Raw genomic sequence first — 53,100 nt, forward strand, 5'->3', positions numbered from 1 at the left:
ATCAACCAAGCACCGTACTCTCCAGATATGGCCCCGTGTGACTTTTTCCTCTTCCCCAGACTCAAATTTCCATTGCGAGGAACGCGTTTTGAGACCATAGAAACCATAAAATTGAATTCGCTGCGTGAACTAAAGGCCAGACCTTCGGCGGCCTATAAAACTTGTATGGAAAATTGGATCAAGCGTTGGCATGCATGTATTGCCGCACAGAGTACTTTGAAGGCGATAATAACGAAATTTATTAAAAATTGAAATGTTGCGTTTTGCCTTTCTCATATAGAAAGGTTATGCAATCACTTGAAAAACCGACTAGTGAAAATTGGCCCGGAGGGCCAAGTGTCATATACCATTCGACTCAGTTCATCGAGCTGAGCAATGTCTGTGTGTGTATGTATGTGTGTATGTGTATGTGTCAAATAATCTCACTAGGTTTTCTCGGAGATGGCTGAACCGATTTTGACAAACCTAGATTCAAATGAAAGGTCTCGTGGTCCGACTTCCGGTTCCGGAGTTATAGGGTAAAGTGTGTTCAATATTGTACACCGTCACCAGCGAAACAAAAAACGTAAAAAAATTCCTAAACTGGCCTCAAAACTACACAAATCGATAGTCGTTATCAGTAGGCAACTAAACAAACCGATTCCGGCTATCCTGTTTCCCGGTATTCGGACCCGGAAGTACCGGAAATAGTGGATCTCACTCACTTTTCTCAGCGATCGTTTCACCGATTTCCACAAACTGAGATTCAAATGAAAGGTCTTCCGGTTCCATACGGAATTCCTAAATTTCATCCGGATCCGATATTGTACACCGTCACTTAAAATATTTTCGGATGCAACAAACATTTTAATCGTAATTTAGAGTGCGATGGCAGAAATGTATAAAATCTTCAAAATTTGAATAAAAACTAGTAGAGTTTGTGTGTTATGTTACGCAATCAAAGCACTGTTTTATTCTGTATTTTATGCACAAACAATCTCTTGGTTTCTTTCAAAAATCGAAGAGAAAATTTTTGAATAGAATACCACAATATTATATGTACATGAGAAAGGCATCATTACACCACTAGGTGGATTAAAACAGGTTTTTAATAAAATTCCGGTTCTTTTTTGATCATAAGGTATTGTTAGCGTTTTCGCTGAAAAATGTATAAAGCTACTTAGCAAGATCTTTTTTAGTAAAATTTTACTTGTCATCCTGGTTTGGCACCTTTTCACCTTGTACGCCTTCAGTTCTTGACTCTACGTCACTTATTGTTCGTATGATTTTGTATTCCCAACTTTGCGAGCCTCATTTCATACAAAAAGATTGGAATTTTTCTTAATAATGGCTTCCATTTTCTTATCCAATTGTTGGGACCAGTGATGGCATTTCACTACAGTGCGTAAGTTTCATTCATACAATGCGGATGCATTTGGTGGGCACCACACAACAAGGAAACAGACAGACTTTAAGTGTGTGCTTGTTGAAGCTGATGCGAGAGAACCACAATACCTTCGCAATCGCTCTCACGTGCTCTTGCCTAAATACACCTAAGTCATCACTGGCGCGTGATGGTGAGCGTAAGAAAAAAACGAAAATTCAGCGATAAATTGTTTTTTTTGCGTTTCTCATATAAAAAGGTTATGCAATCACTTGTACACCCGACTAGTGAAAATTAGCCCGGGAGCCAAGTGTCATATACCATTTGACTCAGTACATCTAGCTGAGCAATGTGTGTGTCTGTGTCTGTGTGTGTGCCTTTTTTTATTAGGAGGTGAAATCGTCAGATCATCAAGCTACCTGCACATAAGTGAACTTGGTATGTGGGAGTCGAGCCCGAACTAAAACACCCCCTAAGTTTCGTTCCCCTTATCCTTCCGGGACTACCATAAGGTTGTAGTTATTACTTCGGCAGGGGGCTGTGCTGAAGCATCATAACTCTCGATTCGCTGGCACCTCGATTACCTAGGACTAGTCTACGTCGCGAACTACTCGGCTAAGCCCCGATGATAGATCTAGCCTACACCGATGGACGATGGAAGTTTCTCCGGACCGACGTTCCCAAACCCCGTGAACGGTTCGAATGGCAGGGTGCATGGGCCAGTGGAGGATGACTTCCGGTTCACTGGTGCCCCGACGATCCATACCAGAGCTGCGTAGCAAACTACTCCCCGTCGAAGGATCTAGACTACGCCGACGGAGTGCTCCCCGGCGAAAGAGTTCTTCCCGACACCGAATCTCGTATTTCACCACGCGGAACACTCGAATGAGTGTCGTGGTTAGTCCGGTAATTCCGGTTGGAGCATGGCTTCCGGTTTACTGGCGCCCCGGCGACTCGATTTCGGTGCTGCGATTTCTACTCGGTTAGTCCTCGGCGAAAGATCTAACCTACACCGACGGAGAGTTCCCCGGCGAAGGAAGTTCTCCCGACCCGATTATTCATGATTATGTCGCCGGGACGCTCGAAGTAGTGCCGAGGTCGGTCCGGTGATTCCGGTTGGAGCCTGGCTTCCGGTTCACTGGCGCCCCGACGACTCGACTGCTGTGGCTTCTACTCGGCTAGTCCCCGACAAAGGATCTACCCTACCCCGACGAAGAATTCCCCGACGATGGATGCTCTCCAGAAGTTTTCCGAGCGTATCCAACAGGCAGATCGGCCTGTACGATGCTGGATCTCCCAGCTGCTTTCCTGATTTTGGCATTTGGCAAATGCGGATGCATTTGGTGGGCACCACACAACAAGGAAACAGACAGACTTTAAGTGTGTGCTTGTTGAAGCTGATGCGAGAGAACCACAATACCTTCGCAATCGCTCTCACGTGCTCTTGCCTAAATACACCTAAGTCATCACTGGCGCGTGATGGTGAGCGTAAGAAAAAAACGAAAATTCAGCGATAAATTGTTTTTTTTTTGCGTTTCTCATATAAAAAGGTAGTTATTACTTCGGCAGGGGGCGTCTACTGTTCCCTCGTTCAATCTTCCTCGGCATTGCTGCATCACATGCTGTTGCTAACGCTTTCGTCAACCATCCTGGGTCGAAGTTTACCGCATCGCTGTTTGGCCGAAGTGCCTCGATGAAACTCTCCTTATCGAATTCCTTCGTATTCCACCTCCGCTCGTAAGTCCTAGTTCTCTGTATGGACGTGGGAGCTCTCTGGCCTATCTTGTAGAGTCCATGTCTCCAATCTTTCCAGTCCATGTCTTCGATCAACGATGGACTACAGAATGTAATGTCGATGATTGATTCACGGCCGTCTTTGCGGAATGTGCTGACTGTTCCTCCGTCCATCTTGGAGGCGCGTAGCAGCTACATACGAAGAGACCGTTGAATTTGGCGATTATAATCCTTCGTAAGAGTTTTCCACCACTTTCTGTATAGAGAATCTGCCCATGACTTGTGTGTGTGTCAAATAATCAAATAATCTCACTAGGTTTTCTCGGAGATGGCCGTAAAATTTTTTCTAAACTGAACTCAAAACCGTTATTCCCAACCTTAGGGATAAATAAAAGGTCTTACGATCCTACCAAAAATTACTGCATATTTTTGGATACAACAAAAATTTAAATCGTCGTTTAGAGTACAATGGCAAAAGCGTATTTTCAAAATTTCGACTGCGATTATACCGGTTCTCGGGTTCCGGTGCTGGAAGTACATATAATAGTGAACCCACTTCGTTTTCTAATGGATGGCCTAACCGATCAGAGAACTGTTTCATTCTCTATGTTATACTAGTTAATACACAAACAAACCCTTAGTTTCTTGCAAAAATCGAAGAGAAACATTTTGAATAGAATACCACTGTATTATATATGAGAATGGCATCATTACATTACTAGGTGGATTAGCACTTTGGTGCGATTCAGTGCTAGAGGTAAAAGAAAATAAACACGCACACTCATGATGCACATTACATACGAAATGGGTGTATATATGTAAAAGAGAAGAGCTTTCGTTGAAGTTATCTCTGCGAGGGGAAAAATTTCGCTTGCTCTTCGTCACACAGACGAGATGGACCTCTCTGGTAGGGACCATACTTTTCGATTTCTGTCTTCTCCAATACTTTGTATACAGTCAAGGGCTGGTAAAATGTTATTCAAACACAAAACACGGTACTTTTCGGTAGTTTCAGTTTCTTGGAAAACCGATAAATTCGGATTTGGCTGCCGATCGTAAAAAATACGTTTGCGCACTTCCATTGACTTAAAACCATTACTGTAAAATATTTGCGTAGTCCGTTCGACGAGACTCGAACTGCAAATCCATTTATTTGTTATTTAGTTCAAATATTTAGTTCACAAGTATGTTTACTTACAATTAGTTTTACTTCTAAAGATAATTCCCCGTCTGATCAACAATTGTACGACCTAGAATCGTCTCCTACAATAGAGATATGCATATAACGTCACGCTCGGGAAATTATTGTCTCACCTTACGAGTGATAAATTTACTATTTTAATCCTACTAATTTCCGCACGCTCTATGGCGTAATCACTGGGCTTAGATTATCGCAAACAGTATTTCCTGAGTAGGGGATATGGTAGGTAAGCATGTATGTAAGCATCTATGTATGTAACTATTTACGCACCTGTAAAATACTTAATCCGTCTAACTATCCCTAACTCGGAACTCGTTACAACATACTAAGAGTAAAGAAATCAATTTTCACACGTGTTCAGTATCAAGCTTCTCTCACTTCTCTTCTTCATCAATCATCCAGGTTATAACTATTGCCAACTTTGACGTATTGCACCGATATGATACGATGACAGTTCTCTTCGTGGACAAAGGGCTTATCTTGTCATAACAATTACTGTACTGAATTTGAGACTACACAACAGCACGTACTGCTAGACACAATTGCTTACAGAAAACAAGTTTTTCTTGAAAATTATTGGTGGCCCCAAAAAACTAATTCGCGGACCTCCAGGGGTTTACAGGTTGGGAATGGCTGGTCTAGTCAACTATGTATGTTCATCACAATATTTGCATGGTAGCAATAGCTTTTCCGTTTCTCGAATGTATCACGTTGGAGGACTATTTAACCTTACTTGAAATTGTGATTTTACCGGTAGTCTAAAGGTGAGATAACTAAGTACTTACAAGTTCCTATCTTATGGATCCTCGTGTGCCTATGATGACATTTGGTTAATTGAATGGCGGCGACTGCTATCTCCGTATGCGTAAGTAACAGAATGAGAGGGTGCAATTTAGTTCGGGGCGGCACTCGCCCCGGGCATTTTAAATTTTCATGATTGATCAAAGCTCAAATCCATGTCAGTCAAGATTAATCTAAAAATTACACTCTAAAAATTCAATGATACCAAAATTATCTAAATGGGTTCTATATTAACGAAGATACAGCCATTTGAAAATACCATTCCGACTGTCTTTGCTCTGAAAGTATTATTCTTTCCACTCTAAAACTTTACCTGGATTGAGTCAAACCCCTAAGTTAACTTTTTCAATAGGTCCTAGTTTGAAAATTTGTAATTTGTTTATTTACTTTTAACTATTTTCATTATGCAAACAATAACGTAGGTTTTTAGGATCGCTTATTTGAAACCTAAAGAAAAGACGCACGTTATATGTCTTGGTCGAATTTTTGTATCTTTATTAGATTTCTCGGCATAGGCTGTTGAAAAAAAGCTCTCTAAGTAAAAGCGGAGTTTCAGAAAATCGTTTCTCAAAAATTCCACACATCATAATGGAATTTAATAGTACGTATCGAATATTTTTGTGTTCTTAACCGAAAAACAATAGTTGGATGGAAAAAAAGATGTGGTATTGTGTGGAATGCCCGCTATGCAAGGCTCAAGCCAAATAGAATAATACAAAAAATAATTGATGTCTAGATTATATTCATAGTAAAACATGTCTTTTTGTCAGCCTTTTCTTGTAGAGATCACCAGAAGAGAACAGATTTCACCCCCAATTTCATCAATTTCAATTTGTCATTTGTCATACTGAATATTGATGGGTGAAAAAGGCGGCCGTGGACATACATATCAGCCCAGGAAGTTTTTTAGACTATGAAATCGTTGTCGACGTTCTGTACATTGAGAATCGATTGCAAAGCCAGTCGATTCCAAATGGGATGCTCCACACATTGTTTGTTAGTGCTTAACGTATTTCATTGATGTTATGTAAATTTCTACCTTAACTTTGATTGCACATTGGAAAATCAAAGTTTATCTGTAACATTGTTAGATTCACCGTTGGGTTTTTCTCGGGAGGAAACATTCATTGTTATAGTGATGCTGGGAACATTTTTCATGGTATCTAGCGATGTCGTATTTATTTGGATGACATAGTAATCCCAGTCAAAACAGGATACGAAAAGCTTTACAATACATCTGATAACATTTGTGCTATGCGTGATCGAAAGTGAGTTGATTCCACTTTCCAAATTTCTTTTAGTTCTACACATTTTTGTGAGCTTTAAGAGAAAAAAATTTAAAGAGAATTTTCGTTTGATAAGTTTCTCTGCTAAAGTTCTGCGAAAAGTGTCATGCCAACATAGAAATATGTTGAAGTCAGTTATTCCAGCTGTGTGACGTGTCGAAAGTCACCCAACAGGGAGAAAACTTTATCGTAATGCTCTGGAATAAAACTCTGCATATAAGAAGAACGGTGGAATTGATAAGCAGAACGTAAAGTTGATTGTAGGAGAACGACACTTATAATGTGTCGGTATTGTCGCTAAGTTGAATTGAATATCTGCATAATAGTGTCGTAATGATAGTTGAGGAATTTGACATCAGGAATTCCCCAAATAACAGTAAAGGAAATGAAAACTGAATCCGTTTCCGCAGTTGAATGCTGCCTACACAATTGCTATAAGTAAGTGATTTAATGTGGCCCGCGAATTGAAACAGATATATTTACATATTTAACAGCTTCTCAACCACATCATCACGGCTATAGTTTTCCAGACTATTGATTGAGTATTCATAACATGTTTTGAAACATAACGACCGCATGTTAATCGTTATTCTAGCGGCGGCACGGGTTGAGTTAAAAATAGAGTGAGAGGAGGTTGCATGTTTGTCAATTTAAAATCAAAACTCGAACTGACTTGATGACAAAATGAAAGTAAAATCGGCGAAACAAATTGCTGAAGCATTTTCTGTCTTCTCATGAGATCATATCTATGATTAAAGACATTATAAGCAAAATGATTTAAATCTTGAAAATGTAATCATGGATTTGTTGGCGTGTAGGAACCCATTTATCATTTAGGGGTTAGCCTATATTTGTGCTTAGGGCACAAAACCGTTTTTACTGTTCTTTACGTTTCGTCTTAGACTCGTCAGTGCAGAGCAGTTCAAATTGAACTGCTTATTGCAAACTTAAACAGTTCAACTTGAACCGCTAAGCAGACGTAAAGTTAATGCTATTTGCAAAACACCGACCGAAAACGTTGTTTTCGGTTTATTCTGGCCGATGCAGGTATGGTCATTTAGGGGTTAGCCTATGTTTATGCTTAGGGCACATAACCGTTTTTACTGACGAGTCTAAGACAAAACGTAAAGAACAGTAAAAACGGTTATGTGCCCTAAGCACAAACATAGGTTAACCCCTAAATGACCATACCTGCATCGGCCAGAATAAGCCGAAAACAACGTTTTTGAAAATTGTATGAGTACTACGTGCATCGTCATTCGAATACAGTCTTGTGACGATTGTGGTTTCTGAAATTGGAACGAAAGAATGGTATTTCTGTGTGCCTGGAAACATTTTGGTATCTTTATAAACACTACTCCACTCGGTCACACCCCTTCATATTCATATTCTTCTTGTGACACGTAACAAAAAGACATGGTCGTGAATGCATCTCAACGTCTCTCCTCTGCCCATTCATATAATTGTTTTGCAGTTGTGATTGGGTGTTCATGTAGTTTAGCCAAGCTTCCACGTCGTGTCATTTGTTTTAAATTACCCCCGAGTCCATCACATGGTCCTTTACAATGAGAAGTTGCAAAAAATGCCGCTCAGCCCTGGGGCCCTGGCTCCTCCTGAAAACAGAAACAGAAAAAAAAGTTTGATACGAAGTGAACAGTGTCTTAACTAAATAAAATGGAAATCAAATACAGGGCAAAATAAACTACAATAATAATAAGACACTTAATTGTTCTGGATGACTGGAAAGAAAAAGTGCGCGAGCTTACCATAGTTGAGCAAGATTCTGCAAATTAGAACACCTGAGGGCGTCATGTTCGCAAAAAAGGATGTTGCCAATAATGTGTTCGGGAAATGTGAGAGCTGGATATCTTGTTAATATGATGTATTTGGGTGGAGAACCACTTATCGTATGAACAGTAAAAGTGGAACATATAAAAGTGGAACATATAGAGACCAATTCGACTCAAGACTGATTTTTTAAAAGGGCGTATGTATTTTTGAATCGCCTTTCTTCAACTCGGAAACTGTAAATTGTACAAAAATAGTGTCCAAGAAAAGTTGTAGGAAATTATTTGAACACTTTTAAAAAAATATGTGCTGTGATAAAAAGTTGAATACTATTTCAACAATCAGAAATCCAAAAAAAAAAAAACTAAAATTAGAAGAAAAACGTCTCTTTAATATTTTTAAAATAATTTTTTTTAACCTTAACTCAAAGTCTTCATTTTGGTGTACAATTTGTTAGTGTGAATTTGACGAAATTACAGCTAAAACCCTTATTGGCAGAACTTCAATTTTTTGATAAAAATTTGTTGATCAGACACCGTAAATTTTTACCGTTTAAAAAAAACCAATCGTTCTCGCTTTATATTGCATGAGCGTTTGACTATGAGAAAGCTCTGTTGAAAGTGGGTGCCGCGTAACGTAACAAAACGGAATTTTTGCGTCGATATGTGACAGTGGATGAAACATGGATTCATCGCTTCACTCCGTAATCAAAACGATCGTTATCTGAGTGGACAGCAACTGTTGAAGCTCGTCTATAGCATCCGAAAGCACAAAATGTTCATGACCTTGGTATTTAGGGATGTGCGTAGTGTAATATTTATCGACTATCTTGATAAAGAAAATACAATTAACAGTGAATATTCTATACCGTTATTAGAGCGTGTGAAAGCTGCAATTGAAAAGAAACGACCGCATATGGCAAAGAAAAGAATTTTGTTTCATCAAGACAACGCACCGTGTCACAAGTCAATCAAAGCAATGGTAAAACTACATGAATTGAACTTCGAAAATGCTCCCAAATCCACCGTATTCCCCAGATTTGGCTACCAGCAATTGTTGTCTGTTCGCAGATCTGAAAAAAAAATTTTTTTCGCCGGTAAGAAATTTCGTACCAATGAAGAAGTTATCGCTGAAACTGAGTTCTATTTTGAGGCAAAAGATAAATCGTTCTACAAAAGTGGTATTGAAATGTTAGAGCGGCGCTGGAATAATTGCGTTGTAATTGATGGCGATTACGTTGATGAATAAAGTTAATTTTGAACCAAAAAAATCGTGTTCTCTTTGTTAGGCCCGGGACTTTTTTAGCCCATGCGTTACATGAAAATGTATCTTATGTTTGCTTGATGAATATTTTTGCTTTTGAGTTGAAACACAACAATCAATGATAATTTTTTTTGTATAGGAATATTAAACATTCATTAGATAACTTGAAATGAACTGTTTTCATTCACCTAGTTGTGTAATGATGCCTTTCTCATATCTAACATATTCTCATATATAAATGTGATGTATTCTACAAAATAATTTTCTTTGATTCTTGAAAAATAAAAAGGATTGTCCATAAACTAGTATAACCTACAGAGTAAAACAGTACTCAGGTCGGTTAGGTCATCTCTGAGGAAACGAAGTGAGGTGAGTTCCACTATTGCAGGTACTACCGAAACCAGAGTCTGGGAACCGGTATAATTGAAGTTCGAGAAAAATGAATTCGATCCATTTTTGAGTCTATGGTCATAATCTCCGGTCGGTAATCGAAAACCGGGAACCAGGAAGGCCGAAATATTTTTTTTTGCTGTATACTGACAATGACTACCGATTGGAATAGTTTTGAGGCGAGTTTAAAAATTATTTCACGTACTTCGCCGCTTTCAGTGACGGTATAAATTTTTTTAACTATCTTCACCCTGTAAATCCGGAACTGGAAGTAGGAATCAGACGAAATTCAGGAATTCAATATGGAACTATAAGACCTTTCAGCTTAACATGAGTTTGTGCAAATCGGTTAAGCCATCGCAGAGAAAAGTGAGTGAGATCCATTTGGGAATATATAATCACTATTTCCTGTGCTTCCGGAATCGAAAAACTGGAACCAGGATAGCCGAAATCGATTTGTTTGGTTGTTTACTGATAATTGCAACCAATTGGAGTAGTTCCGAGGCCAGATTAGAAGTAGATTTACGTTTTTTGTTTTGCCGCTTTACATGACGGTATAAAATTACATAATACATTTTACCCTATAATTCCGGAACCGATAGTCAGTTCCTGATAAAATTTAAGATTATTGTTTGGGATTATGATACCTTGCATTTAAAGCTAAGATTGGTTACGCCATCTTTGAGAAAAGTGAGGAAGAAATTTGAAATTGGATTTTTTTCACTAGTCACCCTGTAATTCCGGAACCGGAAGTCAAATCCAAATAAAATTCAGGAACTTAGTATGAAGCAATTATATCTTTCATTTGAATCTAAGTTTGTGAGAATCGGTTCAGCCGTCTCTGAGAAAAGTTCGTGCACTTATTTTCATTTTTTTACACATATCACCCTGTAATTCCTGAACCGGAAGTCGGATTCGAACAAAACACAGGAACTTTATATGGGGTTACAAGACCTTTCATACTAATCTAGGTTCATGAAAAACGATTCAGCCATCTTCGAGAAAGTGAATGCATTAAAATGTTACATACATACATTCATACACACACACATCCAAATATTTTGCGTATTCGACGAACTTTCACAGTGATTGAACCTTTCTATATGAGAAAGACAAAAATGTAAATAGCCTCTTTTTCTACGTGCGGTTTCCCACTCTGAGGTATGGAGTCTCACCTAGATTTGTATTTTGTATTCAATTAGAAATATTATAAAAAACTTTATTTTTAATTTATAATAAGGAGTGTATCGATAAGTTGTTAGCAACATTCAAACAGTTATTACTCGGAAATGGCTTAATTTTTTGCAGCGTGTTTTGCGGTGACATGTTTGTTTACATGTCAATAACAGCTGCGCAATCGATTGATTTCGGTACGGTTTATCGTTTCAATGATGAGTCGAATTGATCCGGAAACGCGAAAGAAAATTCTGCACACTTGGTGCTCAGAAAGTGGTGTCACGTACAACGAAATTGCAAAACGGGTGAAAGTGCACCACACCAGAGTCAAAAATATTATCGAGAAGTTCGGTGAGACCCTTTCCATGAAGGATTTGCCCCGATCCGGTAGGAAAACGGGTCCCAGTCAGCCCGGCCGGGACTTAAAAGTGGTTGAGTACATCAGGAAAACAAAAGCGCGAAAACTGTATAACCGGATTCTACAGAATAAAGACGGATGCATCCTGATCGACGACGAAACCTACGCCAAGGAAGACTCTCGAGCGCTGCCCGGACCGCAATATTATACGAAATCGGTGTACCAGGACCTGGATGACGCTGACACCACAGTGGCGATGGAAAAGTTTGGGCAGAAGGTGTTGGTCTGGCAAGCAATTTGTACCTGTGGTTTGCGGTCGTCGATTTTATTCACGAAGGGCACAATTAACGCCAAGGTGTACGAGGAAGAATGTTTGAAGAAGAGAATGCTGCCACTGTACAGAAAGCAAAAGGCACCTCCTCTCTTCTGGCCGGATTTGGCTTCAGCCCACTACGCCAACTCCGTTCTACAGTGGTTGTAAAAAAAATAACGCACAATTCGTAGAAAAGGACATCAACCCACCGAACTGCACGGATCTTCGGCCAATTGAAAGGTATTGGGCAATTGTCAAGTGGCATTTTCGGAAGGAAGGTACAGTGTCCCAAAACATGCAGGAGTTCACAAAAAACTGGACAGCTGCCACCAGGAAAGTCACAAAAGTAACTGTGCAGAATTTAATGAAGAATGTCAAGTCTAAAGTGCGAGCGTTTCACAGAAACTAAGATTTTCTTTAATATAATCAGTGAAATGCATAAAAATGTAATTTTTCTACAATATATCGAAAACTGATGTCAAAATATGTTTTTTTTTTTCGCTTTTTTATTCAATAATCAATGTTGCGATCCATCAACTTTTAATAACAATGAGTTATTTTCTCATTTCCGGGTTGGCGGGTAAGTCGATGCTTTTCACGCAGCCTGCCTAGGTTCGACTCCCAAGCCCGCACAAAGGGTCAGAAAGTTGTCTGGTTGGAAGAAGCACATGACCTCAAGGTTAAAACCTCTATAATCGAAACAAAAAAATGGTGCGGTATCTCACCCAAATTTATTCTTCAGGAGGGACTTGTTATTTTCGGGTCACTGGGTAACTGAATTTCAACCGGTTTTTAAATTGTGGCGTCCTCAAGGGAACAACACATGAAATATGTTGCTTTTTATTGACCGGAATCGAGCTCAGGTCGAGCTAGTGCTTTTTGTGAAAAACAAACGAACTGAAAGTTTCACTTGCTTCATTCGATGTCCGTTACAGAGACGAACGTTCGTGCGGATCTTCGATATGAGATACGGTTGCGGTCCCTTTCGGATCTTCTTTTAACAAAATAAAAAATGTTGCAACGCGTGCTCACTTTTGGCGGATGATTCTCAGTTCAGGAACTACATTCCTCCGGGTCAGAAAACTATTAAAGATAGCACAACGGCTTAACAGCGGATTTGATGTTTTTTCGGAAGCATAGCTTCCGCTCGCTTCGAAGCTCGATATCCCCCATTTTGTGCTGCGATGATGACGATGGTGACTGTGTGAAGGCAGATGGTTACAATGATTTATCGTTTTTAGTTGGTGTCATGTTATGTATTTGAATATATGTCGGCGCAGAACTTCGCCAGGCTTTAAGCATTACCGCTACATGCTTGAAACTTGTTTTGCATGTATGTAGACTCATCGCTATTGTACAGAAATTCGAGCTTCCTTGATGTTTGAATATTTTTCTAAAGAATAAGGTCGCAGTTAGTTAGCGGTTAATTTCCCAGAACATTTAACTTAATCATCACAAAATGTTGCAAATGAGAAATGTTTTTTTCATTTGTAGATGATAATAATTATTGCAGGAAATTATTATCGTTTTCGTTCGAGACGGAAACGAATATATGTTCGATCCACAAATGATATAAAATGCATATATTTGAATGCATCATTAAAATACAATCGCAAACGATAACAATTACAAATTTATAATCAAAGTTTCACGGAATGTAATTTCGTTCTTTAAATTGTTTTCGCCCTATTTGCTTAACGTGTTGAAGCGTGAACAGATAAGTTTTATGTTGAAAGGTGAAATGTAGTCCAAAAACCTTTTTAATCCACCTAGTGGTGTAATGATGACATTCTCATATTAATCATACTAAAACTGTGATATTCTTCAAAATAATTTTCGATTCTTTAAAGAATCACCGAAATCGGTTTGTTTGACCGTCTACTGATAAAAACTTTCAATTGGAGAAGATTTGAGGTCGATTTAGAAATTTTTTTACGATTTTTCACCCTTTTCAGTGATGGTATACAATTTTTAACAGACTTTACCCTATATTTCCGGAAGTGGTATAAAATTTTTAACAGACTTTACTCTATCTTTCCGGAAGTCTCATACGGATGAAATTCAGGAATTACGCATGGGACTACAGGAACTTTCATTTGAACCTAAGTTTGTGAAAATCGGTTCAGCCATCTCCGAGAAAAGTCAGTGCAAAAAACGTTACATACACACATACTCACATACACACGAAACACACACACAGACGTTTTGCGTATTCGACGAACTGAGTCGAATGGTATATGATACTCGGCCCTCGGTTCAAAAGTCGGTTTTCACAGTGATTGCATAACCTTTCTATATGAAAAAGACAAAAAGGCGCGCAAAATGTTAACCGCTTGAGTTGACCGAATCGTCGCACAAAGCATAACAAGAAAAACCGACACATAGAAACCAGGAATATTTTCAGTGATTGAACGCAGTGTGCTTACCACTCGTTTAGTTGGCCTGTAAAAAAAACTCCGTGATTCGTAATGGGTTTTGTTAGTAATCACTATTACACTAGAACTATGAATCATGAGTAATTATGATTGACTAACATAAGGTTATATGTATATGTATTGACTAACATGCTTACCATGTATATGCTTAAGTTCAGTAACAAGCATGAATTCTCCTTCAAAGAACGATTGAAAACAAGAACACATTCAAGTATTTCGGTATCTTTGACAGTAGTTCACCAGGGATCAGGGTCATTTCGCCGAAAGCCATTTCGCCGAAAGGGTTATTTCGCCGAATGACATTTTGCCGAATGGGTCACTTCGCCGAAAGCCATTTCGCTGAAAGGGTCATTTTGCCGAATCCTGAAATCGTCTTGAAATCGTAATTAAAATTAATTTAAATTAAAGACAAACGAAAGATAATAGCGTTAAACGCCCGTTTTGTTGACCTACCATTGTACTTCTTGAATAATGATTGATTGTTGTACTCTTGAATAAAGAATGAGATTTATGAACCTCAAAAAGTAGTTCCCAAGCAGTGTTGGTGATTGCCGAAAATTTGACAGAAGCTGCTATATTGCTATCTATATTGTATACAACATTTTCAATCCGAAGATGCTACAAGAACTCGAATCTCTCAATGCATGCACCGCGAGAGAATTTTTCTACATTTCTTCGCTCCATTGCATACTCTGAGTATTTCACGGCCCTTAAAAAAATTACAGTCTGATAATGATCGTTGCTGTGTGGAATTTCCCAAGAGAAAATCGAAAGTTGACAATTATCGCAGAAAATCGAATCAATGATTCAACTTGATGATTCTCATACTAGATTGCAACATTTCAAAACCCTTGTGTCAAACATTCACAGACATTTTCATAGACACAACTTATACAAAGGTTACATGTACATAGTTAGAATAAGCGGCAATAGCAAAATGATTCTATAGCAATTATCCACTGCCCATACAGAATCGGATCGCGAAACGAGAATAAGCAACCGTTTGTTGCTTCAGAGAGAATCCCCACAGCAGCGAGCTAACCTTTGATTCTCAGAAATGTCATCGAAAGAAATTCACTCTCGCGCTGGTGTCTATTCTAGGTTAAATGAGCCATGCCGGGTTTTTGTTGTTGCGATGATATCCGTGTCTCTTTGATGGCACTGATTCAATCGTGTGAAGAGTTGCTGGTGAGTGTTCTTTGATACAATAAAAGCCACCCTTGTTCCCAAGGTAACTTGTTGACTATTAGCTAGTAAGCATCAAAGCAATTGCATAGGTGTACCTATCAGGCAAATTAAGGTGGTATTTTCCGTTTATTAAGTGAAAATGAAAAAATAAACACGAAACGACTTTCGGCGATATGACCCGCTCCCGTTCACCAGACCCTTCACACCGATAAGATGAAGTTTATGTAAAAACATTCACTTGACATGCATGATAAAGCATCGTCGAAGTTCATTATCGAATAGAACACTGTTAAAATAAATTACTAGACATTTACTGCCAATATATTCTATTCTAATTGACTTTCATTGTTACCTTCAAATAAGTAGAAAGTGATTATATTAGAATTTTGTGTCGATAGGCTTCCGCTACACTTGATGTACGCTAAGAATTGGCTGAGAAGTCTGCTGAACAAATGGTCAGATTCCACAATAAATGTAATACCAAGGCCATTGGCGCTGATTACCGTTCTCACTTCCACTTTCACATTCACATATGTCACTTCACTTGATTTTCCCTATTACCAGTATCACCAGAGATGCCATTTATACAGATTTATCTGTATTATACAGATTTTCACATTCGCATACAGACTTAATACAGAGTACAGATTTTATACAGATTTCTTAAACTTAATACAGATTTATACAGATTTCGCCAAATGTAAGAAAGAAAAAAATCAAACTTTTCCGTCTGAGCTATCTATTAATATTTTATTGCAGTGGTGATGTAAAAGTTTATTAATCAACGGACAAATCACAAATTAAAATGGAAATATTTTGTGCAAATATTTGATGAAGAACCAAGTAGTGAACACTAAAATACATTTGTATTATAATTTGATCTGATATTCAAGGAAGTCGTGGTATCAAGGAACTTTATTGTCAGACTGAGACTTGTACGACCTGACATGACGTTGCACATTGGACGTTGGAATTCCACAACATTTTCAAACTAGATAAGTTTTTGGAATTACAATGCAATTGTTTTTGTTGGAAGAACTATTACATTTCGTCGTTGAATATTCCTGTGAGTGCGACAATGACTTACGAAGATTTGAAGAATAAATGCTCATTGAATCTACTATTTTATAACTATAACCCATTGAAATCATTATCATTTTATTGTAGAAATTTCATATGATTAGTGAATACAGATGAATACAGATTATTTATGGTGAGAAATACAGATTTTCAATGAAAATATCTGGCATCTCTGAGTATCACGCATAGTGAAGTGATCACTGTAGTGGAAAAAACTCATTTTTTCAACGAAATGTTGGTGACGTGATGTTCATAATGACATCAAGTTCATCCAATCAATTACTTTTGCCTTTGAAGCGACTTCCGTACTGAGGACCTAAACTCACTTCACTCGATTTTCACCGTGGAGTGATACCGATAATAAGGGTCACAATCACTCACTTGATTTTCACCGTGTAGTGATACCGGTAATAAGGGCCGATATTTATTGAAGTTTTTTTTATTATCTAATACAAGTATATGGAGATTGTACAAAATAAATTATGTTCTGCAGTGCTGTAGTTGCGGTTAGTCACAGTTAGTCAGTGACTAACCAGCTCTTTAAACTGCAACCGAAAAAAATTGTTTTTGGAAATTTTGATAATGACTGATTCAAGTAACCTGAAGGGTGCAAAATAAATAATAATACAATTGTAAAAGGTGCCCATATAATTGCTCCCAGGGCGCAGGATGAAAGTAGTCTGGATTATAGTAAAATATCCTTCTGAGGGCGCAAATCATTATTTATTTTCAATCTATACAAATAACATCTTGTATGGATCATTTGGAAGGGCACCTTGGAAATGATTCCAGGGCGCAGACTCACGGTAGGAGAATTTAAAAAGGCGCCCACATAATTGCTTCCAGGGCGCAGGATGAAAGTAATCTTGATTATAAAAAAATATCCTTCTGAGGGCGCAAATCATTATTTATTTTCAATCCAAATAAATAACATCTTGTAAGGATAACTTGGACGGGTGCTTTGGAAATTATTCCAGGGCGCAGACTCACGGTAGGAGAATTAAAAAAAGCGCCCATATAATTACTCCCAGGGCGCAAGATGAAAGTAATCAGAAGGCGCAAATCATTATTTATTTTCAATCTGAATAAATAACATCTTGTAAGAAAAATTTAGAAGGGCGCTTTGAAAATGATTCCAGGGCGCAGACTCACGGTAGGAGAATTTAAAAAGGCGCCCACATAATTGCTTCCAGGGCGCAGGATGAAAGTTATATTGATTATAGTAAAATATCCTTCTGAGGGCGCAAATCATTATTTATTTTCAATCTCAATAAATAACATCTTGTAAGGATAATTTGGAAGGGCGCCTTGGAAATGATTCCAGGGCGCAGACTCACGGTAGAAGAATCGAAAAAGGCGCACAAATAATTGCTTCCGGGGCGCAGAATGAAAGTCATCTTGATTATTATAAATTATCCTTCTGAGGGCGCAAATCATTATTTATTTTCAATCTAAGTAAATAGCATCTTGTAAGGATAACTTGGACGGGTGCCTTGGAAATGATTCCAGGGCGCAGACTCACAGTAGGATAATTAAAAAAGGCGCCCATATAATTGCTCCCAGGGCGCAGGATGAAAGTAATCTTGAATACATATAATAATCCATCATCCTTCTGAGGAAGCAAGTTTTTATTTTTTCTCAAGCCAAATAAATAACATCTTGTAAGGATAATTTGGAACGGCGCTTTAGGAATGATTTCAGGGCGCAGGGTGCAAGTATTTTAAAATACATCAAATGATTCAACTTCTTTTCAAGCAAAAAAAATGTACGTCTAATTTGGAAGGGTGCCTCAGGAATGATTCAAGGGCGCAAAATCACGGTAGGAGAATTGAAAGCTAACTCCAGGGCGCATGGTGGAAATCTTTTTAAATACTTTATGTAATTCAACTGAGGGCGCAAATCATTATTTATATTCAAGCTAAATATGCTATTTATTTAGCTTGAATATACATAATGATTTGCGCCCTCAGTAGAATTAAATAGTAAGGAGTGTCTCAGGATTGACATCTGGGTGCGAAGCGAACTTTTTTTACCTAATACTACAAAGCTTTCGAAAGCATACATGGAGCGCAAATTATTTCTTTGTTTTGAGTTATATAAATAGAATCTCGGGAGGAAGCAATGAACAAGTCAGCTTTGAGCAGTGCTGCCTTAACAACAATTTTTGTAACATTTGTTATATTCAAACATAAAATAGACTAGCATTTATAACTATTTGTAATCTTCATTAACAGCTTTTACGTTGACTTTATTAAAAAATTGGACAATAATGATGTTTTGAGCAAGAAATGATGAAATTCAATAATTTTGAACGAGCTGAATTTTTATAAATACTCGCATCTTTTCTTCAAACTCGTCATTGTTTAGTAGAAGGTCGGTATAGTAGAATTAATTACCACATGAATGGAACTGATGGGGATTTCTTTGGTATTTTCCAATTTCTTATATGCTTCAGAGATGAGACTTGATGAAATTTTATCATTTTGAGGTTCAATATTTCTATAAATGTAGGATTAAATGTACTTGTGAAGCAAATAATAGCAGACTTCTTGGACATTCTCATCACAAGGAAGACGGAAAACATATCCTTTTTGATATATAGAAAGCTAACTAATACGGAAAATATTATACGATATACTTCTAATCATTATCATCAACATAAAATGGTAGCTTTTCATCATATGATTCATTGAATGCATAACCTAGCCCATGGAAAAAATGCGGTAAGAAACGAGAAAAAAAACAATTCTCTATATTGGAAAGGTCAATGGATATTCGGAGCAATCAATTCAAACAATTTTTGATAAAAAGAAAAACTGTTGAAAAAACAATCACTTACTACTTCAACCCAACCATCAGAAAATTTGAAAATAGTTTAAATAGATTCCAGCAATGATATTACACATCTGCCCAAAACAAAACTAAAAGGTCTGAATTTGGTATTCCGTATGAATAATGCTAGGATCTACATAAGACCATAGAGATACTTTGAAAAAATCCGGATCATATAAACAAAGTGCGCTTCGGAGAAATTAGATAAGGTTATCATTCCAAGTCAAAAATAGTTGAACATGCTTAAAAAATTATGAGCTTACAACGAATCACATTGAAATTTTATGTTAAGCATCTAACCGATGGAAACTAAACGTAGCTGAAAGTTTAAGAATATATGTAAATATAAACATACCATTTATTTAAATGTAACATAACAAAATGAGTTATCTGTAAGATGTAAAATGATTCACCTGTACTAGTACAACAGAGATAGCACCGCACTTTCCTCTCACTACTAGTATCTATTTCTGTTACTATTTCGTGACATTAGTGGGAAATAGTTATGAAATTTTTAATATTGTGGCAATAAATGGAATTTATTTTCTTAAAAAGCTATCCACTTTGCGCTAAAATAAACATTTTCTTCTGAATTTGATGTGATATTCGTATTTATCGGGTACTCAATTAGCTTAGTATTGGACGCCTTAAAAATTAAAAAATCATAATCAGAAGCAGATAAATATTCCTATAATATCGAAAAGTATACTGAAATCGAAAAGAGATATGGATTTTCTCTAGTTGATAACAAAACTTCTCAGTTTAATTTTACTGCCAAATAACAAAAACAAAATTGAAAAGCATAATCAGTTATTGATCTGCTCTGACATTACTGAAAACACCGCGAACAATGGCTAAAAATAGAATAGGTGGTAAAACATCATCGGGAATTTACATTTTAGTGATTTTATTCGTAACAACGAAAAAAATTCTATGATGGCTTCCATAACCGGTTCTCCCGAATTCAGAATATCTAACCCTTTTAACGCTATAGACTATGATAGCCGCTTGAATACGTTATGATTTTTTTCAATGATATGACAAGCTGTATTAATTCGAAAAGCTGTTTGCCGGTATTTTCTGTCAATGTACACTCGTTTGTGTACAAGACGCGTAGTACGAAATTGCATACACTTAGGCAATTTGACTAAAATGGAAAATAATCGCCAAAATATTGATAATGAACTAGTGTAGACTGGATTATAATATCGTCTAGCGCGGAAAAATGGTATCTACAATTCCTTCAAATGCAAATTTAAGAGAAATCGCAAAATCTTATGCACTTGTATACTGATATGACTTCACTGACTAGATATTTTCAGTGAACATTTTACAAGCCAGTTGTTATTCCTTATTACAAGATTTTGGGCCATGAACCGTGGAATTGAGACATATGCTTAATACAGTGAAGAACAATCCGGTACAATTGCTAGGAATGAATGCCGTCTTCAATCTACTATTTTAAACAAACTAGGATTGAAATAAGTTTTCACAGAATTTGCAAAACGTGCAAAAACATATAATGTTGTGAGTGTTGAAAATTATATGGCATGAATTCAACGATATGAACAAAAAATAAAAACTCATAGAGCAAACAATGGTAACTGAGTCACCCAAGCCGCTGATGAGTAAATGGTTCATGCAAATTTATATAGTCCCACTTGCTAACCAAGCTCAAATTACAGTAAGAACTAATAAATTTCATTTCAATCCCACATTAAGTCATTACAAAAGGAATTTTTGCGTCATTTGACAATTTATACAGTAAAATATCTGAAAATTTCTCAGTTCAAAATTTTTTTGTGATTTTACATCTTACAAGATGCACATAAAAGAAATATCATGTTTCAAACAAATTTATATGAATGTGTGATTTGAAAATTACATTAATTGTGTGATTTGAAAATTACATGGCTTGAAAACGAATGAAATAAAAAACAAAATATCGATAACAAACTCCGCGACTTGAACAAACAAGCATCAGATCTCAAAGCGCGTCAGATAATCGACCGAGCCACAGAAGCACATACCTGCTTAGTGAATAATTGATACATCTAAACGCATACAGCGTAACATTTACAATTTTTTTCTGTGTTAATAAAATGGAATTACACAAACAGTGAAAACGGAAATCTGCATTAGACACAATTTTCAAATAAATGTAACATAAATTTCAAAAAATCTATTCACATATTAATGTTAAATTTATTGTCTGTTTTTTTTTTATGCGGAGTAAACTTTAAAATAAATAATTCTCATTTTTCTTTCTATCAGTTGTATTTTCCATCATGATTAATTGAAATAAACATGTTTAGCGCATGAATTTCACTTACCGCTTCCACACGAGTAACTAGTACGACCGTTTGAAGTTATATATACGATTTACCTGACCAGCAGATATGTGTTTCTGTGGTTTAATTAATAAACGGACGCTCTGTAATCAAAAGGTTCTTGGTTCAAATCCTAGTTTTATTAATCGAGGTTATCTTTTTTATTTCGATTAATTTCTTGTATCATTTTTTTCAAATCACTCGAACATTTCTGTTATTTCTGATGGATACTTTTTGTTACATCTGATTCAATTGAATTTTACAGGTTTCTTTCAAACTGCGAAGTGGTATCGGTGCAAAAAATGTAGCACAGGTTTAGTGCAATTGGCAATTGGTTTCAGTACATCCTCCTCTACACACGGGGCCTTTAACATTATCGATTATTTCATGTTCTAAATCAGTTTAGGTTGCATGTTAAGCATGATCTGATATTTTCAAGTATCATGCATATGGTGATATATGCAATTTCAACTGGATTTTGATGATTCACGGCAAACACGCGCGGTTAACTAAATTAAGTTACATTGAAATAACATGAATATCTCAAACGCACGGTGTGTGGCACACATGACACAAACTGAAACTGATCGTGACAGATACTTTTTCTCTTCTATATGGAAATCATCAATAGAAATTTCGCAACTTGCGCAGCAAGATGCTTTCAATGCAACCAAAAGCCTGAATATATAAAAAGACTCAGTTTTGAAGAAGTAGATTTTGAACTCTATCTCAAAATCACACAATAGGAACTATTATTTGAAAGAATAATGAATACAGAAAGTGGAAATCTCAACACCTGGGTACTTAGAAACATTAACATTCAGATTATGATAACACTTATGTCTGTTGCAAATGAGTCTTCATGGTTGATTTGTATGGCAACTATAGAGCTTCAGGAAACTTACAAAAGTGGTAAAAAGCTGTTGTTGAGGAAAATACGGCACCCCGCTCGCAACAAATAAGTCTGATACTAGAACTATATAACTGTTGTATATAAAAATACGAAGATGAAGAAACAACAAACCCCGTTATACAAATATAACTTCAGTCAATTGCAATGCGCCCCTGTACCACGGAAATCAAGGCGCCCCATCAACAAAGTCAGCGACTAACCAATGAAATTTGAACAACTACGGCACTGGTTCTGATCCTCTATTCAGTATAATGATACATTTTCCATGAACGTATATATTTTTGAATTCTGGTTCGGGCACCAAGTTATATACAGGGTCCGGCACTCGAAGTGTAACCAATTAAAAAGGCCATAAATTCAGTTTGGAAAATTACTTTTACTTAATTCAAAGTACAAAATGTGTAAAAATAATACAAAATTCAGAATCAATTCACTTTTGCTCGATATGACCACCTTTTACCTTGACTTGATGACTTGAGAGAGCGAAGGAGTTGCTTCGTTTGGCCGAATGTGACTTGCAGGTATTTTGGCCCACTCGCGGACAATAACTTTTTTCAGCGCCTCGAGACTGGTGTATCTTTTAGTTCGGACTTTGCTCTCCAAAATGGCCCAAAGAGAATAATCCATTGGATTCGCATCTGGTGAATTCGAGAGCCATTGTGTGGACTTGATGAAGTTCGGAACGTTGTTTTTTAGCCATTCTTGGTTCACTCGAGCTTTGTTTTCACAAAGCTCTTCGGTGCCGAGTCCTGCTGAAACGTCCATGGTTTGCCACCGAAATGTTTGTCTGCACACGGCTTCAAAGCAACCTCCAGAATACTTTCCCGATAATATGTCACATTTACTTTGACGCCAGGCTCGATGAAAACGATTGGAGAGCGCCCATCTGCGGTTACAGCGGCCCAAACCATTATCTGTTGCGGGTGCTGCCTCCTGGTGGCCAATCGATGACTCAAATTCTCGTATGAACGGTCGGTCAAGTAAACCCTATCGTTTTGAGAGTTTACGAATTGCTCAATTGGAAAAATTTTCTCGTCAGAAAATACAATGTTCGGAAATTGACCACTTTCGGCCAAACGAAGCAACTCCTTCGCTCTCTCAAGTCATCAAGTCAAGGCAAAAGGTGGTCATATCGAGCAAAAGTGAATTGATTCTGAATTTTGTATTATTTTTACACATTTTGTACTTTGAATTAAGTAAAAGTAATTTTCCAAACTGAATTTATGGGCTTTTTAATTGGTTACACTTCGAGTGCCGGACCCTGTAAATGTTATTTTCTTAAAAGTTCTTCATGAACGATAATACTTGGCATGTAACAGTTCGGCTGAAAAGTTCGTATCGTTTAATAGAAACACACATTTTTTTGCCAAAATTCGTTTTTATTATTCAACATAATTGCCATCAGAGGCGATACAGCGATTATAGCGATCTTCCAACTTTTCGATACCATTTTTGTATTTGAATTGTGAGCTCACGCGGCACCCATTTTGGACAAAGCTTTCTCATATTTAAATATTCTTGAATAATATGTCCAACACGTTCCTTTGATATCTTTAGGGTGTCAGCTATCTCAATCAACTTCACTTTACGGTCATTGAAAATCATTTTGTGGATTTTTTTCACGTTTTCATCGGTAACAGCCTCTTTTGGACGTCCACTGCGTTCATCGTCTTCGGTGCTCATATGACCAGTACGAAATTTTGCAAACCACTTACGAATTGTTGCTTCGCCCGGTGCAGAGTCTGGATAACACTCATCAAGCCATTTTTTGGTATCGGCGGCACTTTTTTTTCATCAAAAAGTAGTGTTTCATCAATACACGAAATTCCCTTTTTTCCATTTTTTTCACAATAACAAAAGTAGCTTCACTCAAAATGCAATATCTCACAAACTAATAATCAGACAGCTGTCAAATTTATACACGTATCTTTTGAAGGTTGGTACTAACTGAAAATGGTATGGATTTAATTCTAGTGGCGCCCTCTCATAGAAACGATACGAACTTTTCAGCCGATCTGTTATTTATTTCATTCAGTATTCTGTCAAGGTTGAAGTTTTAGTTTAGCTATTATGAATTGATACAATCTGAAGTAATACCTATTATAACTTGCAATAGAAGATATTCGTATCTTTGTTGCAAATTGATAACCGTAAAGGAATCTGTCGCTTGGGTTACATGCTGGAGGGAACCTATCAATGATAGGCCGGTTTCCTCCTTCGTTACTAGTGTTCATTTGGGCACCATAGCCTAGTTCGTCCGGTATGGAAAGTGTGGATCGTTGTAACCACCCCCCTCGGCCAGAGCAGCCTATAAAGGGGAAAAAAAGTATTCTGTCAAGGTTGAAGTTTTAGTTTAGCTATTATGAATTGATACAATCTGAAGTAATACCTATTATATTATATTACACAGCCATGCATTATTGATTCAGCAAAATCAATGCATTGAATTAAAGAGATTTCGACATTACTAGTATTATACACAACAGTTGCTAAGAAAATTAACGATTTCTTACAATACCCATTTTATAGTGATCAACTCATTCTTATTTTAACACAAAGGCCAAGGCTGCATAATTTCGTGTCATTATTTGATATGTAATTTTTGCTCACGATATAATGCTACCGTACCCACCGTGCATTTCTCACACCATCTTAATAGGAAACAGTAGCGCGCAAGCAATGAAAAAATGCGGAAAAGTTTTTGTAAACTTTCTCAAATTTCGGTTATTTTGGCTAAAGTTTTATAATTTTGAGTTGCAATTTCAGATTCTTTGGGAAATTCTGCTTCAAATTAAAATTTTAAATCAATCCCGTAAAGCGGAACAGTAAACAAAATTCTTAGACTACTTAGTTGTGATAAATTTAATTGCAAAAACTTAAGTCTCTTTAGTTTTTCGAAAATCGGTCTAGTTTTTGAATAATTGATCAAAAACGCGACGCGCATATTCCGCTACATTTCACCTTAAGCATTATTTTTGATAAATCGTTTTCAAATTATTTTTTTATCAATCTTAATCATAAATTTACAAAAATGTTCCAAGAAAATTTAAAATTCGAATATCTTTCAAGTAAGATGACTCCAATTTACTGGAACGCGCTTGCCGAAGACATTCGAAAAATATTTATGCTATAGGAATTAGTTAAATATTTTTCAATTCCATAATGGATTGCCAATTATTATCGGATATCTACTTCTCATGTCGGTTTTATTGTATTGACCAAGCTGGCATTTCACGGTGGATAAAATTTGTGCTTTCGAAATAAAATTCATATTATGCGGCAGAAAACTCGTAAAAACAGATTTCTGTGATTAATTTTACTAAATTTTACAGATACTACTAAAATAGGAATAAATTTTCATTGCTATATAATGTGTTAAGATATAATACCATTTAAAGTTTCGTTCAAAATAACAGCATACGGTAGATATTATGTAAGAACCGTTTCTTTGAGCTGCAAAGAACGACGAGGATTGGAAGAGGTAGATATGTTTAAATGTACTTCGAGTGTGTTTTCTCAGACTTATTCCATTTACATATTTTGAACAAATCAAACTAAGCGAGGTAAATTGAATACGGGGCATATTTTCTGTATGACACTCACTCCAAGTGAAAAACAAACTTGATAAGCAATTCAATCAGTTCTCGTTCAACAGTAAATTTGACAACTCACTCGAAGTAAAGACATTTTTGTCATTCATGCGTTTCTGTATTTGAAACTGCTTATATTTACATTCTCGTTGGAAGAAGTAATTCCATTTCCTCAGTCGCACGCGTTATGAATATAAGTGAAATGCTCAAAAGTTTTTCTAACCTTTGACTTTTGGTTTTGCTTGTAAGCATCGAATCGTACAGTTGAATGCGCCCAAGGAGGTAGAAAATCTAAAAAGCGTGTTTCACATTTCTGATTTATTCAACACACCGTATTCATTTAACCGCTTTCCATATTGCACATTTTCATTGACTGGCTTCATTTCCCGAGAGGAAAATTGTTGTACACTCAACACATGATCCACATAGCGTTTGCGAGAAAATGAAGTTTTTAAAATTGATGGTAAAAAATATCCCTATTATTCTGTAACGTTCGTTACATCCAGTATAATATTTCGAGTTAAATTGAAAGGTTAATAAAAACTGCATCTGAATAGTAGAATAAAAGGAGAAAAATTACCTGACTTCTCTCTAGTTCACACGTGAGGGCCAAAATCCGCCTGCTAGAAACTTCCAGAAGCGGCATCAGTCGAAGGAAAAAATGAGTACGAATTGTGAATGCGAAAAATATGAATGCGAATTGCAGGTCACAGGTGAAGAAAACGAAGAATATGTCGATTCTGAAAATGGTTGGTTTTGTCGCTCCTTGCTCGGCATCTTTAAAGAAAAATACGAAAGTGCTTACTTGCGAGCAGAGCTAATAAAAGTCATTTTCATTGACTGAAAAATAAACGAAAATGACAAGAAATTATTGTCACTCTCAATTTCGCTTGCAAACTATGAGAACGAAATCCATGTCCAGTCAATGACATAAACGGGAAAGTAGTTTCAAAATTGTGTTTTTTTTTCATTTGCCCTTTCAGTCATTTGCAGTTTTCAGTGAAAATCCTATAGTATTCAGTGTCGATATTCAACCAAAGCTGTGAGAATTGAAAATGACAGAAAAAGGTTTCACAATCAGTTTTAACTTTTGGTGCTCGAATTTGTAGTAGTTTTGGTTTCCAAAGAAGTTCTGGGATGTAATTACTTCGATTTGTCATATTTTAGTCACTTTTTATAGCCAAGCATCACATATTTTCAATACACCGATGCAAGAATGAAAATTTCAATTCTGCTGTTGCTACCTGAAGACGTTAGTTTGGTTTCGTCTTGTCATAGAGGAAAGAGTGACGTTGGCAATTATTCTCTCTCATTTTTTCGATGAGAAACTAAAATGCTTCGTCTCTCTTCGTTTGTTCTGGTGTCGGTCATTTGCGAATGAGACAGTAAAACATTGAAAATGAGACTGCTGAAATGGTTTCTTTCATTGAGAATGTGTGACAATTTTAAGCTCTGCTTGCGAGAGACGGTATAAGTGAAAAAGTTGTTCTTGGAGTTGGCGAGAAAACAAAAATGGCAGTCGTTGTCATGCGTTAGTGACTAGTGAGCTCGATTCTCGAAAATGCAGCTCCTTTCTGCGGTAGAAAACGGCCAGGAATAACTGTGCGATATTAGTTCAAGTGCTGCGGAGTATCTGGTTTTCTTCTTGATTGTCATCTAAGGGCTGGAGCTGGGTTTCACGAATGCGGAAAGTTAGGCATCGTTCTTAGTTCTGTTGGGAAGTGCATATACTGAAGAAATTTCAGAGGTCACGTCAATGAAACGATCCGCTAGCCAGCATAGCCAAAAAAATCCAGGAGCGCGAAATTGTTTCGCTGGCAAAAGACAAGAGGAAACTCGTAAAACGTCTAAATCTTGGAGAGACCTCCGTGACATTTTTAACTGGTCTGTTGTAAAGATCCTCCAATGGAACTGGTTCTCCAGGGATTCAGCAAAACGTTTAAGGACAACAGTTATCTAACAAAAGGTCGTTATAAGGTGAGATAACTTAGTGCTCACAAGTTTATATCTCATGCCTCCCTGTGTGTATACGATGAAATTAGGTCAATAGAACGGCGTCGACTGGGTATTATCTCATTCTGCATTAGTAGCAGAATGAGAGGATGCGAATTGGTTTGTATGTAATAACTCTTTTGACATGCAAAAAATATTTAAAAAATACTTCAAATAGATCAAGTATTGCTTGACGTACTATTGCTGAAGTGTATTCAAACACTTTAATGTGAAATATGATACAATTGAGATCGTATAAATTATATTATTACATATTTCGTAAAATAAGGGAAGAATGGAGGCCTAATGGAAACCTAAGCGATTTGAACAAGAAGAGTTAAGTCGCCAATTCCTGGTTTATTGCGAGCAATCAATCGAACCTACCTATTAGATACATTCCTTAAACACCCTGTTTGGCAAATAAAATATATTTATAGAGCAAGTAAATCATCGATTTCTAAGATATAATGGTTGGCTAATGTTGAATTTGGTTCATTGACTTTTGTTTTTCAAGGAACATCCTATCCCACCATGGAGACTTTCAAACAAAGAGGGTTGAATTATGTGCTCGCTCTTCACAGTACTACTGGCATTTCACCCACACTCGTAGGGATAAATACGACCGCTTATTGAGGACCTTTGCAGACGATTCGATAGGGGAGTCCCTGGTCGTGGTTGAACTGCTCGGTCAGACGACGCACTCGAGAAACTATCTTTAATTGTGGCTGCAATGAACAGTGCGAATAATCCACACTTCGCTAACTTTGGCAGAGGACTGATCTTGCATACCGATCGGTACATGCAACAAGATTTCTACAATCCTCAGGCAAAAGTAATTTGAATTACCATCTAAGGCGGATCACATCAATCACAAGTTGACCCTGAAGTTTGTACCAACGATCTTCCGGAAGGTTTTGGAATACTAAACTGAAAAGTTCCACTGGCTGAAAAACGTTGACGATGTGGAACAATCGTGAAATGTCAAGGCACGGCGAGCAACAAATTATTAAACTTTCACTCAACCTTGAAAAGACAGAACAAATTGTAGATGTCGTGACGAAAGGAACGGGATGGAATATCCTCTTGGAAAATTAATTGATGAGAATGATTGGGGAGAAACGAAAACAAAAATCTGATCTACACAGGACAGTGTCAAGACTTCATAAAGAGTAGGTTATGTCAAATAAACGACAATAATAATAATATTCGGGTATGCCATAGTTGGACAAGATTCTGCAGAGTACCGCTGGATCCCACTCATACTTTTTTTCTTTAATGGATATTTTTATTCAGGCCTATTTGCATACAAGCTTTACGTGGCCGATTGTGCCGATTTTTTAAATATTTTTCTTTTAGTTGGATCTCGTTGTTACCCTGTTTCTAGGGGGAGAGGAGCTTCCATTTCCCTCGTGCGAGGATTGAGGGGCACTTCGTTCGTGGTTCGTCTCGTCATCCATTGCCGCATCGATGGTATTGTTGTCGATTTCCGTCCTCTTTTCGTTGCTAGTTGCTGTAGATGCACCTTGTTGCTCATTGGTTGCAATTGCTGGTTGGTTGGAGGGTAAGTTGTTAACTGCAACTGGTGTACTTTGTTCTATAGGGGATACTGATGGTTTCGTTGAAGGGGATGCTTCATTGTTGTTGGTGGCTGTCACAGGTGTACTGGGATTGCTTGGGGTTGATGTGAAGGGAGCACCGTTGTCCTTTGGTATAGTTGTCTCCTTGTCCGGTTTATCACATAGCTTACCGTAGTGAACAGATTTTTGGCAATATTAACATGTGACCATCTGATTGTCATAGGTAACAAGTAATTTGCACGGTATTCTTGTATCCTGACCGAATGTCACATAAGAAGGTATAGGCCTCCTCAAGCGCATGCGTAACAAACGTACGCCATTTAGAATACCGGAGAAAAAATTCTTCCACTTTTCTTTTTCGATAGAGAGAATCTCTCCGTATTGGGATATAGTTTTGCGAATATATGAATTGGTGACGCTTGAGGGAAGATCATGCACACGCACTTCTATAGCACTATCTTCCATATATACTGGAATGTTGTACTTAATGTTCTCATGCTCCATATAGTGCACATTGTTATTGTCTTTTGCGAATTGAATTGACAGTAAACGTCAAGAAAAGTAATACAATAACCTTCTCTCGGGCTCAGCACCAACTTTATTTAAATACTCAATAATGACAGTTTCAGTGCAAATGTTTAAAGTGTTTGTTAAAAACGTCTGTAAAAGGCGCATCGAGACTTAGGCACACAAGCAATCTGCAGTAACATTGTTTTTTATCTGACGGCCCCTCCCGAAACGAAATCCTGGCTACGGCCCTGCAGTCTCGGGAGATGCTCGATATGTTCGCCATTTTGAATAGTTTTTATATATAACTAGCTGACCCGTCGAACTTCGTCTCGCCTGAAATTATTTTTTTAAATTTGTGTTTTCGAACAGCAGAGTTTCCAAACGTCATGTTTCTTTCCATTATTTTACTGATTACTTGGCTTACAATAAACGAATTACGACAAATTCATATCCAACACAATAACTTCGTCCCGAAGAAGAAATATCATCAAGAATTATTGTGGATATGTTCAATGCTTTTGTTACGCAAAAACTAAACGAATGCACCGTTTGCCATCTCATCCTTCGAGTCAGTGTATTGAACAGAGATTGTAGATCTCTCTCAAACTAAAGATTTGACATGTGGGATGATGGATTGGATTGAATCATATCTGACTGGTCGTAGTATGACCGTGAGAATTGGCGACTGCGTTACGCCATCATTCATCGTGAGCTCTGGTGTTCCTCAGGGAAGCCATCTAGGACCATTCATATTTCTGCTATATCTAAATGATCTCAATTTCGCATTGCAATGCATGAAGCTATCATTCGCCGACGATTTCAAACTGTTTCATCTCATCAAATATCTGAAAGACTCAAACTTCTTGCTGTCATAGTTGGATGTATTTTCTAACTGGTGCAACGTCAACAGAATGGTTATTAACGCCTTCAAATGCTTCGTTATCTTCTTCTCTCGTAAACGAACCACGATCATGTATGATAACACTATTTCGCAAGCTGTACTAAAACGGGACACATCAATTAAGGATCTAGGAGTGTTATTGGATTCAAAACTTAGTTTCAAAGATCACATAGAATATACCCTCTCTAAAGCATTAAAGATGCTAGGATTCATCTTTCGCATCTCAAAAAATTTCAATAACATATACTGCCAGAAATCGTTATATTGCGCTCTAGTTCGCTCTACACTGGAGTATGCTGTTGTTGTTTGGGCACCACATTACCAAACTGATAAGCTGCGCATTGAAGCTGTCCAGCGCAAGTTCATTCGTTTTGCTGATCCATTGAATCTTCCAAGCTACGAAAATCGATGTAGGCTCGTACACCTCGATTTGCTATTTGTTCGCTGTGATACACAAAATGCTGTTTTCGTCGCGGACCTCATCCAATCTCGAATTGATAGTGCAGATCTCCTACAACAGCTAAGTTTTGACATTCTTCGGCGTAATTTGCGGTTTAATTCTCAGAATTCCTCGTGCTAGAACTAACTATGGGTTCATTGAACCGTTTTCGAGTATATGTCGCGTATTCAATACTTGCTCTGGTGGATTTAATTCCAATTTATCTCGTAACGCCATTAAACCCGTTTTCTCCAAATCTTTTCCCGCTAGTTTTATTAGGATAATTAGTCAATATGAATAGTTGTTAGTTGGCTTTGTAGTTTAAATAAGGGTAATTAAAGATTTCGTTATGTATCATTTGGTCAAATGTTATTTGTTGATACAAAAGATGAGAATGTTTTATGCCTGCTGGAGAAGGAGAACCAACCAGGCTTTTCCCTTGCTCCTAAATAAACAAATAAATAAATTAACAGATGGATGAAAAAGAGATGACCAAGATAAATACTTTGAATTGATCCCACAAATTTCCAAAAGCAGCCCTCGGGGATTGTTGTTTATCATTGAATATTAAGACTTATTTGTACTGAAGACATTTAAAATTTAATAGCAAATCCTTAGGGATTATCGAAGGTAATAAACTAATTTTGAACGGTTGTCCATAATCTACTTCACCGCTAGTGATATTACTTAATCGTGTTTGATGAATGTTCGTAGCAGGATAATGACAGCATCAATTTTCGATTAACGAATTAGCGATAAAATGAAAAATACTTGGACATTCGAAAGTTCAAATTACCCTTTTATTAAATATTGTGTCCATTAACTTTGACATGAACGCTATATTCGTTCAAGAATTGTGTCAAAAGGCCTCTCATTCGTCGAGCCACCACATCGGTTTGCTTAGTATTCAGTCCTGAGAATCAATATTCTGTTCTAGCGGAGTGAACATGAGGAGTGATTATACCAGTATTCTTCTTATCGTTAAAGCCAATGTATAAAACAGCAGATCTCACAACTAATGGTCAGGCCTTCCGAATGCTAATGCGTGCACAAATGCGACAGCGAGAGCGCACCGAAAATTTGTGTGTCGCATATAAATCCTATGAGCGTGAGCGCCGACTAAAAGAGCAAACCAAAAGCGTGTACGAGACGCGTAGCGAGCACATAGAAACGGGATGTGCTGCTTGAAATTTCAGAGCATCGCATTTTCTTCTGCGCGCGACTCGTGCGCTTTGGTCTCACGAGACAGCGCACGAGATTTTTTATGAGCGCAGCGTGTGTGCGATGTGAGCCACAGTAAAAGTTGCTGTTATGATTTTTTTTCGTGCCTAGAGCGGTTCGTGCGGCTTGTGTCGCAGCACGGTACAAGTTGTTGGGCAGAGTTGGTGATCGATTTCAAAATAAAATAATCTTAATAAATTGATTATGATATGAATTTTGGAAAAAAACATTATTAATGCATCCTTCCTAAGAACAATATTTTCTATCGCAGCTCAAGACATTGACTCAAATTATGGTTGCAATGTATATGCTGAAATTGTGCTATGCGTTTACATTGAATTGTATGGAATGTCAAGTGATATATGAATATTATATGATATCAGCGGTTATGTGAAAATACTATAAATGCGAGGCGAAGATATTGGAAATCATTGAACATTATTCTGTTGATAAGCAAAATGTTGTGGTGGCTAGGAAAGATTAATATTGGTACAATTGTCCAATATCGAATAATTCTTATTATTACGATGATGCAGTCTAGAAATAGCAACTTTTGAGCATTTTTAAAACAATTGAATCAGAGTAGCAGATTTGAATTTACAAATAAATGACCATGAACGGCATGTGCAACGATACTTCTTTATATCAAAGTCAACAAAAAACCATTTTTCATATAAAAACTTAGATGCACCCAAAAGTTACATAGTTTCTTTCTTATATTACTATTTTTGTCATAACATAACATTATATATAGAATTATGTTCACGCAGCCAGCCAGGGTCGATTCCCAACTCCGCACATAGGCTCAGGATCTTTTTCTGGCCCAAAGGGGTGAATCACTTTAAGGTTAAAACCTCCATATTGAAAACAGAAAAAAGGAATTATGTTTACTGCAAGCATTGTACATTTTTAAATTTCTTTGAGGTGTTGAAAACTGATTTAACGCAACTCATAGAGTAAAGCTTTGTCAGTACGTAAAATATTTTAATCTAATCCATAGAATCTAATGTCTTCCAATTTTAACTTTTATACGTTTCTCAGCAATAGCGAAATAGATTTTCATGAATCCTGATACTAGAAGAACCTTGCACGTATTGCATAATTAAGTGAAGTACATTATGTACATATCAAAAACTTTGAATAACATTTTGGTGATTCGATAATTATGTTCGAAAATGAAAAAGATCACGACATTTGTCACGATCACAAAGAAAACTGAATATATTATATTCCCTGTAATCGATTAATAGAAATACAGGTGACGAGAAATGACAATGTTATTGAGACCGTAGCATTTTTCCAAAGCTTTCATTTTCTCTCCCCTTCAAAGTTGGTAACAAAACCGAATAGCAACGAAAGTTCAGTTTGGGAAGTGTTTATTACAATTTGTAGGTATAACTATTCATAATTACAATTCATTTTCTTGTTCGACTGTTTAGGGTATTGGCTTTATTAAAACTCTTATAGCGATTGTGAAAATCAGTCTAAATATTCAACAGCAAATGTATGATCAATCTCAGAATTGAAGAATCGGTAGGAACGACGGTTTGCAATTGATGATTTGATTGAAAGGGCCATTTCTAGTTACATATCACGAGTGATTGATAATAAGTATACTCTTCAAGTATCAGTTCAGGAAGTATGTGAATACTTTTTTGGAAGTATGTGAATATTATTTTGTCAATCTTGCAGATCCTCATTTATTATTCAGAAAAAAACTTTCAGTTCTTCGTCCTAACCGAAGGAGAGTTGATTCATAAGTTCATTACGAGACTTAGCTTTAGTTTAAATGAACAGCTTTCTAACCAAACAGTGTATATGTTTTAAAAGTATATAGCAGAACAAAACCCAGTGATTGCAACATCTACATTTCCAAAATTGGATTGAGCCTGGAAAAAAAGACATGATCAAGAGACTTTTCGAAGCTTGAATTAATCCTTCTGGTAGCTGTTAAATAAATTTGAGCAACAGTTTCTATTATACGGAAACCAAATATTTGTTGCAGACAACATTAAGTTAAGGATTTTTCCCATACCAGTACAACTTTCTAGTTCTTTGCAAAAACAGGAAGAAAATGATTCCCAGATTATCAGCTCGAATTATGTCGACAAAATAAATATAAATACAAGAACAATATAAAATCACTTATTTCGGCTGACTGAGTTTTCATTCGGGTTTTGCAGAAAGTTTTTTACGGTTCCTGCAAAAAAGATGATTTTAAATGATTTTTGCATTGCGAAACTCGTGTCCGGCTTTTGCACTGAATATTTTCATTCGAGTTGCGGTTTAGAGTATAAGACGCTGGTCTAACAAGGCAGGCTTAATATGTTTGAGTCCTGACATGGAAAGATTATTTGTTTCAAGAATACTTAATCGGGTTTTTCAAACTAAGTGAATACATAGATATACTGAAATTTGTAATCATCTAATGTTCATAATTTACTATGCAGTCGCATAAAAAGTACGACATTTGGCTCTTCTCATTGGAAAATTGATTGATTCATTATTTAGCATTTCAGAATAACACTCATTCGTTATTAGCATTTCAGAATCACGAATACCGAATACAGTATCTTCGATTTGAATATATCTCTCGCTACGAACTGCGCCAAATGTGCACGGTTTTCTTCGCTAGCATTTATTTATTTGCAACTAAGTGTAAGGAAAAAAGGAAGAGGATGAAAATGACACGCAAACCGCTCGTAGATCGCATGAAACGAGCGCGCCGCGCTATCTCATGCGACAAGAGCGCTTGAGTCTCGTTCTTGGCAGAATGCGATGAGATTATACAACGAAGCGTGCATCAGTTTCTGGTGCGGTACGTAAATGTGCCAAAGATTTCTCTTGAGAGCGGCATAAGCACGTCGCATGCGCGTGGTTGTCTTATGAGAATGAGAATAAATTTGTCTCAGCGCAAAATAAAGAGCGCGCGTGCATAAGGTCTGCTAATGGTTCTTACATGCCACGATTTCTCCTTCAGATATGATATTCACGATTCGCATATGGTAATTCGTCAAGTAATCCAAAGTTCGGAAAATGAAATGATTTGGCTTAAGCAGCTTACAAATGTCATGAATAGCATCCCAAGCAGACCGTTTTGAAGTAAACCACTCTTGAAAACTCACTCGAATCGGCTGAACAAACGTCAGCATGCTAAATGCAAGAAAAATATTTTCATCTGAACTCATTATTTCAACAGCAGAATCCCTTCATTGATACGTAAAAAAATCGTTACATAATTTGATTTGATCAACTCACGGCCACGATGGCCAACATAATTCATCTAACTACATCTACTGGTAAATGACATTAGAACTTGTGTTTCTGTTTACGGTATAGCTAAAACAGTCATTTGGCAAGTAATTATTTTGATACCCTATTAAGCACGTGTTTCAATCATGCATTTAAAATCTCCACCCAAATCTACTCGTTGCGCGCCAAACGATTTTCCAAAGATCTAGTATTCTTTTCTTCAACGGCGAAATACTGAGCATCTCCTTGCGCGCCAAACATCAATTGTAGATCTAGCAATCATTGGCGACTTTTTCAGTGGGAAATTCCATTGTCCATACAAAATAACTTTATTGGTTTTTCCGACTTTTCCGGTAAGTTTTCCTAATTTTTTTGATGTACGAACCCGGTGGGGGTAAAAACTGATCAAACAAAAAAAAATCATCTCAATCCGTCCATCCGTTCTTACGTGATGCGATTACAAAGAATGATCTCTGCATTTTTATATATATAGATTGTTCAGAAGGTCGGGTTTCGACGTCGCCAATGAAACACGTCGTTTAGCAACTCAATACAATAAGCAGCTTTAAGCTGAAATTTATTAATTTGTTAGAAATTAACATTATGAATTCATCATTTCCTTCTACTCACATTTAGTGTTCAAATATGATTTTAACATAACCTTTCTTCTGAACCTTTCTCACTTTAGATACTTCAATAGCCCTGACAAATGAAATAGTATAGTTCAAATCTTAGTTGATTTAAGTTCTATAAAGTAAGTAGATAATTACATGATAGTATATATTTAGATTAAGTGTAAGGAACAAGATAGTACCGGCGGTTTTTACCTGTTTACCCACGTGATGGTGTTTTACCCTATCGTCGAATACGAAATTTAACTTCACTTCCATCGGTTGTGTGCACTGATCGTAGGCACGGAGTTGGTAACAAACGATTGGTGTTCCGTTCTGGAATGGTCGTTTTGTTAACAGCTTGGATGATCAAACGTCGAACAAAATGACAAGCACTCCGTGGACCACATAGACGAGCGGGTTTCGTACGATCTTCGACTCAACTCTTACGTTAGCACTTTTTTCTCCTATCCTCATTCCTTCTTCTTTCCTTTGTTCTCCGTTCGTATTCAGTCGTGACAGATATCGCTGTCACTGAGAGGCCGAAACTACACTTCCGTTTTCAGTGTTGGCAGACCTGCTATTTTCAACATCCCCTCCCGCGTGTAGTTCCGGGATTCCTGGCTTACAGCTCCGAGTCTCGCAAACGTCCAGCTTAGCTAGTTTCACCACAGGCCGGTTCATGATTCCGTTTATAGTGTGTACTGTGGCACTCCGAACTTGTCCGTCCTTGCCACGAACGACGCTTACGACTCGTCCTCATATCCACCCATTTCTTTTTGTTTCGTCGATTACCATAACTAAATTTCCGGGTTCCAGCGGTTGCACATATTCGAACCACTTCGTTCTTCTGGTTAACATCGGTAAGTACTCGCGGACCCAACGCTTCCAGAACATATCTACCAGATTTTGTGCCAGCTTCCAGCTATCCCGCAACGCGTGTCCACTGCTCATTAGCGGTGTAGTCGGTTGTCCTATGCCACTCGGCCCATACAACAGAAAGTGGTTAGGTGTTAGTGCTTCTTGATCGGCGTTTTCCAATGGGATGTAGGTTAGAGGTCGTGAGTTGACTATGGCCTCTGCTCCCAGCATTACTGTCTCCAGTACCTCGTCGTTTGGATAACGAGGGTGTTCTGAGATTGTCTGCATTGCTGCCTTCACCGATCGTACCATTCGCTCCCATGCTCCACCCATATGGGGTGCGGATGGAGGATTAAAGTGCCAGTTCGTCCGAGCATTGGTGAATGTCACTGCACAATCGTCGTGGATCGCCCGAATCTGTTCTACCAACAAATTACTTGCACCTCGGAAACAGGTACCGTTATCCGAATAAAAATCCGAAGGAGATCCTCTGCGTGCCACGAACCTTCTGATCGCCATAACGCAGAATTGTGTTGAGAGAGAATGTACTAATTCTAGATGAATTGCACGAGTCGTGAGACATGTAAAAAGAGACACCCAGCGTTTCACCAAGCTCCGACCTTGTCTGATTTGTATTGGACCGAAGTAGTCGATTCCCGTGTGGCTGAAAGCTCGGATATGGGGCGTTAATCTTACCTTCGGTAAGCAGGCCATCATTGCTGGCTTCGGTACAGCCTTCCGAACCTTGCAGTGTACGCAATTTCTGACAATGCGTTTGAGCAAGGGACGTAACTTTGGTATTCGAAATTGCTGCCAAATCTCGTTAAGCACCGTCTCGTGATTTTGGTGTTTGAAACGACGATGATACTCTTCAACCAGAAGTGTGGTCAATTTGTGATCTCTCGGCAACAGTATTGGATATTTTGCTGCGTAAGGGATGGTCGGCGCTGCACAAATCCTGCTATCCATTCGAATTACTCCAGCATCATCGATAAATGGTGACTGCTTAAAGAGTGGACTACACTTCTCGATTCGTTTTGGTTGTTCATCTGGATTCGTTTTGTTGAAATGCAGTACGCAGAAGTCGTCCGGAAAGGCTTGGATCTGCGCCTGTCGCCACAGCACGTTCTCTGCCTGACGCAACTCACCACTTGTCAGTGGTCCAGGTCGGCTTTTCTTCCGAAACAATCCAATGGCTCTGAACACGTACGCCATAGTTCGCACAAGACGATTCCAGTTCGAAAACCTACTCACATCGACCAGTGCGGGTGTTATTTGTTGATGATACTGGAATGCTACACGCAACTCTTCCTTTGTCGCCTCTATTATCGTTGGTTGGTCGGGCCATTGTGTTTCTGACAGATACAAAAAGGTCGGACCGCTATACCAGCGACTATTCGGACTAAAACTGGGCCCAGAGCCCCATTTCGTTGCATCGTCTGCTACGTTGAGCTTAGATGGTACGTAACGCCACTCATCCATAGAAGATATATTCAGAATCTCTCCCACACGAAAGCCAACGAATGAGTGATAACGCCGACTGTCTGATTTTATCCAGGAAAGAATCGTTCTCGAATCTGTCCACACATACCGTTTTTCTAGAGGTAGATCCAACACTGCACATATGTTATCCATCAAACGTACGCCTATCAATCCAGCTTGCAGCTCTAAACGAGGAATAGATAACGGTTTTAGCGGCGCTACTTTTGTTTTTGCCGCGACTAGCGCACATCGCACTGTTCCATCTTGGATAATCCGTAAATAGGCAACGCATGCATACGCCAATTCTCCCGCATCGACAAAAACATGCAGTTGGATTGCACTAGGCAGTCCACTACTTGCCTCACCGAAGAAACAGCGAGGAACACGTACTTCGTTCAATCGCTTCAAAAGCATAATCCAGCTATTCCACAGCCCTTGTAGCCCTTCTACTATTTTTTCATCCCAGTCCGAACCAGATCTCCATATGTGTTGCATTAAAATCTTACCATGTATGGTGAAATGCGCAATTAGACCATATGGATCAAATAACGACATCACGAGTCGTAGCACCTGCCGTTTTGTAGGCGTGATTCCTTCCGTCAGCAGCTTAACAAGATCATCCTTTAGAACTATGTCGTAGGCAAAAACATCGGTAGCCGGTATCCAAATTACGCCTAAAACACGATCCATATCTGCCATCCTGCTGAGAGTAACTGACGTCACCTGTGTGCTCTGAGTTTCTCCTAGACCTTGCAACACGTCGGCCGAATTGGATAAAAAATTTCGGATATCAAAGCCTCCCTGATCGTGCACGTATTTGACATCTTTCACCAGTCGAACTGCTTCTTCAACCGTGTCAACGCTATCCAGAAAATCGTCAACATAGTGAGCCTTTTCAATTGCCTCGGCAGCTCTTGGAAATTTTGAAGCAAATTCCTGGGCGTTCTTGTTCTTGACGAACTGAGCGGAACATGGCGAACAAGTAGCTCCGAATGTGGCCACGTCCATAACATAGATCTGTGGTAACTGATCTGGATTTTCTCTATAGACAAATCTCTGCGACTGCTTATCCTGAGATACGATTCGGATCTGGTGGAACATCTCTCGTATATCTCCACACACGGCCACCGATCGCTGACGAAAACGCAATAAAACTGCAAATAACGATGCCAACATATCTGGCCCTTTCAGGAGCATATCGTTGAGTGAAACACCATGAACTCGTGCGGCGGCATCCCAGATCAAGCGTATCTTGTCCGGTTTCTTCGGGTTCCTCACGATTCCTATTGGCAGATACCAGACACGTTCGGGTTTAGTCATGTTCAACTCTTCTTGTGTGATTCGATGAGCGTAACCTTTACTCTCATATTCGGTTAGCAATGTGTTCACTCGCTGTTGTAGTTCTGGTTCCTTTGCAAGCCGCTTTTCCAAAGAATACATTCTTCGAAGAGCAAGGGGATAACTGTTTGGAAACGATGGTCTGTCATACTTCCATAGGAGCCCGGTTTCGAAACCACCATCAACTCTCTGTGTCGTTTTTTCCAGGATGGCGCGAGCTCGTCGATCCTCCTCCGACTCTAATGGTGTTGCAACTGCTGCCTCCTCAATACTGTAATACTGTTTCATTAACTCGTGTAGTTCCCTGTAATCGTTCGCTTGCGAGTGCATGTGCAGTGATAGAATCGACTGCCCCACTTTGCTCCGTGAAATCAACATCAATGTTCGTCCTCGAGCTCTCCGCAATAACGCTTTTCTTCGACTTCCTTTACGCCGCACTAACTACGGGATAAACGGTGCGATTATCGGCTTACAACGGTCATTCAATCGAGTGTCATCTGAGTTCGACTTCAATCTTTCACGGCATAAAACAAGGACCAAATTCTTACATAGTATTAGAATTAATCATTAGGACCACATCGTGTCTGTTGATTTTACAATAAATAAATAAATAAATAAATAAATAAACAGTTGAGTAACAGCATCACAGCCGTCGGACTGCTTACCGTACACACACCAGCCCAACCGCGTTTTGGCTGCAATTGGATCGGTAGATCTTCCTTCACGCACTTTCAGAGTGGTTATCATTTGTGCATGTTCGATACCAATGATCATTCTCGGAACCGCGTCGGAATAACTGCTCAAAGGTAGCCCTTCCAAATGCGGATATATTCTCTTGAGTTCATCATAATGGAACGACTGACTCTGCAGCATCAATTTTTGCACCGTACGCACATTGCTCAGTTGGAATTTACTCTTAAGCCCTACTCCGCTGATTGTCACCGAAACCCGTTGTGATCCCTTTTCTTCACGAGATATATCTCCTGTCCAGGACAAACAAAGAGGTTCTTCTGGCCCAACGATATTCAATTCTTTCGCTAGTCCCGCTTCCAACAGTGTAGACTCACAACCATCGTCCAAGAACGCAAACGTGTTCAGTTTTTTCCCATTCCCTTCGAGTGTTACGGGAAGATAGCGAAATAATGAAAAATTTGAGACCGCATGATGATTCTGACGCGTAACATTTTCAACATACTTAGGTTGTCCCCCTAATGTCTCCGTTACAGCCCGTTGCGAATGTAGCAGTGAGTTGTGATGAATGCGACATCCATCTACTCCACACTCCTTGCCCGAACGACATGGCCACTTTCGGTGTGGTATTAGACACATCCTGCAAAGTCCTTTCGATCGAATCGCTTTCCATCTCCCGTCCAGATCCAATGCTTTGAACTGTGGACAAAGTGCTATCTCATGACCGTCTTCCGAACAGTAGGCACACTGACGTCTCGTTGGATCCGACTCATTTGGAGACTTGGTATTCGTTGACTTTTGTTTCTTACTTTCTGCTTCGGTATGAACGTACAGTTTCTGTTTTTCTCGTCCTTTATTGATCGATCTGGTTTGTTGTACAATAAGTTCCCCAGGTATAGATACATCCGTTGCCGTTTTTACTAATTCCGACATAAATTCACCGAATGTTGACAGGTCAACATCCGTGTAGGTACGCTTGAAACACGACCACTGCATGCGCATTTGTGGTGGAAGTTTCTCTACAAGCTCTTGTACCAACATTGGGTTTCGCATGTGATCCTCTAGATTGGCAACACGCATATGATCGACGAGATTGCGTACAGCCATACCATATACGATTATCGATTGTAAATTCTCAGTCCTTGGGGATGAAACACTTCGTAATTTCTGCAATAGAGAGTGAAGCAAAATCTCTGGTCGCCCGTACAACATCTTGAGTGTATCCATCACGAACGACACCGACTGTGGCAACAGCAGACGACTTTTCACTGCCTCGAGCGCAGAGCCTTTTAGACAGCGTTGTAGCCTAGCGAGATTTTCCACATCCGTATAGCCACAAGCCGCTGTAGAATTATAAAATGTACTCGAGAATATTGGCCAGTCTTGAGGATCACCTGAAAACGTTGGCAAATCACGAGGGATCCCTTGTCGGGCCACTATTTGAGCACCGGACGGTACAGTTTGAAATGATGCATTTGTTTGCTGCGTGTCAGACGGAATTGTATGTTGTTGAGATCTCGAATCGTACACATTTGTTGGAACTCCATCTGTATGTCCACGGCAGTCCCATTGTGATGTTAGTAGAGTTTGTCCTAATGGTGTTGTCGTAACTGGAACGGATCTGAAGGAGACCTTTGGATCGTACTGAGAATGGTTCCACGGTTTAGCGTAAGATACGCTCGATATCGGCTGTGTATATGTTGGCACATTTGCTTGGCAGACAAGTTGTGCCTCGGGATGAGTCGCTCCGAAAGGTGTTGTCGCGAGTGGAACGGAAGCAAAAAGAGCGTTTGGCTCATATTGATAGTGATTAAACTGATTACTGTAAGACGTGCTCGATGTTGGCTGTGTATATGTTAGCGCATTTCCTTGACAGGTCAATTGCTCCGCCGAATGAGCTTGTCCAAGAACTGTTGTCGTAGCCGGTACGGATGTGAAAGAAACCTTTGGTACATGCTGAAAATGGCTCCATTGATTAAAGTAAGGCACACTCGATGTCGGCTGCGAATACGTCTGCACCACATTCATTGCATTCCCTAACGAAGGAGCTGATACAAAATGCGATCTGGTAGTATTGACTGGAACGGTATGTCCTATTGACAAATCCTTCAAGTTGGACAGGAAAGAATTTTGAGAGACCGTAGGAAATACTTGAGAAAATTTACTAGCAAGAGGAATAATATTATTGTGGGAGCTAACATTTTGGGATACTGTTGTAATATTCAAGAGTGTTCTATATTTCGTTGAGAAACTTGCTCCTCGTAGCTTTCTACTTCCTTGTAAGAATGATTGTACAGTTTGGTTTCTCTGTGATATGGATATTTTGGGATCGAACACAGAACTTATCATGGTATGTGGTGTTGACGAAGACTTAGGCACGTCGATGTTTGTCGCAGCTATCGCGGTGGGATGACTGTCGGTACCGAACTGCGGCCCAGACATCGTACTTTTGTGTGTAGAAACTGTTCCGAATGTGGATGTAACGATCGGTTGAACATCTCCTACAGATGGTTGTGGTTTTTCAGGCGGTGGTATTTCACCACCACCAAGCCACGACTGAACCATCTCCCGGCTCGCTCTGCTACTTATCCCGCTCATATTGCTGTTGTCTTCATCTTCCAAGGATTGTAATAAATCGTGCTTTTGCTTGAGAAGTTTTGCATCCTCCTCAGCTCTCGTCTTCAAAATTTCTGCTTCTTTTTTTCTTAGTTCATCCTCCTTCTGACGGTTTATCTCTCTCAACGCTTGTTCGTCTTCAAGCAACTTGAGGGCAAGCTCTGCACGTCGATTTCGGGTGCTACTTGAAGTTTTTGCGGTTTTCCGACTACCGATGCTGACAACATCTGTCACTTCATCATGTAAACACTCTGCGCAGCGCCAACTTCTGTTTGGGTCCGGTGTATCACCCGTGATACCGGCACAGTCAGCGTGCAACCAGATGTCACACATGTCGCAACCGACCATTTCATTCACAACACCCCCGGTGTTACATTTACCACATTCACGAGTGGAATTCATATTGCTGCTTACTTCGCAGTTTCTCCTTTATTCAGTATACAATTCGCAATAAATCTTAAAGTTTGTTCAGAAGGTCGGGTTTCGACGTCGCCAATGAAACACGTCGTTTAGCAACTCAATACAATAAGCAGCTTTAAGCTGAAATTTATTAATTTGTTAGAAATTAACATTATGAATTCATCATTTCCTTCTACTCACATTTAGTGTTCAAATACGATTTTAACATAACCTTTCTTCTGAACCTTTCTCACTTTAGATACTTCAATAGCCCTGACAAATGAAATAGTATAGTTCAAATCTTAGTTGATTTAAGTTCTATAAAGTAAGTAGATAATTACATGATAGTATATATTTAGATTAAGTGTAAGGAACAAGATAGTACCGGCGGTTTTTACCTGTTTACCCACGTGATGGTGTTTTACCCTATCGTCGAATACGAAATTTAACTTCACTTCCATCGGTTGTGTGCACTGATCGTAGGCACGGAGTTGGTAACAAACGATTGGTGTTCCGTTCTGGAATGGTCGTTTTGTTAACAGCTTGGATGATCAAACGTCGAACAAAATGACAAGCACTCCGTGGACCACATAGACGTGCGGGTTTCGTACGATCTTCGACTCAACTCTTACGTTAGCACTTTTTTCTCCTATCCTCATTCCTTCTTCTTTCCTTTGTTCTCCGTTCGTATTCAGTCGTGACAGATATCGCTGTCACTGAGAGGCCGAAACTACACTTCCGTTTTCAGTGTTGGCAGACCTGCTATTTTCAACATAGATTTTTGTTCTTATTCTCAAGCATACATATGCAGATGCTCCAAAAAGAATTTTCCTATCTTCTCCGATTTTTGTACAGTAAAACAATAAATATGGAACATTTTTGCTACCGTTTAATAGAGTATCACCCTTAAATCATTTCCGAAAAACGAGTGCATATTTTTGTTGCATACACACATGTTGCATAGTTTTTGAACAACGTCGTTCGACAAATCTTCACTTCAATTCGTTTGGCATCCGATTTCCAAGTTTTTGGATGAGGGCGAAAATTTCGTTCTACATTTAATTGCAAACACTGTAGGTCGAGTACACCGCGAAGTAGTGTAAAATCGGAACAAATACCCTACCAAACCCACAATTGGTCTGTTATTGCACGAAAGCTGAAATCGGAGCCAGCGCAAAAAGACATTTGAAGGACAGATAGATTGAAAATGGCTAAATGATTGCTTTGTCTACGTCATCGTAGCGAGCTTCCAGACAAATGTAAGTTGATATTAAGCACAGCAGAGACTTACAGAGCAGCAAGTTCATCAGTTGTGGTGTGAGAGTCTAATAATAAATCATTGTTGAAAAAATTAAAATTACAATACATCAATAAGGAGAATCAATTATAAAACATTTTCGATTTTTAGTATTTTGGAAGGTTTTACAAGCAGAAAGAGCAGTTACTTTAAAATACAAATTAATCAAAACATGCATCATATTTTTTTTCTAATCAAATCGGAGGTGGACAAAGGGCTAAATCCTTCCAAACTTACTTTTCAATAACGCGACTTGTTTAGACATGATGACTTGAACATGCTATTTTTTAAAGAGGATTAGGTTGAACTTTAGGTATAAAAGATAAAAGATCATTTATTGTTCCTGGGACGGAAGCTGTGTAGAGAAATAACTTTCCATAATTCAGTTCTAAGGTTTCTAGTATCAAAAGCAGGAGTTCCAACCAACTCTAACTGAGTAGCTAGATAAGCGCAAATACGCCAATTGTGAGCGAAGAAGCTTGTATTTGTCCATGCTGTGTCAAGAGGAGCTCTGATTGTATTACACCCCTGGACGTTTGTTTTTTTCCACAATGCGAACAAAGTATTATCTTTTCTCAAATCAACCTTGACTGTTTTGCGTCTAAGTCTGTTTTAAGTCTACTTGTAATGCAATGGGGATAGGAAACAAAACGTAATGTGACTATGACATTCAAATTCAGTTCTAGCTTCAATTCATAGATTCGTGGTGCACTTTAATACGGATTCTGTCCTAAATAGACGAAACATTTCTACAATGAGATGATTATTGGTACAATAACCCTACTATTCGATGCTTATTGATCCATTAAAATGAAACGTGGATTTTTTAAAAGATAACTCCTTTGACTCATGTTTTGAAGTGTAGAAATCGTTTTGAAATTTTGATAATTAAGTTGTTTTTTTTTGTTCAATAATATATATTAAGGCACACTGCGTTAGGCTATCAGATTCCGAGGGCATTTTTTTAGCTACTTAAAATTAGAGTAATTTCTTCAATTTCGTAATCTGATTTCGAGGAGATCAGATTTGAAAGATGCAGTCTCTAACTAGTCATCGGCAGCGGCTGGTCGGTTTGAACTTGTACGCTGAATTAACCTGGTGACGTTGGTATCCATCGATGGTGGTCGTATTCTTACGTGTGGGTCCGCGGGAAACACCCCCGGGCAACGAGAACCCGGCGGGTGGCCCGCGTGTTGATCATCGACTGGAAGGAGTGAAACAGAGAGAAATAAATGTTATTGGAGAAGGGGTAAGAAAGCAAAATTACTTAGCTCAGCGAAAAGATCTAATTAGTTCACGTCGAGATAGTGAAGAGACGAAAGAAGGGTGAGCAAAAAAATAATTAAGTTGTGATCCATCGTAAAAATTTGTATTTTTTTTCAAATTTCATTTAGAACCAGTTAGTTAAAATTACTATATTATTCACTTTTTAGAATCAAGATATTTGATATACAGTTTGAACGCGTCGATAAATCTACACAGCAAAAAAAGAATTGTAACAACTTCGATGTGATTCTCAATCGATGTGAAAAAAATTTAGACACTGTACATCAAATGCAGTAATTTTCTGTTTTTGAGTAATATTGCAGATAAATTACACGCTACTACATCGAAACAACGTATTAAGTATATAACATCAGTTTGACCGAATACTTTGTGCGATTCTGATCAATAATTATGCAAATTTTTGTGTAATATTACAATCCTTACATCGACATCGAGATTGGTGTGATATTACATTACATGAAAGGTTAAATTTAATTCCTTTGGAATGGTAATCAAAATACGCAACTTTCATTTGAAGAAAATAGAATGATTGAATAAATATGAAAAATTTTCTGACTTATTTTATGAGGAGGTTTTAAGAGTTACTTAATTCACCAAAAGGTGAAACCGAACATTGCTTGGAAATTGAAAAAAAAACTATGTTTTCACATAATTTATCTATACAGTTGTGTAGCTTCATCCACTACTATTTCCAATATCTGACTTAGAAAAACATGCATTAGTTGCAATCCAATATTTAGGAACCGTGGGGCTAAACGGGACTCCATATGGGGCTAAACCTGAGTATAAAGTTTCACACAAAAATGAAGAACGAACACACGCCAAATCTTAAGATAACTCAATGAGCGCAAAAGAAATGAAACCATGTTCGAATGGATTATCTGTTGGTTTTAACTTTGAGTGAGACATAATCTTGCTCGCTGGTAATGTAGGCATTGTCTCGAAACTTTACGCCCTGCAGTACCAGATAGTTGATAATGGAACTGACTTTAGAGTTTTTATTGAACACTATTTTGATTGTTGCGCAACATATAATGAACGTTTTATTTCAATTTATAATAAATAATTGCTGGTTTATAAAATATTTAAGCTGTCCGATTTAACCCAGTGTCCGGACTAACCCCGATCTCCTCTATTATTATTTTTATCATAAAGGCCAGACATTTTACAAACAATTTCACTCTGCTAAGTTGTTAATATTTTTACGCGTTTACTGTATTTCTAGTGGTGCAAAGCCTTGCCCTAACCTTTATTAAAAAGTTTAAACAGTGTCTAGTACTCGGTATTTTGATGGTATAATGATTTTACTCAACTTTTTAAATGGAATTACTTGAAAAAAAACAGCATTATTTCAAAGAAGTAACTTATTTTTCGATTTTCTAACTCGATGTTTGCAGATGATAAAAGTAATACGTCCGTTTATTTCGGTGAACATTGCAAAATCACATCATGTCAATACACAAAATTAACATGTGTCAGCTCCGCCATATTTAAATCGCAATTTGAAACAAAATGACTACCTCATACCCAGTGGTGTCTCATACCCGACTACTCTTCCCTACAAAAAAAAATCGTTGTACAAGAGCCAAGACAAAGATTACTGTAGCAAAAAACGTGTTCATAATAATGTCACGTAGCCATCAGCTTGTCGTACATGACAAGCGGAATTCTTGTATTCTGACCGAAAGTCACATAAGATGGTATAGCCTTCTTCAAGTGCATGTGTAATAAATGTACGCCATTCAAAATAATCCTTATCTTTTTGGGTGGAAAGAGTTTTTCGAATAAATCGTTAGTGGATGAATCTATCAGGAACCTCAGGAACACGGATGAAATATAATAATATTTTTGCGAACTTTTTAGATATGTTGTCGAAATAAATAAATTCAAATGCTTTGCATGATAAAAAGCATAATTCGAACAACATTTTGTAATTTTTCCGTGGAAAAATATTGCGAAATAAGCTTATTATAGTATTATAGAGAACGCTTCTTAAAAATCATAATTTCCGGTGTCCACTGTTTCTCGCGCAGACTTGTCAGAAGTCAAGGAATCAAAGTAGCACAGTTATAGTAAATGTTTTTCTAGATCCCAACGTTTTTGTTTTAAATTTTCTAATTTTTGATGATTGTTTAAAGTAAAAACTACGATTTTTTACGAAAAAATCCGCCATTTTGTACCTGTAAAACCTCCCCAAAGTAGTAAAACACGAAAAAAACGTTGGGGTCTGGTATTTTGCATGTAGAGATTGTGTACAAAATGTTAATTAAGTTAATTTTTGGTTAAGTGGTTTTTGAATGATGATGGACATGGACTTTCAATATTAGATATAGAGAGAAACGCGTTTAAAGTTTACTGTTTATAAAATCGAAAAGCAAAGTCTTGGCATTACATTTTTTCTGTGAAATTTGGCCTTTCTGTTTCAGCAGATTTCACAGCTGATTCTTAGCGTACAGAATCATTGCATGGCTCGTACTATGATCCTACTGACAACTGGCTTGTAAGACCAGCGCCGTATGCATTGAACCGCCAACCCGTGCAAAAATCGAAAAACGAAAGAAACAATCTATTGTTCTAGGGGGCCGTAGAGTCTAACAATTTCGAAAAATCATATTTTTTCTTTTGTATTTTATTATAATAAAACATTTAGAGAATATTTTGTAAAATTTTCAACTCAATAAAAGAAGATGAGATCAATGTTTTTGAGATAAGCATAGATAAAGTGTTTTTTGGCTTGAAAATTTCACAGAATGTTCTATTATTCTACTATAAGAAAATGTAAAGAAAAAAAAACCCTTCTCAATCCACCTAGTGGTGTGATAATGCCTTTCGCTTCTATCATAACAGTCTCATGAAAATATATTTCATACTTTTATTGAATAATTTCGGATACTAATTTTGACACCAATTGATTCAGATTGATTCGAGTAGTTCACAAGAGCATGCTTCAGTGTTTATGTCACACAGTCAGCATCACTTTTCCAAACTAGTGCTTGTCATTTGCGTTGTCTATTTGCATGAGAAGAGTGATGCTAATCTAAAAAGACCCTTCTTAGTCCACTTAGTGGAATTTTCATATATCTTGAAAAATTACATGAAATTTTCGAACACGAAAAAAAATTTTTGTTGCCAAAAGTCTTAGAATTGCATGAAACGTCGAGATTTAGTGACATCTAGATTTAGTGACATCTAGAGTGTTTTGTCGGTTACGTCACTTATACCATTATATCTCCGGAACCAAAAGTCACAGCCATTTGGTCTTCGAACTCGATCAATGGTCCGATAGTAGCTTTCAAACGAGAATAAGTTTATTAAAGTCGGTTCAGCCATCTCTGAGGAAATTGAGCGCGTATAAATATCTGCGAAAAGTGTACACACACACATACACACACAGACATTTTCCGATCTCGTCGAAATGAGTCGAATGGTATATAACACTATGGGTCTCTGAGGCTCCGTTCAAAAGTCGTTTTTTTCCTGCAATTCTAATACCTTTCTATAGACAAAAGGCAATAAATGATTTTTCAAAAGTCTTAGACCCTACTCGCCCCTTAATCAATTTCGAGCGCATGAAACAGGTTGTTTCAACTTGTGTAGCTTCAATCTTTCAATATCAGCATACAAAGTAAAGTGAAGCGAGAACGTGCAAAACATCAACAAACCGGACGCATTCAAACGAATGCACCAGAAACTCAAAGACATTTTCATGCGTGATGCATTCAAAGTGTTTTCGTATATACATGTTTTATATTTGGAGGAAAAGGCTTTCCTACAAAACGCAACTACCGTTAATTGAAAAAGTTTAAGCACGTTACAGTATTTTATTTCATATTCTTGTTACTCAGCACCCCAGCACACAATAAGAACGTCTGGAATGGCTTCCCTGACTTGTGGGAGCAGAATTTCGGACAGGAAAAGTTTCCCGTCCCGAATGTGCATTTGTTCTATGCAATGCTTCTCTCAAAAGGAAGCTCATGTAATGTGCCCGGGAATACCGCAGCTTTAATTAAATAGAATGTGTATGTGAGTAAAACAAGTTTGAGCGAAGAAGAATTGAATAACTACAATAATACGCTGCTTCAATGAAATCGGCACGTAAGTTTTCAGCAGTTTGTATTTATTCCAAGAGAGAGCATCTGTGAAAAGGTAAAAAAAAGACGTTAGCTTCAAAATTACTTGAAATACGGTGTTGAATGAATCTGAAAAAAATCTTGCAAGAGATTTTCCACGGGACGTTTTTATAAAGGATCTATATATGTATCTTATTATTGCTCTCTGGTGCTTATCTCCATACAGTTTCCGTACGTGTAGAAACTGCATTCTAAAAATTTTGCGTTGCCTAGCTGTGACGTACGGAAATATGGAGAAATGTCACCGATTTTTGAATGAATTGTTATTTATCGTGACCTCAAAAATGAGCAAGTTCCATTGTTTCTGCCTTATGTCTGTCTTATTTTAAACTAAGTTGCCTTGCAAGCAAGTCTGTTGAAACAGAAAGGCCAATTTCCACCAAAGAAATGTAATGCCAAGACTTTGCTTCGCCTTGCAAGCATGTAAAAAGAACGGCTGATAAGATTTTTTTTTCGTTCTCATAAAGGAATGTTATGCAATCACTGTGAAAATCGGAGAGCTGAGTATCATATATCATTCGAATCAATTGTCGAGAACAGCAAGTGTCTGTGTGTGTATGAATACACTCAGAACAATTCGCCGAACTGAACGTTCGGTAATTGAATTGATTACTGGTCGTTCGGTAATAATAGTTTTTTGGAACTTTCAAACAATAATCGAACAGTTCTGCAAACCATCTAACGAAAGGTTCGGTAGTTTTAAGGTTTGTTTTGTTTTGTTGTTTCTGGATTTAGATGAATTTTCGGACTTCACAAAACAACACAAATTTTCAATTTATGATTGTGTTTTTCGGATTTGGAATTTTTTCACGGGAACGATTGAATAATATCAATACCAGTAGCGTCCACGACAACGAAATAGTAAAAAAATATATCAATTGCACCCGGTGAAAATTAAGAAAAAAATTTGACTTCTTCTCCCGGTTGACTGGAATTATGAGCGCCTTCCAGCAATGATTTTTTTAAATTCTCTCCGAATGAAACTCCCGATTCAGGAATTACAGAACAAACTTAAAAATGTGTACTTTATTTATAACTGATAAATTAATCTTTTTAGTTTTCAGTTCTTGTAAGGTGGTGGCACCATAAACTTTCTTCGATACTGTCGGTCACTGCACTATTAGAAAAAAATAAATTCACGCTTGACGTAAATTCAAGTATGCCGTCATTTCTTCGGTGATGACACAATATTACATCTACTAACATGTAAACATAAATTTTACATCTATACCGATGTAAGCTTCAGCTAAATTAACTGTGTAGTTAATGATATGACTTATCTTCACATGCTTTGTATTGAGAATTCAAGTGAATCGCGACGCTCTTTTTATGTGCATCTGTAAAGATGTAATTTTTTCTAAGTGTGTGTTTTCCTGTTCCGGAATCACCACAAGAAGTGGTGAAAAATTCTAAAACGAAGATCACTTCGATTTCTGTTCAATTTCCATAAAGTAACTTATAAATGATCTCTAGCTCCGGAAACAGCAGAAATGGCGATCAAAAAGTCCGATAAGAAACACTTCACTCTCGCATAAAATGCAATGAGAAAGACATTTTTATAGCAATAGGTGAATTAAAACAAGTTTCCTATTTTTTGGGTTATTTGCTACTGTTCTTCAAACGACCCAGTTCATCAAAATAAATGAAAGGTTACCAATAGTTATCTCATTAATTATTTATTTATTTTATATCATTGGAAATTACAGTCTAAACGATGTGAATGGGAAAAAGCCCGTTTGAGTGTACCAACACATCCCAATGACACTATGCTCAGAGAAGCATTCGTGCACACTTAAAAAATGTTACATCTTTATAGATGCACATAAAAGGAGCGTCGCGATTTACTTACATTCACAATACAAAGCATTTAAAGATAAGTCATATCAATAACTTCACAGTTGTTTTAGCTGAAACTCACATCGATACAGACGCAAAATTTATGTTTACATGTTAGTAGATGTAATATTGTGTCATCACCGAAGAAATTACGGCATACTTGAATTTACGTCAAGCGTAAATTTCATTTTTTCTAAGAGTGTGTGATTGATTCAAAATACTGCATGTATTTGTCGTTGTTAATAAATAAGAGTTCATACAAACGCCAAAAGATAATATACATATATATATCACTGAAGTTGCAGGTTTCGGATGCATAATTGGATAATTTTTTTTGAAAAGTCGCCAAACTCGAAGGTACTCTCTGCTAGTGAAAAAGTACGTATCATTGAGAACACTGCCTCATGATATCAATAACTTGTCCCGAGAAACCTCATTGATAATAACGTTACATCGCGAGTTCTTAGTAGAGTCATCATGCTATTTTGCGATTACTCAACTTTTAATCAACAATTTGTGATAATATTGAATACAATAACTTTGCTTCGACTCTAAGAAGCGATCTCCAAGCGAATGCATCTATTTTCATCTTAGCCTTAAAGTCAATTTATCTCACTCGA

The 53,100-nt window shown here is 37.7% G+C and overlaps 1 protein-coding gene across 1 annotated transcript; it reads right to left on the bottom strand.

The window, feature by feature from the left end:
- Positions 1 to 12,759: 12,759 nt before the first annotated feature.
- Positions 12,760 to 43,933, bottom strand: LOC131434090 (uncharacterized). The gene is made up of 3 exons (XM_058600737.1): positions 40,891 to 43,933; positions 37,340 to 40,581; positions 12,760 to 12,873 (listed from the first exon to the last, which is right to left on the bottom strand). The coding sequence occupies exons 1-3, from the start codon at positions 43,931 to 43,933 to the stop codon at positions 12,760 to 12,762; spliced, it is 6,399 nt and encodes a 2,132-aa protein (XP_058456720.1).
- Between the last annotated feature and the right edge of the window lie 9,167 nt (positions 43,934 to 53,100).

This window comes from Malaya genurostris, chromosome 3, assembly GCF_030247185.1.
Source record: "Malaya genurostris strain Urasoe2022 chromosome 3, Malgen_1.1, whole genome shotgun sequence".
In the NCBI taxonomy this organism is placed as follows: Eukaryota; Metazoa; Arthropoda; class Insecta; order Diptera; family Culicidae; genus Malaya; species Malaya genurostris.

What these genes read in the sequence shown, in the direction of transcription:
- LOC131434090 (XM_058600737.1), bottom strand. Translation starts at nt 43,933, where the DNA reads ATGAATTCCACTCGTGAATGTGGTAAATGTAACACCGGGGGTGTTGTG. An exon ending in GTTGGGCTGGTGTGTGTACG is followed by an intron (nt 40,582 to 40,890) that starts GTAAGCAGTCCG and finishes CACGGAGCAAAG; the next exon opens with TGGGGCAGTCGATTCTATCA. An exon ending in AACCCGGAAATTTAGTTATG is followed by an intron (nt 12,874 to 37,339) that starts GTAATCGACGAA and finishes GCCTTCACACAG; the next exon opens with TCACCATCGTCATCATCGCA.